This window comes from Muntiacus reevesi, chromosome 1 (assembly GCF_963930625.1).
Source record: "Muntiacus reevesi chromosome 1, mMunRee1.1, whole genome shotgun sequence".
Taxonomy (NCBI): domain Eukaryota; kingdom Metazoa; phylum Chordata; class Mammalia; order Artiodactyla; family Cervidae; genus Muntiacus; species Muntiacus reevesi.
Genome location: NC_089249.1, coordinates 182,424,139 through 182,496,227, shown reverse-complemented (window position 1 = coordinate 182,496,227; position 72,089 = coordinate 182,424,139). Strand labels below are relative to the sequence as shown.

General features: G+C 40.7%; 1 protein-coding gene across 5 annotated transcripts; it reads right to left on the bottom strand.

Moving 5' to 3' along the window:
• Positions 1-44,981: 44,981 nt before the first annotated feature.
• Positions 44,982-70,091, bottom strand: LOC136155523 (zinc finger protein 354B-like). 5 transcript variants are annotated; one of them, XM_065917328.1, is made up of 6 exons: positions 69,915-70,091; positions 69,234-69,368; positions 68,792-68,879; positions 65,595-65,721; positions 64,766-64,861; positions 44,985-47,298 (listed from the first exon to the last, which is right to left on the bottom strand). In XM_065917328.1, exons 2-6 carry the CDS (start codon positions 69,296-69,298, stop codon positions 45,722-45,724), a joined length of 1,953 nt encoding a protein of 650 aa, XP_065773400.1. In that variant the 5' UTR covers positions 69,299-69,368; positions 69,915-70,091; the 3' UTR covers positions 44,985-45,721. The 5 variants fall into 5 exon arrangements, with proteins under 5 accessions (XP_065773404.1, XP_065773405.1, XP_065773400.1 ...); XM_065917329.1 differs by having other exon boundaries at positions 69,234-69,310; XM_065917331.1 differs by lacking the exon at positions 69,234-69,368.
• Between the last annotated feature and the right edge of the window lie 1,998 nt (positions 70,092-72,089).

Here is a 72,089-nt window from a genome sequence, read left to right as displayed (position 1 = left end):
ACTAAAGACACCTTCATAATCAATTAAATGCTTAATTTCACTTCTGACAAAAGCAAAATGCATAGCTTTATTTTATTTATCTTTTATATTTGTTTATTTGGCTGCATTGAGTCTTAGTTGCAGCTCTTAGGATCTTCATTTGTTACAGCCAATCACCCCAGGAAACAAACTCACTCAGAAGGACAGCGCAGATAGTGGAGTGCACTTTATCACACCAGCGGTCCAAGGCAGAGTCTCCTCTTTAGCCAGGGACCCTGACCAACTTTTGTGAAAACCTTATATACCTTAAGTGTACGTGCTCAAGCCCACATCCCCAAATTCCTTAAACCTAGCCTGGAAAATGTTAAAGAGAGATACAATCAGGTTACAGTCATGATTCATAATCTAAGAGGTCAGCTGGTTATACATTGTAGTCTACATCAATGAGTACCATAAAGATTACAGAAGTGATTGACTACATAGGGGATCATTACATCCTTTCTGGAGATGGGAAATCTAGGCACAGGGTCTGGTGTTTATCAGTTTAGGAGGTCTGTTTGGTCATAGGTATGTTGTCTCCATGACTACCAGGCATAAAGTCAAAAGTTCACTGAGAAAATAAGAGAGAGTTTCCTTCTTCTCAAAATGGGGTCAGCTTGGCCTGTTCCTATCCTCCTTCATTCCTGCCTCCTGATACTCTCAACTCCTAGTGTGAGCATCATTCATTGGGATGCACTGCGCTTTAGGTATTTTGATATATATTTTGGTGAACGAAGATAGTCTCAATGAAACAAAATTAACAATACATTGGAGAATACAAGGCCCACACAACAAGATTAATCATGTGATTATAACAACGGTTAGTACAGTTTTCCATCAATCGCCCTTTACCCATGACAGAACAGAAGTCCAAAAAGGAAGATTACCATCAGACATAGCTTTCACTTGACCTTTCATATCATCTAGAGTGGCTGATACATTGCCAGATAAATCAGGAATACATACACAGCATCCAACTTTAATTATAGCACAGGTCCCTCCTTGTGTGGCTGTAAGTATATCTAAAGACATCTGATGTTGAATTACTGTCTTTCTCATCTGTATTTGTTCTGTATTTAAGGCTTGAATTGCCCTCAGGTGGTCATTTAGGGCTCTTTGGGTGAAATTAGTTAGAGCTTCAACTCTAATCCTTGTATTGGCAAGTCCTTGTAGCGGCAGTTGACAGTAGAGTTTCATCTCTTCTTCTTTAAGATGATCTCGGTTTCATAGGGATCAGCGGGGTCATTTTGCATAGTCTACTCAGCGTCCTCTGAGTATGTGTGGTATGCTCTCTTCACCCTTGTGTGGTGGATTCAGTGAGTGACACCTGTAACTTTAACTGCCGTAGGTGTGGCTAGAACAACAGTTTATGGACCCTTCCAATGTGGGCCAAGGAGTTGTGTTTCCAGTCCTTAACTCACACCTGATCACCAGACACAAATCTGTGAATCTATTCCCTAAGGGGGAGCAGCACCCTTTCTTGTTAACTAATAAACTTAGTTATCTGATTTATTACCTTACCCAGTTGTTCCATCTGCTGTGAAATCCCATTCCCTCTTACTTGTGACAAATTTGCTGACACCTGTCTCACTATGGAAGGGGGCCTCCCATAGGTAATTTCATAAGGAGAAAAACCGTGGGAACATGGGATCACCCTTAATTTGAGTAAGGCTGCCAGAAGCAAGTCCATCCATGAACAGTCAATCTCTACAATCCATTTTGAGAGTGTCTCTTTAGGAGTCCAGTTGGTTCTTTCTACCAATCCAGAACTCTGGGGCCTGTATGCCATTTGTAGTTTCCGTTTAATATTGAGAGCTTTCTGTCCTTTATTGTGCCCATCTTTGCATGAAATGTTCCCTTGGTATCTCAAATTTTCTTGAAGAGATCTCTAGTCCATCCCATTCTATGGTTTTCCTCTATTTCATTGCACTGATCACTGAGGAAGGCATTCTTATCTCTCCTTGCTATTCTTTGGAACTCTGTATTCAAATGGGTGTATCTTTCCTTTTCTCCTTTGTGTTTCACTTCTCTTCTTTTCACAGCTATTTGTAAGGCCTCCTCAGACAACCATTTTGCTTTTTTTGCATTTCTGTTTCTTGGGGATGGTCTTGATCACTGCCTCCTGTACAATGTCACAAACCTCCATCCATAGTTCTTCAGGCACTCTGTCTATCAGATCTAATCCCCTGATCCATTTGTCTCTTCCATTGTGCAAACGTAAGGGGTTTGATTTAGGTCATACCTGAATGATCAAAAAAGGGAAAAGGGAAGCCCTTTTCATGCAAAGATGGGCACAATAAAGGACAGAAATGGTATGGACCTAACAGAAGCAGAAGATATTAAGAAGAGGTGGCAAGAATACACAGAAGAACTGTACAAAAAAGATCTTCACGACCCAGATAATCACGAAGGTGTGATCACTCACCTAGAGCCAGACATCCTGGAATGCAAAGTCAAGTGGGCCTTAGGAAGCATCATTATGAACAAAGCTAGTGGAGGTGATGGAATTCCAGTTGAGTTATTTCAAATCCTAAAAGATGATGCTGTGAAAGTGCTGTACTCAATATGCCAGCAAATTTGGAATGCTCCACAGTGGCCACAAGACTGGAAAAGGTCAGTTTTCATTCCAATCCCAAAGAAAGGCAATGCCAAAGAATGCTTAAACTACTGCACAATTGCACTCATCTCACACACTAGCAATGTAATGCTCAAAATTCTCCAAGCCAGGCTTCAACAGTACATGAACTGTGAACTTCCAGATGTTCAAGCTAGATTTAGAAAAGGCAGAGGAACTAGAGATCAAATTGCCAACATCCGTTGGATCATCAAAAAAAGCAAGAGAGTTCTAGAAAAACATCTATTTCTGCTTTATTGACTATGCCAAAGCCTTTGACTGTATGGATCACAACAAACTGCTAAAAATTCTTCAAGAAATGAGAATACTAGACCATCTGACCTAAGAAATCTGTATGCAGGTCAAGAAGCAACAGGTAGAACTGGACATGGAACAACAGACTGGTTCCAAATTGGGAAAGGAGTATGCCAAGGCTGTGTATTGCCACCCTGCTTATTTAACTTATATACAGAGTACATCATGAGAAGCGCTGGACTGGATGAAGCACAAGCTGGAATCAAAATTGCCAAGAAAAATATAACTTCAGATATGCAGATGACACCACTCTTATGGCAGAAAGTGAAGAACTAAAGAGCCTCTTGATGAAAGTGAAAGAGGAGGGTGAAAAAGTTGACTTAAAATTCAACATTTAGAAAACTAAGATCATGGCATCTGGTACCATCACTTCATGGGAAATAGATGGGGAAACAGTGGAAGCAGTGACAGACTTTATTTGGGCTCCAAAATCACTGCAGATGGTGACTGCAGCCATGAAATTAAAAGACACTTGCTCCTTGGAAGAAAAGTTATGACCAACCTACACAGCATATTAAAAGCAGAGACATTACTTTGCCAACAAAGGTTCATCTTGTCATAGCTATGGTTTTTCCAGTAGTCATGTATGAATGTGAGAGTTGGACTATAAAGAAAGATGGGCGCTGAAGAATTGATGCTTTTGAATTGTGGTGTTGGAGAAGACTCTTGAGAGTCCCTTGGACAGCAAGGAGATCCAACCAGTCAATCCTAAAGGAAATCAGTCCTGAATATTCATTGAAGGACTGATGCTGAAGCTGAAACTCCAACACTTTGGTCACCTGATGTTAAGAACTGACTCATTTGAAAAGACCATGATGCTGGGAAAGAATGAAGGCGGGAGCAGAAGGGGATGACAGAGGATGAGATGGTTGGAATGGCATCACCGACTCAATGGACATGAGTTTGAGTAAACTCCGTGAGTTGGTGATGGACAGGGAGGCCTGGCGTGCTGCAGTCCATGGGGTCACAAAGAGTCAGACACGACTGAGCAACTGAACTGAACTGAACTGAACTGATTTAGAGCTTTACATACCTGTTGAATTAAGTCAGCTATAAAGTCAGGGCTGTTGTCTCATCCTATGCTGGTTGGAAACCTGAATCTGGGGATTATTTCTTGAAGCAGACAGCGAGCCATTTCACTAGCTTTTTCAGTTCAGGTAGAGAAGGCCACCTCCCATCCTGAGACGGTACATAGACGGGTAAATAACGATAATGTCGGCAGGCTTTCATCTCAGTAAAGTCCACCTCTAAATGTTCAAAGGGCAGAGTGCCTTTTAACTGTATTCCTGGAGGTTTTTATGTCCAGGGGCAGCATGGACCTGTGAGCAGGCAGAACAGTTCTGGGATTCCATTGTACACAAGAAGGAAAATCGTGGAATTAGGAAATATTTTAGAATAAATTCTTCCACTTTGTCATGTCCCATGTGGGTTGCCTGGTGGACCTGACAAACCAGTGTGGGGACCACTGCCTCGGGTACCAGTAACCTGTCATTTGGCAGTTCCTACCAACCTTTTTCATTTTTGGTGGCCTTTTCTGTTTCTGCCAGCTGGTCTTGGGCCAGGGTATACTGCGAGAGAGTTAAAGTTAGTTCAAGCATTTTTGAGAGCACAAATGTTCTGACAAGTCCTCCCCCAGCAGCCCCAAATTCCTTAGCTGCATATTGTGCAGCTTTATCTGCTAGTCGGTTTCCCCATGCTTGGGGGAATTTTGGTGACCCTGACAATGCATCACTGCTACCTTTTCAGGTTCCCACACAACAAATAATAGAGTCAAAATTTCTTCGTTGTTTTTATTTTTTATTTTTTTATTTTTTTTTTTTTTTTTAATATTATTTTATTAGTTGGAGGCCAATCACTTTACAACATTTCAGTGGGTTTTGTCATACATTGACATGAATCAGCCATATAGTTACATGTATTCCCCATCCCGATCCCCCCTCCCACCTCCCTCCCCACCCGACTCCTCAGGGTCCTCCCAGTGCACCAGGCCCGAGCACCTGACTCATGTATCCCACCTGGGCTGGTGGTCCGTTTCACCATAGATAATATACATGCTGTTCTTTCAAAACATCCCACCCTCACGTTCTCCCCCAGAGTTCAAAAGTCTGTTCTGTATTTCTGTGTCTCTTTTTCTGTTTTGCATATAGGGTTATCGCCACCATCTATCTAAATTCCGTATATATGTGTTAGTATACTGTAATGTTCTTTATCTTTCTGACTTACTTCACTCTGTATAATGGGCTCCAGTTTCATCCATCTCATTAGAACTGATTCAAATGAATTCTTTTTAACGGCTGAGTAATATTCCATGGTGTATATGTACCACAGCTTCCTTATCCATTCATCTGCTGATGGGCATCTGGGTTGCTTCCATGTCCTGGCTATTATAAACAGTGCTGCGATGAACATTGGGGTGCACGTGTCTCTTTCAGATCTGGATTCCTCAGTGTGTATGCCCAGAAGTGGTATTGCTGGGTCATATGGCAGTTCTATTTCCAGTTTTTTAAGAAATCTCCACACTGTTTTCCATAGTGGCTGTACTAGTTTGCATTCCCACCAACAGTGTAAGAGGGTTCCCTTTTCTCCACACCCTCTCCAGCATTTATTGCTTGTAGACTTTTGGATAGCAGCCATCCTGACTGGCGTGTAATGGTACCTCATTGTGGTTTTGATTTGCATTTCTCTGATGATGAGTGATGTTGAGCATCTTTTCATGTGTTTGTTAGCCATCTGTATGTCTTCTTTGGAGAAATGTCTGTTTAGTTCTTTGGCCCATTTTTTGATTGGGTCGTTTATTTTTCTGGAATTGAGCTTCAGGAGTTGCTTGTATATTTTTGAGATTAATCCTTTGTCTGTTTCCTCATTTGTTATTATTTTCTCCCAATCTGAGGGCTGTCTTTTCACCTTACTTATAGTTTCCTTTGTTGTGCAAAAGCTTTTAATTTTCATTAAGTCCCATTTGTTTATTTTTGCTTTTATTTCCAATATTCTGGGAGGTGGGTCATAGAAGATCTTGCTGTGATTTATGTCGGAGAGTGTTTTGCCTATGTTCTCCTCTAGGAGTTTTATAGTTTCTGGTCTTACATTTAGATCTTTAATCCATTTTCTTCGTTGTTTTTAATGTCCTTTCCACTGGCCATCAGAAGACCTCTCCCTTTATATAAAGCCCCATGTACATGCAAAGTGGCAAACCACACCTAGAGTCAGTGTAAATACTCATCTTCTTACCTTTTGGCAGCTGGAAGGCCTAGATTAGAGCATGTAGTTCGGCCCCTTGAGCAGACCAGAGCGATGGCAGAGAGCTGACCTCAACAATGGTTTCTTCTGTGACTACTGAACATCCTGACAATCGTCCTCCTTGTTTTACCAGGCTGTGCGCCATTGGTGTACAGGACCCAATCTGGGTCCAGGACTGGCTGGTCTCTCAAGTTGGGCGTGCTGGCATAAACTTCTAGGATTTCCTTGCAATCATGTGAGGGCCCACCTTCTCCCACAGGAGGAAGAGTGGCTGGGTTCAGGGCCTGACAAGGCTCAGTAGTAACATGAGGGTTCTCACATAACAGTCCCTGGTACTGAGAAATCCGGGACGTCGACAGCCATTTATGGGGTTCTCTCATAGGGAGTGTTGACCTCATGGGGGACTTTTACAATCAAGTCCTGGCCCAAAGTCAGCGTGGTTACCTCCCGGACCAGTAAGGCAACCACAGCAACTGCCTGTAAGCATCCCAGCCACCCGGTGGCAACATTCTCCAGCCACTTCAAGAGGAAAGCCACGGGTCTGCCCCATGGCCTCAAAGTCTGGGTCAACACTCCCATAGCTACCTTCTCCTTTTCAGTCATGCAGAGAGTAAACGGCTTAGCAAGGTCTGGAAGGCCCAAGGCAGGTGCTGACACAATTGCCAGCTTTAGTTCCTCAAAGGCCTGTTGCTGTCTCTCAGCCCAGTTTCGTGAATCTCCTTCTGGTCCAGTTAGGAGTTCCTATAACACCTGGACCATCTGGGAATAGCCCGCAACCCAAATCCTACAAAGCCCAGTGGCTCCCAGGAACTCTCGGACGGATCTGTCATCTGGTTCTTGGTTGTGGAATTCTCAAAATGATCTCTTTTCTGGACTGGTCTAACGGCCTCGTGCCTCCTCTCAGAACAAACCCCAAATATCTTGCCTCCTCTTTGCAGATCTGTGCCTTCTTTTTCCAGACTCGGTAGCCGGAGTCCATCAACAGCTCTAGTAAAGTCTTGGTTCCTTCCCAGGAGTCTTCTCTGTTCTCAGCAGCCAAAAGCAAGTTGTCCACGTAGCAAGCATGTCCATTGTAGCAACCACATCCATTGTAGCAACCAGCATCTGAACCTCTCTGGCTGGAATGAGTCCAGGTCGGAAGCCAAGGCTTCCCCAAAGACAGTTGGGGAATTCTTAAATCCCTGTGGGAGGCAAGTCCAGGTGAGCTGCTGTTTGCTGCCCACTTCTGGGTCTTACCATTCAAAAGCAAAGATAGGTTGAGACACCAGGGCGAGGCATATACAGAAGAAGTTATCCTTGATATCTAAACAAGTATAGATCATAGATCTTAGCACTCAGTGGGAGGAGGCTAAGTAAAATATAGGGGTTAGGAATGGCGGGAAGTAGAGTCACGGCGGCTTGGTTGACCAGTCTGAGGTCCTGCACAGGTCTATAGTCCTGTCCCCCTTCTTTCTTGACTGGCAGGGTCGGTGTATTTCAGGCCGACTGTCATTCAATCAGGATGCCTGCCTGTGTTAGTCTGTTTGTGTATGGCAAAATGCCAATTCGAGCCTCTAGCTGCAGCTGGTACTGGCGTTTTCTGACTGGGGCAGCACCAGGTTTGAGTTCTATTATTGGAGCTTGATGTATGGCAAGCCTGGGGAGGTTATCTTCCACCCAAACCTCAGGGAATTGTTGGGTTAACTCTCTTTCTCTGCTGTTCAGCCCATCTAGTTTCCTTTCTGGGAGGTCATGTAACCTCCATTCATCTTGAGGGGCTACCGAGAGGGACAGTAAGGAGGTGGTTGAGCCCACTCAAAGAGTGGGTCTTTCTCAGGGGGAGAAAGTCACTTGTGCCCCAACTTGGATAACAAATCTCTTCCCAACAGAGGTACTGGGCATTCAGGAATGTACAGAAATTCATGAGTCACTTGATGTCCCCCCATCTGGCATTTCCAGGGCAGGCAGAAAGGTCTAATCAACCGTTCCCTGGTCACTCCCTCTGTAGCAGTGGCCTTTCTTGAGAGGTGCCATTGGCTCGCTTACTACTGACATCTCTGCTCCAGGGTCTATCATAAAGTCAGTGATGTGGTCCCCTACTTTTGGCCTCACAGTGGGCTCGTGCGGACCTTGTGTCTTTGAGCCTCAGCACCCCCATTCAGTCTCCAGTCCGGCCAGCCCTATAACAGCCGATTCCAAATCCTTTCCCCCGTTATTGTGGGGGCATTCATTTTCCCAATGGCCGAAGCCCCGGCATCAGGCACACTGGTTTGGTTGCAGGGTGGCTCTGGGCCTTCTTGTAGGGGGCTTGCCAAGTGATCGGCTCCAACTCAGAGGGAACTTTGGGGAGGACCCAGGAAGGGGACTTCATAAAGCCGCGGCCAGAAATGGGATCCTCTGATCTGCTGTCTTCCTATCTTCTCTCCGCTTTTTCTCTGTTTCCCATTGTATCTCTGTGTCTCTGTTTCTGAATACCTTAACAGCGATCTCAATCACCTGTGAGTTAGCATGGCCAATACCCTGTCCGTCTTTAGAAGTTTGCGTCTGATATTGGGGTAGGCTTGAGACACAAAGGCTGCATCTATCACCATCTGAGACCCAGCGGCCTCTGGATCTATCGGCATATAAAGTCTACAGGCCTCACACCGTGGTCTTTCATAGAACTCAGAGGGTGATTCCGTTTCCCTCTGAATCACTTCAGAGGGTTTTGCCATATTCATAGGTTTTCGGGTCCCTTCTTGAGGCCTTGTAAAATAGCCCCCCGATATCTCTCCGGGTGGCCCCTTCCTTCCTCTGAGTTATAATCCCAGCTGGGCCTCTCATCAGGGGCAGCTAGCTCTGCCCGCCGCTGTGGGTTGGCGGTACTTTCAGGTGCCATCTCTTTTACCATTTTCTAGCCTCAGTTAGAATCCTGCGTCTTGCCTCAGTGCTGAAAAGGGAGACTAGCAGTTGGATTATGTCATCCCCGGTAGGGCTGAGTTTGAAAAATAGTCTCCATTAGTCTAATCATACCTTGAGGCTCCCCTCAGCACGGAGGAATGTATCTCTGCCAGTTTAATATATCTGTGGAAGATTGGCTGGAAATAATAGGCTACAAGGGGCTGATGGTAGGGCCCGTCTGGGTCCTGAACTGGAGGCAGTTGTATCTCTCTGAGGGGCATCTGCAGCGGGGTTTCCCCCGCTGTTCCTTGGCGGAGCACAGTCTCTGTCTAATTCCTGTGTTTCCTTCCCCCTTTTCATTCCTACTCACCGGGAGGGGCGGGTACAGCATGGGAGGGCCGGCTGAGGCGGAATGCTGGGGGCGGTGTCCAGAGGCTCCTTCCGCTGGGATCCGAGCCTGCCGCAAAGGCGTCTCAGTGATCTCCGCGGGAGCTGGCGGAGGAGCAGCGGCTGCTGTGGAATTTCAGCTGGCCCTGGATCGGGCATTAAGATAGTCTCTGGTCCCGGTGGAGCACTAGAGGGCAGATGCATCATCATCCAGTACGGTGGAGGGGGTAGGTCATCCCCTCCAAATCCTGTAGAATTTCTTTTTTATCATCAGTCAATTTTTGTGCCATAAATAATTTTCCCTTCCCTTTCTGGATACAGAACCTCGTCCAAGGAGGAGGGTGTTGGGCTAACCCTAACCGCGAGTCAATATAGGGAAATTGATCTGGATGTCCAGGGTTCCCTGTGACCATGGCAGAAACAGCTTTTACTATGTTTAATTCCATAGCGCCCTCTGGTGGCCGTCCAACTCCCATGACGCGCCATTCATCCTCATAGAGGGCACGGAGTCGGCTAGCTGACATCTTTATCCCATAATCTCCTCCAAATAATTTTCTAAAGTTTTAAATCATATTTTCCAATACAGTTGCCCTGGATTCATTTCCTCCCATTTTGCTTACCTTTACAGGTCTTCTCTTTTCTTCCCTCTTTGCTCTGTCTACGGAGTTTTTGGTATCCTAAGTGCTTCTGATATTTCCACTCAATGAAGCATTTAAATTGCCATCTGCCTCTTTCCTGACTGAAGTGAGAAGAGCCTTACCTGCCAGATCCCAGAGGGAGAAAGGGGATCAGCGTGTCCTCACTTGCCGATCAACACGGTTGAACCAGAACACTACGTTGTCCAAGATTGCTTCTCTTCTGGCTTAAACAGTTCGTTCTGTCCTGGTGAGCCTGATCGGGTGTGGGTGGAAACACAGATGAGTTAGGTATCCCACGTCCCAGGCTGTCTCTGGAAAGGCCAATTCGTATTCACTCGTGTATTTCCCTCCTCTCCTGACAAGCCTGAGGGGATTAAGAATTTCACAGCAGATAGGACTCCTCCTTGGGGAGGGCAAAAATACGGGCATATGAAGACCAAGTTTCTTCCCCCAAAAGTCCTCTAATAATAATGGCTTGGTAATAATTTGCCCCAAGACTGCGCGGACACCACCTCCTCTGTGACATTCAAGTTCCTCTCCAAAAGCCTTCTTGAAACCACCTGACAAATTTATCCCAGGACTTTGCAGACAGTACCTCCTCTGTGATACTCACGGTCAGTGTGTTCTCGATTCCCTCCCGGAATGGGGGGTATGATCAGCCCCTCTCCCACCCTGCTGGGTGGGAGCCTCCTTACCTGAGGGCTCAGCTTCCCTGCTGCCACCCACTATCCACTAGTGTGAAAGGTCCGGGCGTCAAGAAACAGAACCTTTTCAGAGGGGTGAGGCGCCTCTCCCCCCTCTAGAAGATCCGAGCTGTGAGGCCTGGGAGTAGCCCCTAATGAGACTTGTCTCCTCAAAGTGAGGAGTTTCCCCAGCCCATGCACCAAACGTTATCGCCAATCACTCCGGGAAACAAACTCACTCAGGACAGCACAGATAGTGGAGTGCACTTTATCACACCAGCGGGCTGTGGCAGTCTCCTCTTTGGCCAGGGACCCTGACCAACTTTTGTGAAAACCTTATATACCTTAAGTGTACGTGCTCAAGCCCACATCCCCAAATTCCTTAAACCTAGCCTGGAAAATGTTAAAGAGAGATACAATCAGGTTACAGTCATGATTCAAAATATAAGAGGTCAGCTGGTTATATGTTGTAGTCTATATCAATGAGTGCCATAAAGATTACAGAAGTGATTGATGACATAGGGGATCATTACATCCTTTCTGGAGATGGGAAATCTAGGCATGGGGTCTGGTATTTATCAGCTCGGAAGGCCTGTTCAGCCATAGGTGTGTTATCTCCATGGCTGCCAGGCGTATAGCCCAATGTTCACTGAGAAAATATGTCAAAATGGAGTCAGCGTAGCCTGTTCCTTTCCTCCTTCACACTGAGGTATGTGGGGTCTCTCCTTGTGACAGGTGGGCTCTCTTGTTGCGGCTCCAGGGCTTAGTTGCCCTGAGGCATCTGTGATCTTAGTTCCCTGACCAGGGATTGAACCCTCATCCCCTGCACTGGAGGGCAGATTCTTACCTGGGGAAGTCCCCATAGCTTCATTTTTAAATAAACGATAGAACAGTTTCACAGTGAGGAGAAAAATTTTTCCTTTTGATACAATTAAACTCAAATAAATAATAAAAAAGAGTCACAAAGAGTCAGACACGACTGAGCAAGCTGATTGAAATTATAAAAAATTGCAACTCCCATCATATGAAGCTATATTAGAATTCCTCAAAATTCCTCAAAATTTACCAAAATTCACTAGTAAGATGGAAGGGGTGAAAAATATGAGTGAGATAAGATTTTGAGTTACATACATCAGATAGAGTGTATTAAGACATTATGTAAATATAATAATTCTGTCATGAAACAAAATCTAAAACTGCACTAGAAATGATCAAACTCTAGAATAAAACATCGTTAAAAGATTAAAAATACTTGTGTGTTTATTACAACTGGAAATCCTATAAAATCTTGATACAGATCAAATTAAACTTTTGAACTAGATGGGCTATAATTTGAAAATGATTTTTCAAGGCTCAGAAAGAAGAAAAGGATATAATATATTTTGTGCTTCATTCTGAAGGGGACTTCATTTTGGAATGATAACTTTAACTTCTTTGGTTAAAAAGGAGAATTAAAAAAATATTCTCTATTTGTATTTGCTTTCCTCAATGTGTGTTCTACAAAATTTAAAACTATGTAGGTCATGTTCTATTTCTATTGGTGTTGGCTGGAGAAAACCTTGTGGATCATCATGGAAGTTATTTCTATATAACATGTTGTAAATCTGTGTGCTCACATAACTTTTTCCTCTCAGTAGTATTAACATCAACAGGGGCAATAAGTTTACACATATAAAATGTGTGCTCTATAATAATAAAAAAAAAAGACCAAATAATTTTCCTTCTCTATGGGGACGTATTGGGGAATGAAAAGGGAAGTATAGTATCAATAACTATGATAGGACAACAGGATAAATATCTGCTGAAGACAGAAATGAAGGATTAAAGTAAGGGACTTCCCTGGTGGTCCAGTGGTCCAGTGGTTAAGACTCCATGTTTCCAATGCAGGGAGTGAAGGTTTGATGCCTAATCAGAGAGCTAAGATCCCCTATGCCTCACAGCCAAAAAAACCCCCAAACTTAAAACAGAAGAACACTGTAGAAATCTTCAAAGAATAAAGACTTTAAAAATGGTTCATATAAAAAAACAACATTTGAAACATTAACATATAAATTAAAGTGACTGATCAGATTTGCATTTTAAACCCTTCATTGTGACTAGCATCTTGTGATTGGATTATGGAGAGAAAGTTTAGGATCTTATGCTGCAATTGCTCATTTATTGCAGTGTATCACTTAAAAGATGATACATTTGCATAAGTATAGTTAAGTGAATCTTTTTAAAAATTTTCAGGAAGTTTTAGTGTTTGAGTAATTTGTTACATAAATCGGTCTGGATTCGGCACTGGATAATGACCTTCAGCTTTCTCCCATTCTCAATGTGTGGTGCCTGTACCAGTAGCATCCACATTGCTAGGAACTTCTTAGAGATTAAAATTCTCCATTCCACTCCAGACTGCTGGTTGAGGTCCAGACTTCTGAGTTGTAGAAACCCTCCAGAGGTTGTGGTGCAACTTTACAATTTGAAACACATTTCTCCAAGGAAAAAAGGAGTGAAGACTATTCAAATGAGCTCATTCTTCATGACTAACAGTCTTGGTCCAACATTTTATCCAAATGTCACATTTTATTTTGTGTTTAAAAAGAAAGCTCAAAAAATATGTCCAACTTAACAGAGGAAATAATGAAACAGTGAAACTGAGGCCATGTAGAAAATAAAAAATATTTTGTGCTCTAGATACCAAGGAAGGCTGAGCAGCTGCATATTCCAGAGGTCATATATAAAAAGTAGTTTTCCATCTTGACAATGAGTTCAGATGGAGTAAAGGGGAGATCTTGGAGGAGCCCAGGAATTCTGTGGGAATAAGAGACTAAAAGGACTCCAGGGTTGCAGCCCCGAAGAACTTTTAATCATTTGCACTTTAGTTTACTTATTTTTTAAAGATTTTTTTGATGTGGACCATTTTAAAGGTCTTTATTAAATTTGTTACAGCATGGCTTCTGTTTTATGTTTTTTAGGCTGGAAGTCTAAGATTAATTTGTCACCAGGGTTATTTCCTTCTGAAGGCAGTTTGCTGGGGATCTTTAGCATTCCCTGGCTTGTAGACCCATTTTCCCAATTCCTGCTTCCATCTTCACATAGGGCTCTCCCTGATCTCGTGTCTGTGTCCAATTTTCTGCCTATTATAAGGACCCCAGTTATATCAGATTAGGGACTTAGTCTACTCCAGGACAGCCTCACCTTAAACCTGAACAAATTACATCTACATTGTAATTTTCAAAGAGGCTTACATTTTGAGGTGCTGGGAAATAGGTCTCGGATATATCTTGGATATATCTTTTGGGGAACACAACTGAACCCACAACATGCATTTAGGCACTGGAGTCAGGCAGGCGTTTTTGCCCCTGGCCAGTTGTCAAATGTGGCTTCCCCTAGGGAGGGGACATAACCTTGGACCAAGCAGCTCCTTTAAGCCTAGGAAAGTTCTGGCAGAAAGGATTCAGTTGCAAGCTCCCAGAAGACAACATCCCTGGTAGTTTCTGAAGGTCTGGGTGGTGCAGCCTGATAACAACCATGGCAACCCCCTGTGCATCTCTGATTATAACAAGGGCTTCTAGAGGTTCCTGAGACAGAAGATTCTAAATGAGTCACCTTGAGGACCCAATCCCAGACAAAACAGTCTTCATGGTGGGGGAGGGGGTGAATCCATACCCCAGGGGATGGGTCGACAGCATCTAGGAGGTTGGAGATCCACAGCTAGAAAACCTGTGTCCCATCACACTGTCTAGACCATGGCCAATGCTGTCATCCGTGTCACAAATACCACATCCTCTTCTGGGAGAACTTTGGAGATACCAGTTCCTCCACATGCTTCCTCTTGCTTGCCACTAAGCTGGTGACGACTGTTTCTCTGCCACGTGGCTCACCTTTGAGTCAGAGCCAGGGTCCTAGGGACCCGAGGCTGCACTGTCAACTCTTGGCCATGAGTCCAAGGAGTCTGAGTGGCCCCTCTGAGCAAAGAGACCACCCACCCAGCTTCTCATGTGAGACTGAAGCATCCTTGAGATACTTTTCTGGGGAGAAATGCGTTTTCTCTTTTCCAAGAAGGTTCTATTGAATTTCATAAACCTAGGAAGACACAATTCAGGCTATTACCTATCAGTGAAATCAACTTATTGGTGGCTGAATAGGTGAAGCAATAAGGATGTGCTTACTATATACTTAATAATGGAGGAGCTGGCTAGATTCAGTAGAAAAACTTTGAATATTGCCATTAAACAGACCGTCTATCTTTAACTCTTAATGACTAGGTGTCATTGTACACAGAGACTTTTAAAAAGAGAAGGGAGAATCCCTTGCTAAAAAGACAGGTAAAGCAGGTGCAATGGCTTCTAACTTCTGAATGAATAAACATGTAATTTATCAGAGTGATATACTGTTCAAAAGCCAAGTGTAATAGAAACTTATTATGAGATAAAACCTGAATGCCTGTTTCTCTTAGACTCTGCTTGATCACTTAAACCTTTCAGAGAGTTCTTCTCAGGTCTTATGAGAATAATGTAGCACTTTGGCACAAAGATGCAGCCAAGGAGCCCAGCAATGGAGGCCAACATGGAGAAGATCTCCACTGCTGCCATCACCTTGCCCTTGGTGCTGTGAAGGTCTCAGGCAGGTTCTTGGCCAGGAAAGCCAAGGAGAAGCTCTGCAGGGCTAAGGGGCCCAGGCATCCCAGGATATAGTAGAAAGCAGTGACCAAGCCCTTGCACACCATGATGAGATCCTCGGGTTCAGAATGAGTGTCCATCTCAAGGAAAGGGGGAAAGGTTCCCAGACAGACTCCACAGATCAGGAAATACATAAGAATGACATAGTTAGAAGCTCCTGCTATAAGAACCGTCCATGGTTCTTCCTGGTTTCCTGACCTTGAATGCCAAAACCACAGTCAGGGTTTTGACCGAAACAGTGGCAACAGCCATGGTGAACACAACTCCAAGTGTGATTTGTTGGAGGACACAGGTGGCTGTGCTGGGACGACCGATGAAGAGCAAGGTGCAGAGGAGGAGGAAGAGGAGCAGGACACAGCTGAGAGCCCAGTTATTGGCCTTGACTGTGGGGGTGTCTCAGTGCTTCACAAGGACCCACAAAGCCACAGCTGCGATGGCAAAAACCGCAGAGCCATGCAAGTCAGTGACATTCCCAAGGAGTCCTCAAAGGCCAGAAGGGGCAACTCTGGGGAGAAGGCAGTTTCTCTCCATGTTTCGAGGCCCTTGATCTGGGCTCTGGTCACACTCTGCATCTGAGGAGAAAGTGGATTCAGCATTTCTTCATTTGTATGACATTTCAATATGTGGTAAACAGAAACATTTCCTGTCACTGTTCATATGTGTATTGTGCATATTGGTCCCTCTGATATAATATTCAGACACCCTTAATTAGAAAGTGTTTGTGAGGAAGTAAAATTTGGAACCTTTGTATGTTCTTGCTGGGAATGAAAAATGGTGCAGCTACTGTGGAAATAAGTCTGACAGTTTCTCTAAGAATTAGTATAGTATGATTTATTATATAAAAACTATACTATAGTATATTTTATTCTCTAACAGTAAACATAATATTAGCATCAGTGAGCAATTCCCATCTAGGAGTACTGTCCCCAATTTCAAGGCAGAGGCTTGGAAAGATAATCTCTTACCTGCATTACTTACAGTAACCAGAAAATGAAACCAGCCCAAATGTCCATTGACAGATAAATGTATAATAAAAACGATGTATGTATTGAACGCAATGGTATTCTGCCTTAAAATGAATTGATTTGACACATGCTACAATGTAAAAGACTCTTGAAAGCTTTATCCTTTTAAAAGAAAGCACACTCCAAAGGACAAAGATGGTTTTATTTATAAATGTGCTTAGAGTAGTCAAATTCATAGACACAGAAAGTGGGATGATCTTTACAAGGGAGTAGAAAGTAAGAGGGGACTACCCTGGTAGTTCAGCTGGTAAAGAATCCTCTTGCAATTCAGGAGAGCCTGAATTCAATTCCTGGGTCAGGAGGATCCCTTGGAGGAGGGATAGGCTACCCACTCCAGTATTCTTGGACTTCTCTGGTGGCTTAGCCGGTAAAGAATCCACCTGCAATGCAGGAGACCTGGGTTCTATCCCTGGGTTGGGAAGATCCCCTGGAGGAGGGCATGGCAACCCACTCCAGTATTCTTGCCTGGAGAATCCCATGGACAGAGGAGCCTGGCGGGCTGCAGTCCATGGGGTTGCAGAGAGTCGGACACGACTGAGCGACTAAGCACTGGACAGAAAGTAACAGGACGTACTGTTTCGTGGCAAGAGAGATGAAGTTGGGGGTGATACAGTCTCTGGAGGGACAGTGGAGACAGTTGTATAGCAACAGGAATTTATTACTGCCCTTGAGTTGCACTCAAGAGTAATTAAAATGTTAAATTTTATATGATGTATATTTTACCATTAAAAAATGGATAGGTCAAAAAACCTGAGAAAATGATGCCCAAAGACGTCATTCTTCTTTTCCAAAACCTTCAGTTTCCTTTTCATTGTGAAATATATAAGAGGTGGTGTTACCATAAGTGATGATAAATCTTTATTCCTGTGTTGTTCTAAATGTGCTTCTCTGGGCAAAAAGTACAAGTGAAACAGCACACAGGCCTTCCTTCCTGTGGAATTATTCTGAGCCCTGAATAATATAACTCGGGCTACACAGATTTCAGACTGAAAAAGAAAAACAGACATAGGCATTGGTCAGATTTGGCAGATGATTAGCTGCTGTCAGGGGACATCTCTATTTCTCCCAGAAGAAAGGACATTCACCTTCTGTTACATCACTGGGTCTTATTCCTACTCCCAGCCTTGTCATATTCCCTAGGAATCTAAGCATGAGGAATTAAGTTATGCTTCCAAATTCCTTTTTCTGAAATATTTACAGAGACGACCAAAAATTTAGCAAAGTATTCCATGGCTTTTATTTCACATATTCCTGGTGACATACCTTGTTCTTTTGTTTAACAACCTAATCCAAAAATCCCATCAGTGCAAGTATGCGTGTGGTCATGACACTGAAGTTTAATGTGTAGAAAAATATTTTACTATGCTCTCATATTGGCTGCATGGAGGATGGAGTTTTTGGTAAAGAACCTAACAGTGTGAAAAACAGACACACTGCTAAAAGTAATTTTACAAAAAGTTAATCCACACCATGGAAAGACAGACTATGAGAGTATGTTCTGAAATACAGATTTTAATTAACACATTACATCCTGATTCAAGTATGGTACAGTTTTGTACAAAAATGAGAAACATTTTTATGTGTTACATGCAAAAGAATTAAACAAATAGTCACCTTACAATTACACTGGACTTTTCACATGTGGGAAATTTGTTAAAATTCATGGTCAATGCTTTGAAGTATTAGAGTGAAGTTTTATGACCAAATAATATGCAAATAATGAAGGGAATGTATAAATGTACAAAGAGATAGTTGTACAAAGAGATAGAGTAGAATGTATAAATGTACAAAGAGATAGTTGACATCCATAGTCTACTTGTGTTTATCTAAACAGAAGAAGGACTTTACCAAATATAAATAAGGTCAGGGTATTTCATTCTACACAACCTACTCATCAATAGACATTGACTCAGAAAGTATGTAAGAGTGCTTACTGTGAGTCACAACATTACATTCAAAGAGTGACTTTAATGCTCAAAGGCATGCACACTTCATTTCATACGAAGATTCTGCTCTAATATTTCGACAGTGGATACATCTAATCTTAAAGTGATGTCATACCTCATTGATTCTATAGACCATTCTATCATCTCTTTATTGATCACCAAACCTTGGTCATATAGGCTCTTGGAGCCCAATTCTGCTTTAACCAGGAGTTCTAGATTGCATAGAAAACTCACAGCATTCAGGATAACATACCGCATCACATGACTTCTTTTGTCATCTGAGAATATGTGCTCCCAAGCATTGTTTCCAAGTTAGATTTTATCCAGGAATGGGTGAAGCTAGAAAAGAAGCAAGATTGAAAAATGAAAAGTGCATTCAAACTAGAAATGGAAGGTCCACTGTTACATAGCAGGCTTTCTTCCCCACCTCCCCAGCCTCTCAGTCAGTTTCTTGTTGGTAGCTTTGTGTGGGTGTTTACCATCTCTAGGACTCTAGTGACATGGACATTTCATCTCGTTCTGAAAACAAAGACAGAAGGAATTAAATACAATCATGACACAGTCGAAGGATGTCTTCATCATGGGTGTTGGTGAGTCCCAGACCAATAAATATTGAAAGCAACAAGGGGGAAAAATTAACATACAAGGGAAATCCCGTAAGATTATCAGCTGAATCCTCAATAGGACTCTACAAGCCAGAAGAGAATGGCATGATATATTCAACCGGTGGAAAGGAAGTATCTACAAATAAGAATAATCTACCCAGAAATCTCTCAATCAGATTTAATGTTGAAATCAAAGTTTTGTTGTTGTTCTAATGAGTCAGCTCTTTGCATCAAGTGGCCAAATTATTGGAGTTTCAGCTTCAACATCAGTCCTTCCAGTGAAAATTCAGAGTTGATTTCCTTTAGGACTGATTGGTTTGATCTCTCTGCAGTCCAAGGGACTCAGGAACCTCCCACTACACCATAGTTGAAAATTATCAATTCTTTGGCTCTCAGATTTCCTTATGGTCCAACTTTCACATCCATACATGACTACTGGAAAAACCATAGCTTTGACTATATGGACTTTTGTTGGCAAAGTAATGTCTCTGCTTTTTAGTGCTGTCTAAGTTTGTCACAGCTTTTCTTCCAAGGAGCAAGAGTCATTTAATTTCATGGCTGCAGTCACCATCTGCAGTGATTTTGGAGCGCAAGAAGATAAAGTCTGTTACTGTTTCCATTGTTTCCCCATCTGTTTGCCATGAAGTGATGGATCAGATGCCATGATCTTAGATTTTTGAATGTTGAGTTTTAAGCCAGCTTATTTGCTCTCTTATTTCATGTTCATCAAGAGGTTCTTTATTCTTCTTTCCTTCCCACCACAAGGGTGGTATTATCTGCATATCTGAGGTTCTTGGTATTTTGCCTGGCAATCTTGAGTCCAGCTTGTGCTTCATCCAGCCCAGTGTTTCATATGATATACCTTGAACATAAGTTAAATAAGTAGGGTGACAATATACAGCCTTGAAGTACTCTTTTCCCAATGTGGAACAAGTCTCTTGTTCTATGTCTGGTTCTAAATGTTGCATCTTGACCTGGATACACATTTCTCAGAAGGCAGATAAGGTGGTCTGGTATTTCCATTTCTTGAAGAATTTTCTAGTTTGGTGTGGTTCACACAGTCAAAGGCATTAGCATAGTCAGTGAAGCAGAAGTATGTTTTTCTGGAATTCTCTTGTTTTTTTCTATGATCAAACAGATGTAGGCAATTTGATCTCTGGTTTCTCTGCCTTTTCTAAATCCAGCTTGAACATCTGGAAGTTCTCAGTTCACATACTATTGAAGCCTGGCTTGGAGAATTTTGAGCATTACTTTGCTAGTGTGTGAAATGAATGCAACTGTGCAGTAGTTTGAGCATTCTTTGGCATTGCCTTTCTTTGCGATTAGAATGAAAACTGACCTTTTCCAGTCCTGTGGTCACTGCTGAGTTTTCCATGTTTGCTGGCATATTGAGTGCTGCACTTTCACAGCATCATCTTTTAGGTTTTAAAGTAGCTCAACTGGAATTCTATCATTGCCACTAACTTTGTTCATAGTGATGCTTCTTAAGGCCCACTTGCCTTCGGATTCCAGGATGTCTGACTCTCAGTGAGTGATCACACCATCATGTTTATCCGGGTCATTGAGATATTTTTATTGTATAGTTCTTCTGGGTATTCTTACCACCTCTTTTTAATATCTCCTACTTTGGTAGGTCCCTACCATTTCTGTCTTATATTGTGCTCATCTTTACATAAAATGATCCTTTGGTATCTCTAATTTTCTTGAAGAGATCTCTAGTCTTTCTGTTTCTATCATTTTCCTCTATTTCTTTGCATTCATCACTTAGGAAGATTTCTCTCTCCTTGCAATTCTTTGAAACTCTGCATTCAGATGGGTATATCTTTCCTTTTCTCCTTTGCCTTTTGTTTCTCTTCTTTTCTCAGCTATTTGTAAGGCCTCCTCAGACAACCATTTTGCATTTTTGCATCTCTTTTTCTTTGGGATGGTTTTGACCACCTTCTCCTGTACAATGTTACAAACCTCCATCCATAGTTCTTCAGGCACTCTGTCTATCAGATCTAGTCCCTTGAATCTATTTGTCACTTCCACTGTATAATCATAAGGAATTTGATTTAGCTCATAACTGAATGGCCTAGTGGTTTTCCTTTCTTTCTTCAACTTAAGTCTGAATTTGGCAATAAGGAGTTCATGATCTGTGCCACAGTCAGCTCCCAGTCTTGTTTTTGCTGACTGTATAGTGTTTCTACATCTTCAGCTGCCAAGAATATAATCAGTCTGATTTCAGTTGACCATCTGGTGATGTCCATGTGTAGAGTTGTCTCTTGCTTTGTTGAAAGAGGGTGTTTGCTAGGATTAGTGAGTTCTCTTGGCAAAACTCTGTTAGCCTTTGCCCTGCTGTACTCCAAGGCCAAACTTGCCAGTTACTCCAGGTATTTTTTTACTTCCTACTTTCGCATTCTAGTTCCCTATGATGAAAAGAACATTTTTGGTGTTAGTTCTAGAAGGTCTTGTAGGTCTTCACAAAACCATTCAACTTCAGCTTCTTCAGCATCAATGCTTGGGGCAAAGAATTGGATTACTGCAATATTGAGTGGTTTGCCTAGGAAATGAACAGATATCATTTTGTCATTTTAGAGATTGCACCTAATTTCTGCATTTTGGACTCTTCTGTTGACTATGAGGGCTACTCCATTTCTTGTAAGGGATTCTTACCCCCAGTAGTAGATATAATGGTCATATGAATTAAATTCACCCATTCAGGTCCATTTTATTTCACTGATTCTGAAAATGTCAATGTGCACTCTTGCCATCTCCTGTTGGACCACTTCCAATTTACCTTGATTTACGGACCAAACATTCCAAGTTCCTATGCAATATTGTTTTTTATAGCATCAGACTTTACTTTCACCACTAGATGCATCCAAACCTGAGCACTGTTTCCACTTTGGCTCAGCCTCTCTATTCTTTCTGGAGCTATTTCCTCACTCTTCTCCAGTAGCATATTGGGCACCTGGGGAGTTCATATTTCAGTGTCCTGTCTTTTCATCTTTTCATACTATTCATGAAATTCTCAAGGCAAGAATGTTGAATTGGTTTGGCATTCCATTTTCCAGTGGACCATGTTTTGTCAGAATTCTCCACCATGACCCTTCCATCTTGGGTGGTCTTACACAGCATGGCTCAGTTTCATTGAGTTAGACAAGGCTGTGATCCATGTAATAAATTTGGTTAGTTTTCTATGATTGTGGTTTTCATTCTGTCTGCCCTCTGATGGACAAGGAAAAGAGGCTTGCGGAAGATACTGATAGAAAGTACTGATCAAAAGCTTTAGACACAAGTAAGACTTATGAGAATTCAGCACCACTAAACTAATTTTGCAACAAATACTACAGAAACTTTTCTAGGCAAGAAGCACAAAAGAAAGAAGTTCAGTTGAGTTCAGTCGCTCAGTCGTGTCCGACTCTTTGCAACCCCATGGTTTGCAGCACACCAGGCCTCCCTGTCCATCATCAACTCCCAGAGTTTATTCAAACTCATGTCCATTGAGTTGGTGATGCCATCCAACCATCCCATCCTCTGTCATCCCCTTCTCCTCCCACCTTCAATCTTTCCCAGGAGCAGGGTCTTTTCAAATGAGTCAGTTCTTCACATCAGGTGGCCAAAGTATTGGAGTTTCAGCTTCAGCATCAGTCCTTCCAATGAATATTCAGGACTGATTTCCTTTAGGATGGACTGGTTGGATCTCCCTGCAGTCCTGTGGCCAAGGGACTCTCAAGAGTCTTCTCCAACACCACAGTTCAAAAGCATCAATTCTTCGGTGCTCAGCTTTCTTTATAGTCCAACTGTCACATCCATATATGACTACTGGAAAAACCATAGCTGTGACTAGACGGACTTTTGTTGGCAAAGTAATGTCTCTGCTTTTTAACATGCTGTCTAGGTTGGTTATAACTTTTCTTCCAAGGAGCAAGTGTCTTCTAATTTCATGGCTGCAGTCACCATTTGCAGTGATTTGGGAACCCCCCAAAATAGTCTGTCACTGTTTCCATTGCTTCCCCATCTATTTGCCATGAAGTGATGGGACCAGATGCCATGATCTAAGTTGTCTCAATGTTGAGTTTTAAGCCAAATTTTTCACTCTCCTCTTTCACTTTCATCAAGAGGCTCTTTAGTTCTTTCCTTTCCACCATAAGGGTAGTGTCACCTGAGTATCTGAGGTTATTGATAATTCTCCCAGCAATCTTGATTCCATCTTATGCTTCATCCAGCCCAGCATTTCGCATGATGTACTCTGCATATAAGTTAAATAAGCAGGGTGATACTATACAGCTTTGACGTACGCCTTTCCCGATTTGGAACTAGTCTGTTGTTCCATGTCCCATTCTAACTGTTGCTTCTTGACCTGCATACTGGTTTCTCAGGAGGCAGGTCAGGTGGTCTGGTATTCCCATTTCTTGAAGAATTTTTAGCAGTTTGTTGTGACCCATACAGTCAAAGGCTTTGGTATAGTCAATAAAGCAGAAGTAGACGGTTTTCTGGAACCCTCTTGCTTTTTTGATCATGCAACAGATGTTGGCAATTTGATCTCTGGTTCCTCTGCCTTTTCTGAATCCAGCTTGAACATCTGGAAGTTCACAGTTCATGTACTGTTGAAGCCTGGCTTGGAGAATTTTGAGCATTACTTTGCTAGCATGTGAGATGAGTGCAATTATGCAGTAGTGTGAACGTTCTTTAGCATTGCCTTTCTTTGGGACTGGAATAAAAACTGACGTTTTCCAGTCCTGTGGCAACTGCTGAGTTTTCCCAATTTGCTGGCATATTGAGTGCAGCACTTTCACAGCATCATCTTGTAGGATTTGAAATAGCTCAACTGGAATTCCATCAGCTCCACTAACTTTGTTCATAATGATGCTTCCTAAAGCCCACTTGGCTTCACATTTCAGGATGTCTGGTTCTAGGTGAGTGATCACACCATCGTGGTTATCTGGGTCATGCAGATCTTTTTTGTATCGTTCTTCTGTGTATTCTTGCCACCTCTTCTAAATATCTTCTGCTTCTGTTAGGTTCATACCATTTCTGTCCTTTAATGTGCCCATCGTTGCGTGAAATATTCCCTTGGTATCTCTCATTTTCTTGAAGAGATCTCCAGTCTTTCCCATTCTATTACTTTCCTCTATGTCTTTGCATTTATCGCCGAGGAAGGCTTTCTTATATCTCCTTGCCACTCTTTGGAACTCTGCATTCAAATGGGTATATCTTTCCTTACCTCATGTTAAAATATCTTCAGTTTTAAAACTTAGATGACTCTCAATTGAAATATTAAAAATTTTAAGCCTGTAAAGAAAGAAAAAGAAAGTTAGGGACAAGAGACACTTTCTGGTCACAATGTCCTATTAGCCACTTTTCTTGTTCTCTAAACTTTCTGCCCCAGTCTCAGAACCTTCACCAGCCCCAAATCCCTACCCCTTCCTCCTCCCCCAGGCTCACAGGGGCATCTCTGAGGCCAACAGGGCCTGTGACCTCCTGTACCTGGGACAGGGACATTGTTCACAGAATCCTGGTGAGCAGCAGGTGATCAAGGCCCTTTCTGAGGACAGATTACATTCCTGAAATGAGGGATGAGACCATCCAGGCCTTAAAATTCTTAGTCAGTCCTTGTGTTCTGTGAGTTTTCAGATTTTATTATTCATTACTGAAGTTGAACAATACCCAGGCACACAGAAGCTTCCCAACAAGACCATGAGTACAGGTACTGGACATTACTTCTCCCAGTGATGCTGGGTCCCAATCTTCTCATTAATACTTTATCCTCTCCCACCGACAGACACAAAGGCAGGTGTAGGCTTGTCAGTGTAGAGGGAGGGTCTCTGAAAACCACTGAAATATACAGTGAGTCATGCCAAAGCGCATCCACATTTCTCTGTCCCTTCCCAGCCAGCACTTGCTACAAAATGGGGAATTTTTTTTTTCTCTGACCCCGCCCCCTCTGCTTTTTAAAATGGGGAATCTTTTTTCATCTTGAGTCAAGGAAGAAGAGTCATGCACAGCAAAGACAATCCCAAGACTCTGAAGCCCAGGGCCATAAAGAAGAACTGGAAACAATGTCCTCAGGTTAGTTTGTAAGACTTGAATACTCGTGAGGCCAACAAGTGAATACTGGCTCACCATTATGGAGAAGACCTAAAGAAGAACTTGGGCCAGACTGGAAAGAACATGTCCCCTCTGGTATGTCTATTCTACATTCCATTTTCATGATATTTGAGTAACCAACATGGGCTGACCCAGAAAATCACACGGGGCCCTAAGCAGAGTAGAGAATTATGAGACCAGGCTTTGCCCATGGTCCTGTTTTCACAAGAGTGGAAAGGATTTTGCACTCTGAGCCTGCCATACATCTCTCTCCTAGTTGCTCCTTTATAATAACGGCCCAAAGCAATGACACTGAGGGAATCAGGGAATCATCTGTGGGTACTGTTCAGAGTGTTCACAGCCCCTGAGGAAACAGGCTCAGAGGAAGAGAACATGAAGTAGATCCGGGTCACCTAATCCAGCCCTGAAGGTATTTGTTCCAGTTAGCTCTTCCCTGTGTACATGGCCACCTCCCACTTCCCAGGGCCAGCTCCAGGCTTGGTTCCTGAGGGTCAGAGCTCTGGAGTCCCACCTCAAAAGAGAACTATATTGAGATGCTCGAGTACTGTAATAGGTTCTATTAAACTTGTGTCCTGTCTGGCTATCTCAACACCCATTTCCTGGTCTTCTATTAGACCTCAAGCCTAGTAACAGTGGTGGACTTTATCAGATTCTTGTCTTGAAGACAGGACTTAAAGTCATTTAAACCTGTGTTATATAGCAACTTCCCACTAGCTATCTATTTTACATATGGTAATGCATATATTATACATGACCAACCTAGACAGCATATTAAAGAGCAGAGACATTACTTTGTCAACAAAGGTCCATCTAGTCAAAGCTATGGTTTTTCCAGTAGTCATATATGGATGTGAGAGTTGGACCATAAAGAAAGTTGAGCACCAAAGAATTGATGCTTTTGAACTGGTGTTAGAGAAGCTTCTTGAGAGTCCCTTGGACAGCAAGGAGATCCAACCAGTCCATCCTAAAGGAAATCAGTCCTGAATATTCATTGGAAGGACTGATGCTGAAGCTGAAACTCCAATATTTTGGCCACCTGATGTGAAGAATTGACTTATTTGAAAAGACCCTGCTCTTGGGAAAGATTGAAGGTGGGAGGAGAAGGGGACGACAGAGGATGAGATGGTTGGATGGCATCACCAACTCCATGGACATGAGCTTGAGTAAACTCCAGGAGTTGGTGATGGACAGGGAGGCCTGGCGTGCTGCAGTCCATGAGGTCACAGAGTCGGACATGACTGAGAGACTGAACTGAACTGAATGTACATATTTTAATGCTACTCTCTCAATTTGTCCCACTTTTTCCTTCCCCCACTGTGTCCACAAATCTGTACTCTACATGTGCCTCTCTATTCATGTTCTACAAATACGTTCATCAGTACCATTTTTCTAGATTCCATATATAAGCATTAATATTAGCCTGGTGCTCTGTGATGACCTAGAGCAGTGAAATGAGGGGGTGGGTGGGAGGATGGCTCAAGAGGGAGGGGACATGTGTATACTTATAGCTGATTCACACTGTTACATGTGGCAGAAACCAACACAACATTATTCTCCAAATAAAAATAAAATTTTTTTAGAAAGTCATTTAAACTGGATACCAATTCTGTTTGAAAGACAAGGGTTGCATCCACCGAACTGTATAACATCAGAAGATTAACACTATATGTGTGTGTGTTTATATGTGTAGAGTTCAGTAAAATAATCCAGCCAGTCATTAACAATATAAACATGTTAATAGAAGCAACGATCTACAGGGGTTTGAAATACTCCAACAAAAGATATGAAACATACAAAGAAATAGGGAAGGAAGGCCTGTGTGCTGGAAAATAAGCAGGGACCAGAAATTGCTTGTGAATAGGTGACAAAAGAAACAGAAAAAGATTTCAGTTCAGTTCAGTTCAGTTCGGTCGCTCAGTCATGTCCGACTCTTTGCGACCCCATGAACCACAGCACGCCAGGCCTCCCTGTCCATCACCGACTCCCAGAGTCCACCCAAACCCATGTCCATTGAGCCGGTGATGCCATCCAACCATCTCATCCTCTGTCGTCCCCTTCTCCTCCTGCCCTCAATCTTTCCCAGCATCAGAGTCTTTTCAGATGAGTCAGCCCTTTGCATCAGGTGGCCAAAGTACTGGAGTTTCAGCTTCAACATCAGTCCCTCCAATGAACACCCAGGACTGATCTCCTTTAGGATGGACTGGTTGGATCTCCTTGCAGTCCAAGGGACACTCAAGAGTCTTCTCCAACACCACAGTTCAAAAGTATCAATTCTTTGGCACTCCGCTTTCTTTATAGTCCAACTCTCACATCCATATATGACCACTGGAAAAACCATAGCCTTGACTAGATGGACCCTTGTTGGCAAAGTAATGTCTCTGCTTTTTAATATGCTGTCTAGGTTGGTCATAACTTTCCTTCCAAGGAGTAAGCGTCTTTTAATTTCATGGCTGCAATCACCATCTGCAGTGATTTTGGAGCCCAGAAAAATAAAGTCAGCCACTGTTTCCCCATCTATTTGCCATGAAGTGATGGGGCTGGATGCCACGATTTTAGTTTTCCCAGTGTTGAGTTTTAAGCCAACTTTTTCATGCTTCTCTTTCACTTTCATCAAGAGGCTCTTTAGTTCTTCTTCGCTTTCTGCCATAAGGGTGGTGTCATCTGCATATCTGAGCTTATTGCTATTTGTCCTAGCAATCTTGATTCCAGCTTGTGCTTCTTCCAGCCCAGCATTTCTTATGATGTACTCTGCATACTAGCTAAAAAGTACAGTTGAAATGAAAAATTTACTGGAGTGTCTCAATAAATTTGAACTAGTAGAAAGAATAATTAGCAAACTTAAATGTGGATTGATAATAAAAATTATGTAACCTGAGAGAAGAGAGGATGAAAGAAATTGAAAGGAGACTCAGAAAACATGGGACATGTTTAAATAAGTACACAATGGGAGTATCAGAAGGATAGGAGAGAAGGGAACATAAAATTACTTTGAGGAAATAATAACTTATTTAAGCCAAATTTATTTTTAAAAACACAATAATCTACACATTCAGGAAACTCAACAAATTCCATCTAAAACAAATGCAAAGAGAGCCAGAATTAGATCCATCACATTAAAAAACTGAAAGCCAAGAAAAGAAAACATACTCTTGAAAAACCACTTGTCACTTGTAAGGGAAACTTAATAAGAATAGCAGTTAACTTTTCTTTTTTAAATTAATTTTTTCATGTTCAAAATTTTTTTTATTTTAAAAAAATGAATTAAGAAAAATGTTTTTTGACAGTACTGCTTGGCAGGTGGAACTTAGCTCCACAACAAGGGATTGAACCCACTCCCCCTGCAGTGGAAGTGCAGTCTTAACCACAGGACTGCCAGGGAACCCTAATGGTTCTCTTCTTATCAGGAAAAATGGAGTCTAGAAAACAGTGGGATATTCAGAGAACTAGAGGAAACAATTGTACTCATCTCATGTGAAAGCAAAATAATGCTCAAAATTCTCCAAGCCAGGCTTCAACAGTACATGAACTGTGAACTTCCAGATATTCAAGCTGGATTCAGAAAAGGCAGAGGAACCAGAGATCAAATTGCCAACATCTGTTGGATCATTGAAAAAGCAAGAAAGTTCCAGGAAAACATCTACTTTTGCTTTATCGACTACGCCAAAGCCTTTGTCTGTGTGGATCACAGCAAACTGCTAAAAAATTCTTCAAGAGATGGGAATACCAGACCACCTGACCTGCCTCCTGAGAAACCAGTATGCAGGTCAAGAAGCAACAGTTAGAACTGGACATGGAACAACAGACTGGTTCCAAATTGGGAAAGGAGTACGTCAAACCTGTATATTGTCACCCTGCTTGTTTAACTTATATGCAGAGTACATCATGCGAGATGCTGGGCTGGATGGAAGCACAAGCTGGAATCAAGATTGCTGGGAGAAATATCAATAACCTCAGATATGCAGATGACACCACCCTTATGGCAGAAAGTGAAGAACTAAAGAGCCTCTTGATGAAAGTGAAAGAGGACAGTGAAAAAGTTGGCTTAAAACTCAACATTCTGGGAAAAAGACCTAAACAGACATTTCTCCAAAGAAGGTATACAGATGGATAGCAAACACATGAAAAGATGTAAACATCGCTCATTATTAAAGAAATGCAGATCAAAACTACAATAAGATATCACCTTACACCAGTCAGAATGACCATCATCAAAAAGTTTACAAACAGTAAATACTGGAGAGGGTGTGGAGAAAAGGGAATGCTCCTGCACTGTTGGTGGGAATGTAAATTGATACAGCCACTATGGAAGATGGTATGGTATTCCTTAAAAACTAGGAATAAAACCACCATATGACCCAGCAATGTCACTCCTAGGCATATACCCTGAGGAAACCAAAATTGAAAAACACACATGTATCCCATTGTTCATTGCAGCACTATTTACAATAGTTAAAATATGGAAGCAACTTAGAAGTCATCGATAGATGAATGGATAAAGACCTTGTGGTACATATACACAATGGAGTATTACTCAGCCATAAGAAGGAATGCATTTGAGTCAGTTCGAATGAGGTGGATGAACCTAGAACCTATTATACAGAGTGAAGTAAGTCAGAAAGGGAAAGATAAATATTGTATTCTAACACATACATATGGAATCTAGAAGAATGGTACTGAAGAGCTTATTTACAGGGAAGCAATGGAGAAATTGACATAGAGAATAGACTTACGGACATGGGGAGAGAGGAAGAGAAGGTGAGATGTATGGCAAGATTAACAGGGAAACTTACATTACCGTATGTAAAATAGACAGCCAATGGGAATCTGGTGTCTGGCTCAGGAAACTCAAACAGGGGCTCTGTATCAACCTAGAAGGGTGGGATGGGAAGGGAGATGGGAGGGAGGTTCAAAAGGGATGTGATACATGTATACCTATGGCTGATTCATGTTGAGGTTTTACAGAAAACAACAAAATTCTGTAAAGCAATTATCCTTCAATTAAAAACTAAATAAATTTAAAAAAAGAGAAAATAAGAAAGCTAAGATCATGGCATCTGGTTCCATTACCTCATGGCAAAGAGATGGGGAAACAAGGGAAACAGTGAAAGACTTTATTTTTTGGGCTCCAAAATCACTGCAGATGGTGACTGCAGCCATGAAATTAAAAGATGCTTACTCCTTCGAAAAAAGTTATGACCAACCTAGATAGCATATTAAAAAGCAGAGACATTACTTTGCTGACAAAGGCCTGTCTGGTCAAAGCTATGGTTTTTCCAGTAGTCATGTATGAATGTGAGAGTTGGACCACAAAGAAGGCTGAGTGCTGAAGATTGATGCTTTTCAACTGGGTGTTGGAGAAGACTCTTAAGAGTCCCTTGGATTGCAAGGAGATTCAACCAGCCAATACTAAAGGAAATCAGTCCTGAATGTTCACTGAAAGGACTGATGGTAAAGCTGAAACTCCAATACTTTGGCTACCTGATGCGAAGAACTGACTCATTGGAAAAGACCTTATGCTGGGAAAGGTTGAAGGCAGGAGAAGGGGATGACAGAGGATGAGATGGTTGGATGGCATTACCAACTCAACGGACATGAGTTTCAGGAAGCTTCAGGTGTTGGTGATGGACCAGGAAGGCTGGCATGCTGCAGTCCATGGGGTTGCAAAGAGTCAGACATGACTGAGCAACTGAACTGACTGATGGATTTTCAAAACCATCAATTCTTTGCTGCTCAGCCTTCTTTATGGCCAGCTCTCATATCCATATATAACTACTGGAAAAACTATAGCTTTGCTTATACAGACCTTTTTCAGAAAAGTAATGTCTCTGCTTTTTAGTATGCTATCTATGTTGGTCATAGCTTTTGTTCCAAAGAGCAAGCATCTTTTAATTTAAAGATGGCAGTCACCATCTGCAGTGATTTTGGAGCCCAAGAAAATAAAATTTTTCACAGTTTCCATTGTTTCCCCATCACTTTGCTATGAAGTAATGGGACCAGAAGCCATAATCTTTGTTTTGGGAATGTTGAGTTTTAAGCTAGCCTTTTCACTCTTTTCTTTCACTTTCCTCAAGAGGCTCTTTAGTCTTTGCTTTCTGCCATAAGAGTGGTATCATCTGCGTATCTGAGGTTATTGATATTTTCCCCAGCAATCTTGATTCCAGTTTGTGCTTCATCCAGCCCAGCATTTCGCCTGATATACTCTGCATATACGTTAAATAAACAAGATGACAATATACAGCCTTGGTGTACTCTTTTCCCAGTTTGGAACCAGTCTACTGTTCCATGTCTGGTTCTAACTGTTGCTTCTTGACCTGCATGCATGTTTCTCAGGAGGCAGGTTAGATGGTCTGGCACTCCCATCTCTTTAAGTACTTTCCACAATTTGTTGTGATCCACACAGTCAAAGGTTTTAGTGTAGTCAATTAAGCAGAAGTTTTTCTGGATTATCTTGCTTTCTGTATCATCCAACAGATGTTGGCAAATCTGATCTCTAGTTCCTCTACCACTCTACTATTTGTATTTATCATTTCTATGTTTATATTCTCATGTATCTTTGTTTCATGTATCATTTTCTTAATATTCTTTTTAGTTTGGCCATGTCAAATGGCATGTGGAATCCCAGTTCCCCAACCAGGGTTCAAACTCAAGCCCCATGCACTGGAAGTGCAGGATCTTAACCGCTGGACTGCCAGGGAGTCCTAATTTTCCTAATATTCATTACTTGCTTATCTGTGTTCTCTTTTAGCTCACTGAGCATCTTTAAGAGGGTCATTTTGAATTACAGTTCAGATAATTCACAAATCTCCATTTCTTAGGGCTGGTTAATGGAGATTTAGTTTATTCCTTTGACCGTGCCATGCTTCCCTGTTCCTTTCCAGACTGTGACTTCTGTCAGATTGGTTATGGGAAAAAACAGCCCCCGCCTCAGTCTTTATGGGCTGACAGCATATCTTCCAGTCTTTACAGACTGGACAGGGGAACACTGTTATCAGTCAGCTGGGCCAGATATTCTGAGGGTGTGTCCAGTCTTTTTTAGGGACTCTTCTCTGAACTAGTGTATACAATTTCCAAATTAAAGGAGCCTGCTGCTTCTTCTCCGGAGACTGCAGTGTCTTGCTTCTCCTGGTGTCCGTCTGTGGTGTTACAGTCTCTTTGGTGTTCCCCTTGGTTTTCAGCAATCCCAACTTGGTGTCCAAACTGCCATTCCAGTCAATGCTCTGAGCCAATGAGACAGAAATCAGTCCCCTAGGCAAGACCCTGAAAAGTCAGACCACTGGATGTATAGTCTATATTGTTTTTTCTCTCTTTCACTCCTGAGGGAGAAGCTAAGAGTTGGGAATTTTTCTCCTGAATGTGTCTTGCTGTGCTTGGGGCAAAGGACATAGCTAAAGTGGGTAAAGTAGCACCGATTTTATTTTCCAACACAATGCATTTCTTACTGGCTTTGCACTCACCTGGAGTGCTGCAACCTCCTAAATACATTCTGCAGTTCTCAGAAAAGCAATTTGATCTATATCTTATTTAGTCAAAGTCTCTGTAACAGAGTGAAGGCCCGGAGCTTCCTAGTTCATCGTCTTACTGATGTGATTACCCTGGGCTCACAGATATTTTATTTCAGCCCTTGTACCTATGTGGTTTCTGATGAAATATCTGCTTTCATTTGTTTGCTTTTTTCCCCTTTATAAGGGGTCATTCTTCTCTATAACCTCTTTTAAAATTTTCCCTTTCACTTTGGTTTCCAGAAGTTTAACAGTGAAGTATTGTGGTGTGGATTTCTTTGGTTTAATGCTTTTAGGGGTTTATTCACCTCCCTGAGTTTGAAAGTTTACATCTCTTGCTAAACTTGGGAATTTTCAGCTACTACTGCTTCAGACTTTGCCGCCCTATACTCTTTATCTTCCCACTTTTAAACTGTGATAATATGAATGCTAGATCTTTTGCTATAGGTACAGGTACCTGAGTAGCCCTGTTCTTTCTTTTGGTCTTTTTTCTCTCTGCTATTAAGTTCTGCTGTTCTGTCTTCAAGTTTATATTCTGTCCACTCTGTTCTGCTCTTGAGCACATGCAGTGTATTTTTAAAATTTAGGTTACTGCATGTTTTCAGTTCTAAAATTTCCATTTCTTATTTTTTCTAGTTCTTTGCTGAGACTTAAATTTCTTTGCCAAGACTATTTCTTGTTTCAAACATTTTTAAAATTTCTTACTGAAGAATTTTTAGGATAGTTGTTATATAAATACTTGTTAAATTATTTTAACATCCTTGTCATCTAATTGTTGCCTTTTTCATTTAAGTGATCTTCCTGGTTCTTGGTATGATGAAAGTTTCTTTTGTTGAATCCTTGAAATTTTGGGTATTATGTTACAAAAGTCTTGATCTTATTTTAATCTTTAGCTTCAGCTGACTTGCTTTGATACTGCCACGGCAAAGGTAGAGGAAGTGCCACCTCAAAATGGCCTTGTGACATAGATCAGCTTTCCCATTTGATCTCCCTAGAAACCTAAGGAGTTAAGGGTCTCCTTTTTATTGCTTGGCAGGGGTGGGATTTCTGGTTCCTCACTAAGCCTTCATTGGTACCACCTTGGCTGAGACAGATGAGTGCCTGGTTTGCTCCTATTTGTCCTCCAATGGCACTATGGAGTGCGACTGTGGCCTCATCACTGTTTGGCGGTGGTAAAAGTTCTAACCTGGCACTGGTGTGTGTGTGTGGGGGGCGCCCCAGTTCCCCATGTAGTGCAATACAATTCATAGCAATAATAGATTGCTGTGAAGATGGGTCATTTATTACCACCCAGCATGGATGAATGTCCTAGCTCCTGGCCTTCTGTGACACCACCAGCAGAGTTTTATGGCCCCTCTTTACAGTCTTTTAAGGGTAGAAGTCTAGACTCTTCACTCAGACATTGCTGGTGTGTGTAGTGATATATATATATATATATACATACATACATACATATATATATATATATATATATATATATATATATTTGTGTGTGTGTGTGTGTGTGTGTGCGTGCTTTTTGGATGGAGTAGAATGGTGATTATCTAAGAGTCATCTGTCTTGCTAGGGTACCTCTTTCCTGGTCCTTTGGCTAATGAAACCCCCTTTGTTGGGGGTTTGTAAGCTTTTTTTTGTACCTATGTTTCTTGCTGTCTCTGGGTTCCTGATTCTTCAGCTCTACATTTGGGATATAAGAGGCAAAACAATTGCCATATCATTCTTCTGGTCCTCCTGAGGTTTCTAGCAGGCCTATCCTCTTTTCTCCATTTTAAAGAATCTTCTTATATATATATATAATACATATATAATATACAGGGGGTTAGGTGCACTTAGTGGGAAAATAACACAAAGTTAACCTGCCTACTCTATCTTCCTGGAACAATTTTATTTTTAGATTGAAAAGTTGAGTTCATAATATATGAATTGATTATTTTATCCAACAATATATCCAATGATATCCAACAATATATTTTGTCCAACTAATTAATGACATTTCTGCCACCAAAATACATAAGATGAACACTTAAAACTACGAGTTAATCTACACCATTCATTGCTGTTGTTGTTCAGTCACTAAGTTGTGTCTGACTCATTGCCACCCCATGGACACCAGGCTTCCCTGCCCTTCACTATCTCCTGGAGTTTGCTCAAATTCATATTCACTGAGTTGGTGATGCTATCAGATCATCTCATTCTCTGTCGCTCCTTTCTCCTACTGCCCTCACTCTTTTCCAGCATCAGGATCTTCTCCATGAGTCGGCTCTTCACACCAGGTGGCCATAGTATTGGAGCTTCAACTTCAGCATCAGTCCTTCTAATGAATATTCAGGGTTGATTTCCTTTAGGATTGACTGGTTTGATTTCCTTGCTGTCCAATGGACTCTCAAGTCTTCTCCAGCATCGCAATTTGAAGCAAGTGTCTTTTAATTTCATACCTGCAGTCACAGTCTGCAGTGAATTTGGAGCCCAAGAATATAAAATCTGTTACTGCTTCCACTTTTCTCCCTCCTATTTACAGTGATGAGGCCAGATGCCATGATCTTAGTTTTTTTTAATATTGAATCTTAAGCCAGCTTTTTCACTCTCCTCTTTTACCTTCATCAGGAGGCTCTTTAGCTCTTCTTTACTTTCTGCCATTAGAGTGGTATCATTTGCACATCTAAGGTTGTTGACATTTTTCTCAGTAATCTTGATTCCAGCTTGTGATTCATCCAGCCTGGCATTTTCTATGATGTACTCTGCCTATAAGCTATATAAGTAGGGTGACAATATACAGCCTTGATGTAGTCAATGAAACAGATGCTTTTCTGGAATTTCCTTGCTTTCTCTATGATCCAGCAGATGTTGGCAATTTGATCTCTCGTTCTTCGGCCTTTTCTAAATACAGTTTGTACATCTGAAAGTTTTTGGTTCATGTACTGCTGAAGCGTAGCTTGAAGGATTTTGAGTTTTACCTTGCTAGTATGTAAAATAAGTGCAATTGTGTGGTAATTTGAACATCCTTTGGCATTGCCTTTCTTTGAAATTGGAATGAAAACTGACTTTTCCAGTCTTGTGGCAATGATAAGTTTTCCAAATTTGATGACGTATTGAGTACAGCATTTTAACAGCATCATCTTTTAGGATTTGAAATAGCTCAGCTGGAATTCCATCATCTCCACTAGCTTTGTTTGTAGTGATGCTTCCTAAGGTCCACTTGACTTCACATTCCAGGATGTCTGGCTCTAGGAGAGTGGTCACACCATCATGGTTATCCAGGGCATCAAACCTTTTTTGTATAGTTCTGTAAATTCTTGCCACCTCTTCTTAATCTCTTCTGTTTCTGTTAGGTCCTTCTCATTTCTGTCCTTTATTGTGCCCATCTCTGCATGAAATGTTCCCTTGGTATCTCTAATTTTCTTGAAGGGATTTCTAGTTTTTCACATTCTATTGTTTCCCTCTATTTTTGCATTGCTCACTTAAGAAGACTTTTTTTAAATCTCTGCTAGCTATTCTCTGGAACTCTTCATTCAGTCAGGTATAGCTTTCCATTTTGCTTCTCTTCTTTTCTCAGTTATTTTAAAGGCCTCCTCAGACAACCACTTTGCCTTCTTGTATTTCTTTTTCTTTGGGATGGTTTTGGTCACCACCTCATATACAGTGTTATGAATCTCCATCTATAGATCTTTAAGTGCTCTGTCTACCAGATCTAATCCCTTGAATCTATTCATCCCACTGTACAATCATAAGGGATTTTATTTGGGTCATACCTGAATGGCCTAGTGTTTTTCTCTACTTTCTTCAATTTAAGCCTGGATTTTGTCATATGGAGTTCATGACTTGAGACACAGTCCACTCCAGGTCTTGTTTTTGCTGACTGTATAGAGCTTCTCCATCTTCAGGTGCAAAGAATACAATCAACTCAATTTCGGTATTGACCATCTGGTTATGTCCATGTGTAGGGTTGTCTCTTGTGGTGTTGGAAGAGGGTGTTTGCTATGATCAGTATGCTCTCTTGGCAACTCTGTTAGCCTTTTCCCTGCTTCACTTTGTACTCCAAGGCCAAACTTTCCTGTTACTCCATGTGTTTCTTAACTTCCTGTGTTTGCATTCCAATCTCCTATGATGAAAAGGACGTCTATTTTTGTGTTAGTTCTAGAAGGTCTTGTAAGTCTTCACAGAACTGTTCAACTTCATCTTCCCCAGCATTAGTCACTGGAGCACGGATTACTGGATTACTGTGATGTCAAATGGTTTGCCTTAGAAACAAACGGAGATCATTCTGTCATTGTTGAGACTGCACCCAAATACTGCATTTTTGGGCTCTTTTACTGACTATGAGGGCTCCTCCATTTCTTCTAAGGGATTCTTGCCTACAGTAGTAGATATAATGGTCATCTGAATTAAATCTGTCCATTCCCATCCATTTTAGTTCACTGATTTCTAAAATGTCGATGTTCACTCTTGCCATCTCCTTCTTGCCCATGTTCAGTTTACCTTGATTCATGGACCTAACACTCCAGGTGTCTGCAACATTGTTCTTTACAGCATCGGACTTTACTTTCACCACCAGACTCATCCAGAACTGGGTGTGGTTTCTACTTCGACCCAACCCCTTCATTCCTTCTGGAGCTATTTCTCCGTTCTTCCCTAGTAGCATATTGAACACCTATCAACCTGGGGGGCTCATCTTCTGGTGTCATCTTTTTGCCTTTTCATACTTAATCCACACCATTAGGAACTATAAAGCAGTATATGACAAAGGTGGACTTCCTAGGGTTTAAAAAGCCAGAGACTGTGTAACTTGAACCAGAATAGGGGTAGGAAAACATATAGGTCTCTTCACTCTTTGTCCAATGATCTCATGGAATGTTATCTCTCTCAAAAATAAAATAAAATAAAACCTTACAAGTAGCTGTTGGAAGTTGTTTTTATAATCTGAAGCATACTGACCTACAATACAGAAATTATATGTTCTTATTTTGAAAGCATAGTGAAAGTCTCTCAGTCACGTCCGACTCTTTGCGCTTTTCCATGGAATTCTCCAGGCCAGAATACTGGAGTGGGTAGCCTTTCCCTTCTCAAGGGGATCTTCCCAACCCAAGAATTGAACCCAAGTCTTCCACATTGCAGGTGGATTCTTTACCAGCTGAGCCACAAGGGAAGTCTAACTACACCTTAATTTTAAAAAGTAAATTAAGTAAATTGTCAATTTAAACAATTTTATCATCTGTGGTATTTAGCAAAATACCAGGACAATCGTCAGGCACCAAGAGTAGAGCTAGCCTCTGTTCTTTTCTGTTTTTTTTTTTTTTTTTTTTCTTTTCTGTTTTTTTAACTTCTCATTAAACATTTTTTACAGACTCTCCTAAACTCATATTTCCAAAAGTTCATCTTTCAGCCAGTTTCTCAAGTCAGAAACCATCAAATCATCTTTGAACCTTCTGCCACATCAGACATTCTTCCTAAAACAGGCTTCAAACTGGCCATTTACTACTCAGAAATATACACTGATTTAATATCTAAGGATCCTATCCAAACTCCTATACTCTCAGGTAGTATTTAAAATTTCTGATAACCTAACTCTAGCTTTCCTTTCCAGTACTACTTTTTCATTTATTGTATCAGAAATCCTCTACATCAGTAAAGCTCGTTTCTCCACTGGTCTCATCAGACGCTGCATTCACTCTCCTTCTGAGACTCTTGCTCTTACGGTACTCTTATCCATGCCATCCCCTTCTTCTCTCTAGATGTTATAATTCCATCCATGCTTCAGATCTGGATGATAAAAAAAGTCCTGCTCTGAGTTCTTAGAACACAATCTTGGTCACTTCATTTGTCTTCTACTTATTAAAGAAGAAACCTGATCTTATAAACACATACATGTAAATAATGATATACCATGACCAAGTAGAATTTATTTTAGTAAAGCCAACATTCAAGGGATTAGATCTAGTAAACAGTGTGCCTGAAGAACTATACACGGAGGTCCATAATATTGTACAGGAGGCAGTGAACAATACCATTCCAAAGAAAAAGAAAAGCAAGAAGGTAAAGTGGTTATCTCATGAGGCTTTACAAATAGCTGAAGAAACAAAAGCAGCAAAAAGCAAGGGAGAAAGGGAAAGATATGTCCAACTAAATGCAGAGTTCCAAAGAATAGCAAGGAGAGACAAAAAGCCCTTCTACAATAAACAGTGCATAAAAATAGAGGAAAACAACAGAAGGGAAAAAACTAGAGATCTCTTCAAGGAAAATGGAAATATCAAGGGAACATTTCACCCAAAGATGGACACAATAAAGGACAGAAATGGTAGAGATCTAATAGACACTGAAGAGATTTAATAGAACTTCTTGATCTAATAGATGGAGATGAAAAGAACACATGGAAGAACTGTACAGAAAAGATCTTAATGAACTGGATAATTATGAGAGCCAGAGCCAGTATGTCACCCGGAGCCAGACATTCTGGGGTGTGAGGTCAGGAGTGCCGTAGGAACTGTGGTGCTGGGAAGATTCCTGAGAATCCCTTGACCAGCAAGGAAACCAAACCAGTCAACCTTAAGGGAAATCAATCCTGAATATGCATTTGAAAAACTAATGCTGAAGCTTCAGTATCTTGGTCACCTGATGTGAATAGCCAACTCACCGGAAAAACCCTGATGCTGGGAAAGATTGAGGGCAGAAGAAGAGGGTGTCAGATGATGAGATGACTGGATGGCATCGCTGATATAAAAGACATGAACTTGGGCAAATTTCAGGAAATGGTGAGGGACAGGGAGGCCTGGTGTGCTGCAGTCCATGGGGTCGCAGAGTCGGACACGACTGGGCAACTAAATAACAATAACAGTGCAACACTGGTCAGCATAAAAATTCAGTCAATATAATTATCTATTAAAAGTGTGAAAAAAAATATTATTTCACTAAGTACAGGAAATAAAAATGAAAAAATACTACTCCTATTTATGATTAAAAGAAACAGCACACTGGGAATGCAGGGGTATGTTTCTATTCTGATAACAAATATACACAAAAAATTTAAAGTAACATCATTAAATGGGCTTTCTTGGTGGCTCAAATGGTAGAGTCCACCTGTAATGCAGGAGGCTCAGGTTCAATCCCTGGGTGGGGAAGATTCCCTAGGTTGGGGAGATTCCCTGGAGAACAGAGTGGCTACTCACCCCAGTATTCTTGCCTGGAGGATTCCAAGGTTAGAGGAGCCTGGCAGGCTAAAGTCCACAGGGCTGCAAAGAGTTGGACGTGACTGAGCAACTAACACTTTCACTGCTTTTCAACATCGTGCTGGTCTGTGCTATACAGGACTACCATGTAAGAAGAAATTTTGATTTAAAATTAAATGTACTACAACTCAAACAGAAAAATAAAATGGTCAATATTTACAAAAATTCAGACATAAATTGAAGAAAGTAGGGAAAACCACTAGACCATTCAGGTATGGCTTAAACCAAATCCCTTATGATTATACAGTGGAAGTGACAAATAGGTTTAAGTGATCAGATCTGATAGACAGAGTGCCTGAAGAACTATGGACAGAGGTTCATAACAGTGTACAGGAGGCAGTGATGAAAACCATCCCAAAGAAAAAGAAATTAACAAAGGCAAAATGGTCATCCAAGAAGGCCTTACAAATAGTTGAGAAAAGAAGAGAAGTGAAAGGTAAGGGAAAAAGAAAAGATACACTCATCTGCATACAGAGTTCCAAAGAATAGCAAGGAAAGATAAGAAAGTCTTCCTAAGTAAACAATGCAAAGAAATAGAGGAAAGCAATAAAATGGAAAAAACTAGAGATCTCTTCAAGAAAATTAGAGATACCAAGGGAACATTTCACGCAAAGATGAGCACAATAAAGGACAGAAATGGTATGGACCTAACAGAAGCAGAAGAGATTAAGAAGAGGTGGCAAGAATACACAGATGAACTATACAAAAAGGGTCTTAATGACCCAGAAAACCACAATGGTGTGATTACTCACCTAGATCCAGACATCCTCAAGTGTGAAGTCAAGTGAACCTTAGGAAGCATCATTATAAACAAAGCTAGTGGAGGTGATGGAATTCCAGCTGAGCTATTTAAAATCCTAAAAGATGATGCCGTGAAAGTGCTGCACTCAGTATGTCATCAAATTTGAAAAACTCAGCAGTGGCCACAGAACTGGAAAAGATCAGTTTTAATTCCAACTGCAAAGAAAGGTATTGCCAAAGAATGTTCAAACTACACAATTGTGCACCACATCCAAAGCAAAATTGCACTGATTTCACACACCAGCAAGCTAATTCTCAAAATCTGTCAAGCTAGGCTTCAGCAGTACATGAACGGAGAACTTTCAGGTGTACAAGATGGATTTAGAAAAGGCAGAAGAACCAGAGATCAAATTGCCAACATCTGTTGGATCATAGAGAAAGCAAGGGAATCCCCAAAAATCTACTTCTGCTTCATTGATGACACTAAAGCCTTTGACTGTGTGGATCACAACAAACTATGGAAAATTCTTAAAGAGAATCTGGAATACCAGACCACCTTAGCTGCCTCCTGAGAAACCTGTCAAACAGGTCAAACAGGTCAAAACAGGTCAAACAGGTCAAAACAGGTCAAAAACAGTAGCTAGAACCAGACATGGAACAATTTTGAAGTGGTTCAAAATTGGGAAAGGAGTATGTCAAGGCTGTATATTGTCACCTTGCTTATTCAATCTATATACAGAGTACATCATACTATATGCTGAGCTGGATGAAGCACAAGCTGGAATCAAGATTGCCAGAAGAAATATAAATAACCTCAGATACGCAGGTGACAACACCATAATGGCAGAAAGTGAAAAGGAACTAAAGAGCTTCCTGATGAAGGTGAAAGAGGAGAGTGAAAAAACTGGCTTAAAACTCAACATTCAGAAAATGAAGATCCTGCCACTTCATGGCAAATACACGGGGAAAGAATGGAAACAGTGACAGGTTTTATTTTCTTGGGCTCCAAAATCACTACAGATGGTGACTACAGTCATGATATTAAAAGATGCTGCTCCTTGGATGAAAAGCAATAACTAACCTGGACAGCATATTAAAAAGCTGACAAAGGTCCATCTAGTCAAAGCTATGGTTTTTCCAGTAGTCATGTACAGATGTGAGAGTTGAACCATAATGAAGGCTGAGCGCTGAAGAATTGATGCTTTTGAACTGTGGTACTGGAGAAGACTCTTGAGAGTCCCTTGGACATCAACATCAAACTAGTCAATCCTAAAGGAAATCAACACTGAATATTCATTGGAAAGACTGATGGTGAAGCTGCAGCTCCAGTCCTTTGCAACCTGATGTGAAGAGCTGACTCATTGCAAAAGACTTTGATGCTATGAAAGATTGAGGGGAGAAGGAAAAAGGGGTGACAGAAGATGAGATGGTTGGATGGCATCATCTACTCAATGGACATGAGTTTAAGCAAACTCCAGGCAATAGTGAAGGACAGGGAAGCCTGGCATGCTGCAGTCCACGTGGTCGTAAAGAGTCAGATACGACTGAGTGATGGAACAATTAAGTTTGTAGAAAATTCCAAAGAATCTATAAACAAGCTACTGGAGAAAGTCAGTTTAGCAAGATTATGGGATATAAGGTCAATATATAAAAACCAGTTGCATATTCATGTTCTAGTAATAAACAATTGGGAAATGAAGGTTAAAAAGTACTATTTGCAATACTACGGTGAAGACATCATATCTCCTATGTTCTTTGCCATTACATGAACTTTTCCTCTGTGTTGAATGTCTTTCCATCTACTTCCACACATTTGTTGAACTCCTATAATTCTTTCCAGTCTCTGTTCAGGGTTAATCAACCTTTAAAAGCATTTTTTCTTACCCTTTAAAGTATTTTTTCAACTTTATCAGCAAATTCTCTTCTTAAAAAGAAAAACAAAACAAAATTTAACACAGATATCAAACATATAGAACTAATAAAAGTGGAGCTTTCTTACTGAAATGAGTACAGAGTAAACTCAGTCATAACTTCCTAAAAAAGCTCCTAAGCACAGACTGAAACTCATTAAGATTTTTAAGCACCCAAAGATCTGAAAGTTGCTAATATAGCCAACATCTTAAAAAGTGAAATCTTTCCCCAGCTTTATAGAAAATAAGATCAGCATATACAAATTCTTTCACCTCCAAGTCAAACAGAAACTTACTTGCATTCCTTTCTGTAGGATTCCTCTCCAGTCTGAGATGAATTCTTCCACCTATGCTCTCATTCTCTCATAATATCTCAGAAAATCTGTTCCAGTGACCTCTTTAATTCACTCTCAACATGTACATACACTGTTGCCTCAATTATTAACACAGAAATATTGTCATTTTCTCCCATTGAAATACAAACTTCTTCTTTTTCCCTTTTTTTAAAACTTCCTGAAGTTCACATCTTCCATCTAACCTAGAATAATGTGGTTTCTGTTCACCCTGATTAACAGAAATTGTTCTTGCCAAGGTCTTCAACATGCTAGCTACTAATTCAAATTCATTCTCTTTTATGTGATTTGTGGCACCCAACACTACTGAGATCCAGTTCTCCTTTGGGTTCACTGACTTCACTCCTCCAGGTTTTCTACCTCTGGGGCCATTCCTTTTCGTGTTATTTTTTCTCCACCAGTTCCTTATTTATTGATATTTTTGTGGGTTGTATCTATGACCTCTGCTCCCCATTCTAATCTATACACTATGCTGGACAAGTTCACACACAATGGTCTTGACTACCAATTCTGTATTTTACTCTGAATTCTAGTCTTCTGGGTCTAGATTTCTAGGCTTGTCTATTCAGCTGTCTTCAACCTTCTAAACTCAGTATCTACACCTTACTGCTAGACCCACTTCCCTTATATAAAATCTTTCATTGGTATACATTTCTGAATCAATTTCAAATGTTTTATGATGGCAAGACCTTTGGTTCTGCCATTTCTCCAGTTTCAACCTGTCATCCTCAACAGATGTTCTACAAATGTGTCACGCTGTCACCCACCTTTATGTTTGCTTATGTGGCTTCCTTTCCTTGGAGTACCCATCTCACTCCCTGGAGAACTCTTATTATTCTTCCCAAACTAGGCTCAGACTTCACTGTCCCTAGTCCTTATGCATCCAGCACAAAAACACAGCATTTGTGTTCTATAACATAGTATCATTGTAACATCTGTTTCCCTGTGCAAACTACTTTAACACATTGTAATCTGCTTACTCATTTGTTATTCTCTTCAACTCCATCTTTTTGCCTGTCAAGTCAGGACTTCCTGAAGGCCTATTCTTTTTCTCTTGTGAGTTCCAGTGCCTAGAATAATAGCTGGCTCACATTTGGGGTGAAGCATTTACTGAGTAAACTGTTTTTTAAAGGCTTAGAAATTTCCTCCTTCTTTTATTTTCCTTTGGAGTCTGAGATTTTTAAAAACTAGAAAATCTTAAGTGGGGAAAACATGCTTTTATTTCGTGAAATTGATTCCTTTTTAAGACTGCCACAAGTTCTTAGGACTTCTGCAGCAAACTAAAAAAAAAAAGTTAATAGCTTTAAAGGGATTATCTAATCAAACTATATTTTCCCTACTTAAATTAGCATGCTGTACAGAACAGAGCAAATAAAGTTATATGATAAATATGACTTCAATGCAAAGAAAAATAATGCTGAAACAAAATTAGAAATTGTGTAAAAATTTTGGGACACTCTTAGGTACAGTTTGGAAGTAACAAGAAAAATAAATGAGGAAGAGAAAGTTATGACCAACCTAGAAAGCATATTGAAAAGCAGGGACATTACTTTGTCAACAAAAGTCCATCTAGTCAAGGCTATGGTTTTTCCAGTGGTCATGTATGGATATAAGAGTTGGATTATAAAGAAAGCTGAGTGCCAAAGAAGTGATGCTTTTGAACTGTGGTGATGGAGAAGACTCTTGAGAGTCCCTTGGACTGCAAGGAGACCCAACCAGTCCATCCTAAAGGAAATCAGTTCTGAATATTCATTGGAAGAATTGATGCTGAAGCTGAAACTCCAATTCTTTGGCCACCTGATGCGAAAAGCTGACTCAATTGCAAAGACTCTGATGCTGGGAAAGATTGAGGGCAGGAGAAGGGGATGACAGAGGATGAGATGGTTGGATGGCATCACCGACTCAATGGACATGGCTTTGGGTGGACTCCAGGACTTGGTGATGGACAGGGAGGCCTGGCGTGCTGCAGTTCACGGGGTTGCAAAGAGTCAGACATGACTGAGCAACTGAACTGAACTGAACTGAACTGAACAGAGAGTGGGTTTTTTGGCCTCTCTTTTGATGAAAACCATGCACCAAGTTTGACAGCAATTTAGGAAAAGTAAGTTGCAGAGGCTGAGGTAGTTTGCAGTTTATTTTTATCTATTATTTGGTCCTTTGCTCTAAAAATGCATATATTTTAAGATTTTGTTTGCTATTAAAATGTTAGTTGTAAGAGACATGGTATTAAGCTTATGCAGTTGGTGAGTTTCTAATGAGAAATTCAGCACCTTTACACACAGATTTTTTCTGTTTACATGTTGCATATAGTGTATAACACTGTATAAAGAGACAGAAAAACCTCACATTTATCCTACAAATGGCCAAAATCAGTATTTTGAATTGTGATTTATTTGTCTCAGGATATTTTAAAAAGTGACTGACAGGTATTAAAGTATTCCACATATTTATTACACAGTCAAAGCTTTTCCTTAAAATTAAATAACTGATAAGGACTAGATTAAAATTGAAGTTTTATCGTATTCATTACATTTACTAAGTCATTCTCAAGTGTGTATACAGTTGTCCCACACTATCTGTAGTGGACTGATTCCAGGACACTCCCTCCCCCCAACAGATACCAAAATCTGAAGATGATCAAGTCCCTTATGTAAAATGGCATAGAATTTGCATGTAACCTATGCACATCCTCTCATAAACTTTAAATCATCTGTAAATTACTTGAAATACCTAATACAGTGCAAATGCTTATGAAAATAGTTGCCAGTGTGTGGCAAATTCAAATTTTGTTTTTGGATATTTCTGAAAATTATTTTTTTAGTATTTTAAGTTTGCAGTTATTTGAACCAGTTGGATGTAGAACCCACAGATATGTGGGATCAATTTTATTCTAATGACCTTTGGTTTAAGGGTTTCACACATGCAAATCTACTTTGAAGGGGTCCTCTTCAATGTGAATTTTATAATGGTTCGTAAGGGAAGACCTCTGGCTGAAGAGTTTCCCGCATGCATTACATTCATAGGGTTTCTCTCCAGTATGAATTCTTTGATGTGCAATAAGTGATGAGCTCTGCCTAAAAGTTTTCCCACAGGTAATACACACAAAGGGTTTTTCTCCTGTATGAATCCTTTGATGTTGAAGAAGAGCTGCACTCTGCCCAAAAGATATCCCACATTCCAGACATCGATATGGTTTCTCTCCTGTGTGAATCCTGTGATGATTACTAAGGGATGAATTACACCTGAATGTTTTCCCACACTCATTACATTTATAGGGTCTTTCTCCAGTGTGCATTCTCTGATGTTGAATGAGAGCAGAACTTTGTCTGAAGGCTTTCCCACACACTTTACATTTACATGGTTTCTCTCCAGTATGAATTCGCTGATGAATAATGAGTGTTGAGTGGGAACTTAAGGCTTTACCACACTCATTACAATTATACAATTTCTCTCCAGTATGAATTATTCTATGCCTATTAAGTCGTGAAATAGAAGTGAAACCTTTTTCACATTCATTACATCTGTAAGGCTTTTCTCCGGTGTGAATTCTTTCATGTTGAATAAGAGATGCACTCTGACTGAAGGCTCTCCCACATTCACCACATTTAAAAGGTTTCTCTCCTGTGTGAATTCTCTGGTGGTAACGAAGGGATGAACTAGACTTAAAGGTGTTGCCACATTCGTTACATAAATAGGACTTCTTTCTTGAATGAATTCTCTGACATCCAGGAAGGTTGCAAGTGGCTGCCTTCCTTCCTGGGTTATATTTGTGGGGATTGTCTTGAGCATGAATTTTTTGATGTATAAAAAGGGCAGACCTTCTGCCAAAGGATTTACCACATTCTTTACATTTGTAGGATTTTTCCACAGTATGTATTTTTACGTGTTTATAAAGGGATGCACTATGGCTGAAGGCTTTCCCACACTCTTTACATATATAGGGTTTCTCTCCAGTATGAGTTCTTTGATGTTGAATAAGAGCTGAACTTTGGCTGAAGGCTTTCAAACATTCATCACATTGAAATAATTTCTCTCCAGAATGGTTTTTCTGATGTTTACGAAGGGATGACTTGTGAATGAAGGCTTTTTCACATATGTTACATTTATGGCGTTTCTCTGCTGTCTTTATTTTCGACTGGTTAAGTACATTTGAATCCTGCCTGAAGCTATTCCTTTGTATTTCATATTTTGAGGGTGTTTTTTCTCTAGCACTCCTCTGTTGCTTAACAAACACTGATTTCAGGCTGAAATTTTGGCCAAAGTCATTATTTTTATGGCTTCTTTCTGCAGTGAGGATTTTTGTATGGGTGACTGAAATTATTTGTAAACTTTCACTTTTGTCCTTCTGTTTCTTTATTCTGTCTTCATATATGCAGGGGTTTTCTGATATGAAATTCCATGGTTCATCCTTTTTGAGTGTTTTCCTTATTAGCCCCGAAAATGATGAGTCTTGAGTTTGAGTTGCCTTTGTGGTTTTACTGCTGTTACATTCTGAAAAAAATAAAAAAAGGAAGTGCCAATGATTCACATGATTAGCTGAGACTAAATGTATAGAAGGAATAAATATTAATGATATCTAAATAAGGCCTCAGTTTCTGGATAAAAAAATTAGGAAGTGGAAAAAATAGTAAAGTAACACTGTATATATAAAACAATAATGAGTGAGAGATGATGTATTAGGGTGAGTAAAATAAGGGATCCTCATTTAAAGAAGGTGAGCATATATGCATGACCAGGAGAATGGAGAGAAGGGATCAGAGGAGAAGTATGAACTGGGAAATGCAGTCTAGCACCCAAAGCATATGACAGGCTCATAAATTATCTCCACGACATCATTCTCATTTCTGTAATTATTTCTAATCTTGAGTATCTTCCCTACTTTTCGTACATGTCAAACTTCTCTGTAGCCTTCAGATTCAGTTCCAGTGTTAGCTTGTCTGTCACCCTTTCCTGACTCTGAGCCCCACCAATCTATTCCCCTTATTATACCACTTACCATAGTATACCATAATATGTATTTAAGGGAAAAAACTGAGTATATCTAGAGACAAGGAAAAAGCCTTAAAAAAATTCAGCGCCATTAATAATAAACACATGCAAGAAAACAGGAATTGAGGGATACTTCCTCAACAAGATAAAGTACATACACTTTAGTCCTAAAGTCAGTATCTTATTTAATGATGAAACTCTACAGACATTTCCACCATGATCAAGAACAAGGCAAGGATGTCAACTACCTTCAATTCTATTCAACATGGTACTAGATGTATTAACCAGTACAAGTATACAAGCAAAGTCTTTTGGCTTTGTGTATAAAGAGGCATAGGATGAGTAAAGAGAAAATTAAACTACTTTTATTTGCTGATGCTATTAATGCTACATCTAAAATTAAACCTCAGAGAATCAATGATAAAACTTGATCAGTGACACAGCAGGATATAAAATTAACATACTAAAATCAATAATCTTCATTTATACAAAAAATTTAGGGAAATAAATTCACAAGAAATATGAAAAACTTATATGAAGAGAAATTTAAAACAGTCTTGAATGTCATTAAAGTATACCTGAACCAATAGCAAAATCTCTCCTATTCATGGATAAAATGATTAAATATTATAAAAATATATAGGTATTAAATTGCATATGTGTGTGTGTGTATAGATAGATAGATAGATATTTTAACTCTTGCAGGATTTCTCAACTTCAGCTGACATTTTATGCTGGATAATTCTTTGTTTTTCAGTGATGGCCTGTGCAATAGTACCTACTCTTTTCACCACTCCTATCCTCTCTCAAGTTGTAACACTCAAAAATATTTCAAGACACTGAAGCACTGAAATGATAAAATCACCCCTGGTAGAGAACCAATGGTATGGATGAAATAAAAATGACAGTAAGTTAATAAATGTTGGAACTGGGTGATAGACACACAGGAATTTCTTATATTATTTTCTCTACTTTCATATATGTTTAAACTTTTCTATAATAAAGTAAAAATTAAATTTTCTTTTACTTTCTGTTAATTTCTTGCAAGAGGAGAGAGTAGGTTAATATTTTCCCCCTTTATACCATGTCAGGGAGAAATTAGAAAATGTTTATACATGAAGGAAAATGAAAACACAACTTACTAAAACTTATGGGGTGTAGTGAAAACAGTGCTAGGAAGAAAATTTAAAGAAGTACTTAAAAACATAATTTACTACTTAAGGAACCAGAAAAAACAAACTCAACCCAAAGCTAGCAGAAGGAAGGACATAATAAAGGTAAGAGCCTAGCCACATAAAATAGAAAAACAATAGAGAAAAATCAACAAATCCAAAATCAGTTATCTGAAAATACCTAGAAAATTGATAAGCCTTTAGTGAGACTAAGAATAAAAGGGAAAAGACACACATTACTAAAATCAGAAATGTGAGTGGTGACATTACCACAGATTAAAATAAAAAGGATTATAAGGAAAAACTATGGATAATTGTATGGCAAAAAACTGGAGAGCCTAGAAAATATGGACAAATTCATAGAAACAAAAAACCTACCCAAACTGAATTATGAAGTAGAAAATCTGAACAGATATATATCTAGAAAAGCAACTGAGTCAGTAATCAACACCTCCCAATAAAAATAATAATTACAAAAAACAGCTCTTACCAGATGGCTTTACTGCCTACCAAACATTAAAGGACTAACACCACTCCTTCTGAAATGCTTCCAAAAAACCAAAAGAGGCAGCAATGCTTTCTAACTTATTCTATGAAGCCAGCATTGCCCTGATAATAAAATCAGACAAAAACCCTACAAGAAAAGAAAGCTAAAGACCAATATTTGTTACATATATTGATCTTAAAATCCTCAATAAAGTACTAGAAAAGAGAATTCAGCACATTAAAATGATTATATGCCATGGCCAAATGACAGGCAAGAATGATTTAACATATGAAAACCAACTAAAGCAACACATCACATTAACAGAATGAAGACACAAAACCACACAGTCATCTCAAGTGATGTAGAAAAATGCACCTAACAAAATTCAAAATTCAACACCTTTTCATTAAAGAACAAAACTGGGACTAGAAGGAAACTACCCCAACACAATAAACACTATCCTTAAAGAACCCACAATTAACATCATATTCAACGGAAAAAGACTGTACTCTTTTCCTCTCAGATCAGGAATAAGATAAGGATGCCCACTTTTACCACTTCAACCCAGTATTGGAATTTCCAGCCAGAACAATCAGGCAAGAAAAATAGAGTATCTAAACTGGAAAGGAGTAAGTAAAATGATCTTAGTCACAGATGACATGGTCTTTTTCAAAATTTATTTTATTGAAGTACAGCTGACATATAATGGTGTGTTAATTTCTGCTGTACCACCGTAATTCAGTTATCAGATGATAAAGAATCTGCCTATAATGCGGGTTACCCAGGTTCGATCCCTGGGTTGGGAAGATCTCCTGGAGGAGGGCATGGCAACCCACTCCAGTATTCTTGCCTGGAGAATCCCCATGGTCAGAGGAGCCTGGCGGGCTACAGTCCATGGGGTTATGGAGTCGGACACAACAGCAACTAAGCGCACAGCACATACATATATTGGGTTGACCAAAAAGTTCGTTCAAATGTGTCTGTAACATCTTATGGAGAAACCCAAATTACCTTTTTGGCCAACCCAATATACACATTTTTTTTTCATATTCTTTTCCATTACTTATGGTTTACCACAGGATATTGAACATAGTTCCTTGTGTTTTACAGTAGGACTTTGTTGTTTGTCCACTCTGTATAATAGTTTGCAACAGATGACATGATCTTATATCATAAAATCTAAAGATTCAACAAAAGAACTGATAGAATACACAAACTCAGCAAAGTGGCAGGATAAAAAAATCTACACAAAATCAGTTGTGTTTTTATATTCTAACAATTAACAAGTCAAAATGGAAATAGAGAAAAGGATTTTATTTACTATAGCATCAAAAAGAATAAAATACTTAGGAATTAACTCAAAGGAAGTAAAAGATTAGTACACTGAAAACTACAAACACTGTATAAAGAAGACAAAGGTAAATGGGAAAACATCAAATATTTATAGATTATAAGATTTAATGTTGATAAGATGTCAATACTACCCAAAGTGATCTAGAGATTAAATGCAAGCCCCATGAAAATTCCAATGCCATTTTGGGGCAGAAATAGAAAAACTCATGTTAAAATTTATATGAAATCTCAAGAGACCCTGAAAAGTCAAAATAATTTTGAAAAAGAGGAACAAAGTTGGAATACTCATACTTCCCAATTTCAAAACTTATACAAAGTTACAGTATGGAAGCATTGTGGTACTGGCATAAAGGTACATATAGACCAACGGAACAGAATAGGAAGTCTGAAAACAAACCTTCGCATATGAGGGTAAGTGATTTTCGACAAGGGTGCCAAGACCATTCAATGGGGAAAAGATAGTTTTTTCAACAAATAGTGCTGGGAAAACTGGATATGCACGTGCAAAAAAAAAAAAAAAATGAAGTTGGACCTTTCATGTGTGTAACACCATAAACAAAATTTAACTCAAAATGAATATATGACTTAAATATAAGACCTAAAACTATAAAATTCTTAGAAGAAAATATAGGACAAAAGCCTCATGACTTAGGATTTACCATTGATTTCTGGAATAGAATACCAAAAACATAGGAAACAAAGGAAAAAAATAGACAAATAATTGTATTTCATCAAGATTAAAAGCTTCTGGGAGAATTCCTGGCAGTCCAGTGGTTAGGACTTGGCACTCTCACTACTGGGGCCTGGGTTCAATCCCTGGGTGGGGAACTAAGATTCCACAAGCTGAGCAGTGTGGCCAAAATAAACAAATAAAATCTTCTGTACATCAATGATGACATCAGCAGAATATAAAGGTAAGACTAGGAAAAAATTTTCTGATTATGTATCTGATAAAGGGTTAATATCCAAAATATATTAAGTATTCCTATAACTCAACAATAAGAAAAAAACAATTTAATTAAAAAATGCGCAAAGGACTTGAACAGACATTTCTCTATAGAAGGTATACCAGTGGACTCTAATAAGCACATGAAAAGATGCTCAACACGTTAGGAAATAAAAATCCAAACCACAATACTCTATTTCACATTTGTTATTATGGCTAACAAACATACATGTGTGTGTGTGTTTTAATTATATATAGAGAGAGACGGAAAGTAAACAAATGTTGGCAAGGATATGGAGAAACTGGAACCCTTCTGAACTGCACTGGTGATCATGCACCAGCTAGGAGAAAGAAAGCTCTGACTCAGTCTCTTTCAAAATCTCTGCTAATGCTTGAAACGTCAAAAATTTCAAATGTTCAATTGCCACCCCCATCATTCCAGTTTGGCTTTGAATGTAGCCACTTTACATGCCAACCTAAACACACTGTCATTCTCCCCTAAACAGACAGATGGAGTCTGTTGAACAGGTTGAATATGTCACACAATTAAGGAAATTTTGTGACCCATTCTGTGTCACTGAAATATGCTGCTAGTGGTGACCATTTTTCTAAAAAAAAAAAATCTCTGAAATGTCTCTCATAACTCAAAAACTGGCCAGATCAGTCTGGCCAGTGATCTACCTTTAGAAAGCATCTCACTTCTGTGTATAAGAGAGGACATATGTGCTCTGCATCCATCTCACAGAGCTGTGCAAACAGACATGAGTTAAAGGTATGTACTTTAATGTGGTTGATAATTTTAATCACACTCTGCAAAACGTTGTTAAGGAGATATTTTCCAGCTAGCCAGCATTTCTCTATGAATAACACAATGCGTAGACTCACATTCAGAAGTGACCTCTTTGACCCAAGTATATTACTTTGCCAACAAAGGTCCATCTAGTCAAAGCTATGAATTTTCCAGTAATCATGTATGGATGTGAGAGTTGGACTATAAACAAAGTTGAGTGCTGAATAATTGATGCTTTTGGACTGTGGTGTTGGAGAAGACTCTTGAGAGTCCCTTGGACTGCAAGGAGATCAAACCAGTCAGTCCTAAAGGAAATCAGTCTTGAATGTTCATTGGAAGGACTGATGCCGAACCTGAAACTCCAATGCTTTGGCCACCTTATGTGAAGAACTGACTCCCTGGAAAAGACACTGATACTGGGAAAGACTGAAGGCAGGAGGAGAAGGGGACAACAGAGGATGAATGGTTGGATGGCATCACTGAATCGATGAACATGAGTTTGAGCAAGCTCCAGGAGTTGGTGATGGACAGGGAAACCTGGTGTGCTGCAGTCCATGGGGTCGCAAAGAGGTAGACACGACTGGCCGACTGAACTGAACTGAATGAAACCAGAAAGCCATCTAGTGGCTTTCTGACCATCTAAAAATGGTCTAAAGACCATTATTATGGTCTCTGTGCAGTCAAACCGCTCTGCTAAGGATAATCTGTATTTGCACCACCCCCTCCCAGCAATAGCATCAACACCTCAGTTCCACATCAGATCAAGCATTAGATTCTCATAAAGAATGAGCAACCTAGATCCCTCGCATGTACAGTTCACAGTAGCACTCACACTATTATGAGAATCTCATGCCACTACTGATTTGACAGGAGTTAAAAGCTCAGTCATGGCAGCCACTCTGTCCATGCATATACAGACACAAAATGACCAATTCTGTTTTCCTGATATGAAATCATTCTTGAATAGTTCTGCAGCTGTGATGCTGGTTGCCAACCAAAGTGCACATAACATATCCTCCTGAAAAACAGATTGCATAAAAACAAGCACTGTTGCCCTGTTGTCAACATCGGTAGACTCATCAACCTGGATTGCGTACCAGTGACTCATTAATCCTCTGTAACAATTGTGCCTCAACATCCTCTGCTGTTTCATCCATTCGTCTAGTTACAGGGCTAGCCGAGAGAGGAACACGTGCCACCTTTTAACTGCGACCTCTCCTAAAAGTTCATGACAAATGAACTTTAGCAGCAGACAGGATCAACTCTTCACCAATAGTAAAGGACTTCTTACCTTTAGCAATGCAGTTAGCCCTAAGAATGATGCTCTCAGTGCAGACACATTTCATGAAGTGGTGGCCTTCAGTAATTTCTTCTGTTCTTCGTATTCACTTTTTGTTTTTCCTTTTGAAAAACTCCAGTCTTGCATTTTATTGCAGGGTGCTTGATCTTCCTGTGGTAAAGCAGTTTCGAAGGTTTCGAAACTTTGTTGGATAGCCAGTCATCACATATTATACAAAGTGGGCTTAGAGAATGTGACTCACCTATTTCAATAAACCTGTAATTTAAGTTGGACTCCTGGTATTCTATATAACTGGGTCTTTGCTGCTGTGTGCAGGCTTTCTCTAGTTGTGGAGACTGCAGGCTTCTCGTTGCAGAGACTTCTCTTGTTGCAGAGCATGGGCTCTGTAATGCAAAGGCTTCAGCAGTTGCAGCTCTTGGGTCCTGGAGCACAGGCTCAGAAGTCGTGGTACAAAGGTTTAGTTGCCCTGCAGCATGTGGGATCATCCCGGACCAGGGATCAAGCCAGTGTCCCCTGCACTGTAAGGTGAATTCTTAACCACTGGATCACCAAGGAAGCCCCATTTTCTTTTAAGTGCAGCTTTATTTTTGTTGGCAGTCTTAGAGCCTTCTGCTGTCTCATTATTGTATCTTTCCCCCTTTTCAAAGAAGCTCTCCAGTGATGTTTGTTTTTCACTCATTTTGGCAAGGGTTACTTTGTGGGTTTATCAAAACTGTGACTGAGACAAGTGTGCAATGAGGGAAAGAGGTGTGGATAGAAGTGATAGATAAAATAATGGACAGGCCATGCATGGCCTAAAATAAGTATAAGTTTCTGATTTAAAGCCCGCCACTAGATGCAGCTGTACAATTCAAGTACATCAATTCACTTGCCACTATAAAGCCTGCCACCAGATACATCTTAGTTGTCACTTGCCACTCACTGACAGGGTTTTTATATCAGTCTTCAAGCAATTGATTTATTATGGTCTCTGTGCAGTCAAACCTCTCTGCCAAGGATAATCTGAATTTGCACCCCCCCCCCCCCCAGCAAAAGCATCAACACCTCGGTTCCACATCCGATCAAGCATTAGATTCTCATAAAGAGTGAGTAAACTAGATCCCTCGCACGTACAGTTCACAGTAGCATTCATACTATTACGAGAATCTAAAGCCACTGCTAATCTGATAGGAGTTAAGAGCTCAGGTGGTAAATGTGAGCGATGGGGAGCTGTTATAAATACAGATGAAACTTCCCTCTCTCTCCTGCTGCTCACCTCCTGTCATGCAGCTTACCACTCACCTCCTGCTACCGGGACTCCTGCTCTGTAAGACACTAGGGATCCAGTAATGAAAAGAAATGTTTTGTTTCCTCCAGGAGCCTAGTTTGACATGAGAAACAAATTAATTCAATGTGCAATCACAGCAAATTGTGATGACTTCTACAAGGAAAACAAAAGATAGAAACAGAAGCAAATGTGTGCTTTAAATAGTATCCAAACTATCCTCAGATAGTGGAGGATATAGGCAGGAAAGATGTTCAGGCAATAGTTACAGTTTCCTAGGATTTTAGGGGATTAGTAGTTTGCTAGTGGAAATTTAAAAACTGAATCTTCCCTTTTGTCAAAATGGAAAGATATATGCTTTCCCACCCTTTTTCTTGGCATATTCTTTCAGAAAACTTTTATTTGTAAATCATTCCTTTATGCCTTTGATATGTATTTAAACTTGTAAAGCCTCTGTTAGCATTACAAACCAGCACTAAAAATTCTTGAGAGCTTGGGAACCATCTCTTTGAAATATAAACATCAAGAAAAATAGTGATACTATCTTCCTGTCCTAGTTAAAGTTTAGCCTAGTGCCTAGTTCCAAACTGGCACTATCTGCTCATCATAGGATACTAGAAGTTTTCTTATCACTAGGACAGATAGCCCAACTGCCTGGTGAATTTAGGGTAAATACAAAAGAATGTATAGCTGTGTTGTCGTCAGTCCCCTTGAAAGTGAAAGTGTTAGTCGCTCAGTCAAGTCGACTCTTTGTGACCCATGGACTGTAGCCTGCCAGGCTCCTTTGTTCATGGAATTTTCCAGGCAAAATTACTGGAGTGAGTTGCCATTCCCTTCTCCAGGGATCTTCCTAACCCAGGGATCAAGCCCAGGTCTCCCACATTACAGGCAGATTCTTTACCATCTGAGTCACCAGGATGAAGACAAATGACAATTAACCTCAAGAACATGTATTCTCAAGAATATGTAATTCTCAGCTACATTAAAAAAGGGTGGGTTTTTTTTCTGTTGTTGTGATTTCATCAGCAGGTCACCTATGCAGTCTAGTTTAATGCTTATTCAATAGTGACAGTGTTTTCCGTCTTTTGGAGAGATTTTTCTGGGTTGGCAGGAGATTTAACAAAATTTTCCTCAATATTATATGAAGGGATAAGCATGAGGGTTGAAGGCAGAATCAGTTATCTTTTTTTTTTTTTAACCCCAAATAGGTTTTTGGCCTTATTTTCTAAAGCATTCCCCTGATTTATCCAATAATCAGTCAGATTCAAAGTTATATCTTAACAAAAATGTGACTTTAATTGGCACTTTCACAAGACTTCTTGTGAACCAGAGGACTGAGAGAATTAAAATCAGTATGCTGGGAATTAAACATAACAGTATAATTATACATGGATGTAGTACTGCACATTTGTGAACACCCTCTGTCTTACTGAAAAAAGAAATGCTGGTCTAGACAATGGTTTTGGCAATGTCAATTTTAAAAACTTTTTATTATGGAAAAATTTCAATATATATGAAAGTAGAGAGAATTGCACAATGCTTCAAAAACCACCAACATTTCATATATAAGCTTCACTCCTCCTCCATCAGATGGGCTAAAGCAAATCCCAAACATATCATCTCATCTGAAAATATTTCCAAACGCATTTCTCAAAGGGCATTAAAAAAAAAGCAACAAAAAGCAAAACATCTCACAGCCAATGAAATTAACACTATTTACTAGTAGCATCTTATATACAGGCAGCATTTAATTTCCTATGTCAAAGTCTTTAACTATGTGGATCACAATAAACTGTGGAAAATTCTGAGAGATGGGAATACCAGACCACCTGACCTGCCTCTTGAGAAACCTGTATGCAGGTCAGGAAGCAACAGTTAAGAACTGGACATGGAAGAGGCTGGTTCCAAATAGGAAAAGGAGTATGTCAAGGTTGTATATTGTCACCCGGCTTATTTAACTTATATGCAGAGTACATCATGAGAAACGCTGGGCTGGATGAATCAAGATTGCTGGGAGAAATATCAATAACCTCAGATATGCAGATGACACCACCCTTATGGCAGAAAGTGATGAGCTAGAGAGCCTCTTGATGAAAGTGAAAGAGGAGAGTGAAAAAGTTGGTTTAAAGCTCAATATTTAGAAAACTAAGATCAAGGCATCTGGTCCCATCACTTCATGGCAAATAGATGGGAAACAGTGGAAACAATGGCTGACTTTATTTTTTGGGGCTCCAAAATCACTGCAGATGCTGACTACAGCCATGAAATTAAAAGGCACTTAACCTTGGAAGGAAAGTTATGATCAACCTAGACAGCATATTAAAAAGAGACATTACTTTGCCAACAAGGGTCTGTCTAGTCAAGGCTATGGTTTTTCCAGTGGTCATGTATGGATGTGAGAGTTGGACTGTGAAGAAAGCTGAGCTCTGAAGAATTGGTGCTTTTGAACTGTGGTGTTGGAGAAGACTCTTGAGAGTCCCTTGGACTGAAAGGAGATCCAACCAGTCCATCCTCAAGGAGATCAGTCCTGGGTGTTCATTGGAGGGACTGATGTTGAAGCTGAAACTCCAGTACTTGGGCCACCTGATGCGAAGAGCTGACTCATTTGAAAAAACCTTGATGCTGGGAAAGACTGAGGGCAGGAGGAGAAGGGGATGACAGAGGATGAGATGATTGGATGGCATCACTGACTCAATGGACATGGGTTTGGGTGGACTCTGGGAGTTGGTTATGGACAGGGAAGCCTGGTGTGCTACAGTCCATGGGGTCGCAAAGAGTCAGACATGATTGAGCGACTGAACTGAACTCATAAATTTTTTCAACTAGAAAACAAGGTTCACCTACCTTGGTTGGTATGACTCTTAAATCTTTTCTAATTATTAGGTTATAAATGTAATCTGTAATGTGGTGAAGTGAAGGTCATTTGCCATCCCAGAAAAACATCTTAACCTGATAAAGAGCATCCACAACAACCTAGAGCTAACATAACACTTGGGCTTCCCCAGTAGCTCAGTGGTAAAGAATCTGCCTGTCAGTGCAGGAGATGGAAGAGATGCTGACTTTATTGAAGCTGAAACTCCAATACTTTGGCCACCTCATGCGAAGAGTTGACTCATTAGAAAAGACCCTGATGTTGGAAGGGATTGGGGGCAGGAGTAGAAGGGGGAGACAGAGAATGAGATGGCTGGATGGCATCACCGACTTGATGGACATGAGTTTGAGTAGACTCCGGGAGTTGGTGATGGACAGGGAGGCCTGGTGTGCTGCGATTCATGGGGTCGCAAAGAGTCGGACACGACTGAGCAACTGAACTGAACTGAACTGAATGCTTTATACCTAAGATCTGGATCAAGGCAACCATGTCATTCTCATCACTTATAATCAGTATAGTACTGAAAGTCTACTTAGTACAATATGGTAAAAAAGTGATATAAAAGGTATACAAACTGGAAAGCAAGAAATAAAACTATCCCTATTTGTAGATAACAGTACAAAGAAAATTCCTCAGAATCTACAAAACATTTTCTAAAACTATAAGATGTTTAGGAAGGTCACAGGAAAAAGAAAAACACATAAAAATCAGTATTATATCTACATACTATGGACATACGGGCACTGAACTTATATTTACAATACCATTTATAATTACTCAAAAACACAAGTGTAAATGTAACAAAACATGTATAAGACTTGTATTATGAAAACTATGAAACGTTGATGAAAGAAATTAAATAAGAGCTAAATGGGGAATTCCGTGGTGGGTCCGTTGTTAGGACTCAGCACGTTCACTGCTGAGGGCTCAAGGGCCAGGGTTCAATCTCTGGGTGGGGAACTAAGATCTCTCAAATCATGTGGCATGGCCAAAACCAAAAACAAAATAGAACTAAATATATGGTAAGATAAACCATATTCACAGATTGGAAGATTCAGCCTAGTAAAGACCTCAATTGTCTCAAAATTTACTTGGTTTACTACAATATCTCTGCATGTAGATATAAATAAAATTATTCTAAAATTTACATGGAAAAGCAAAGAAACTAGAATACATAACGCAACTTCTGAAAGGAAGAATAAACTAGGAATAATCAACCTACCCAATATTAAAGCCTATACATAGCTACAGTAATCAAAACTTTGTGATGCAGGTAGAGGGAAAGACACACAGATCAGTGGAACAGCAGAGAACATCTAGAAAAAAAGTCACAAATGTGCTCAACTGCTTTTAGACAAAGGTGTAAAAGAACTGAGTGAAAGAAGATAGCTTATTCAACAAATAATGCTGGGACAACTGACTGTCCACTAGCAAAAATAATGAATCTTGACTGGATCCTACATCTAATACAAAAATAAACCCAAAAGAATTAAATCAATCATATAAATGTTCAGTGTAAAACTATAGAACTTTTAGAAAAAAACACAGAAGAAAATCTATAAGATCTAACGATAGGTAAAGAGTTCTTAGACTTGACAATGGAAGGACAATTCATAAAAGAGAGCATTGATGAACTGAAGCTCATCAAAATTAAAACTTTCATTCTTCAAGAGACACAGTTAAGAGGATGAAAGGAAACTAAAAGACTAGGAGAAAATATTTGCAAAGCACATATCCATCAAATGACTATGATCCAGAATGCATTAAAAAAACTCTCAAATCTCAACAGCAAAAAACCAAATAATACAATTGGAAAATGGACAAAAGATACAAACAGACATTTCACCAAAGAAGATATACAGATATCAAAAAAGCACACAAAAAATATGTGCAATGTCATTAGAACTTAGGAAGATGCAAGTTAAATTATAGGTATAATTGGGTCTCCTGCATTGCAGGCAGATTTTTTACCATCTGAGCCACCAGCGAAACCCTGTATATACCTATCAGAATGGCTAAAGTAAGAGTAGCAACAACACAAAATGTTGGCAAGGATATGTAGAAACTGAATCATTCATATGCTGCTGCATTGCTGGTAGAATATCAATTGGTACAGCCACTCTGGAAAACAATTTGTTTGTGTTTTCAAAACCTAAACATGCAACTACAACATGACCCAGCAATTATACTCCTGGACATTTATCACAGAGACATGAAAATTTTCTTTTGTACAAAAACCTGTACACAAATGTTTTTAGCCATGTTTGTTTTAATTGTCAGAAACTGGAGACAATCTATGTCCTTCAACAAGTGAATGGTTATATAACTGTGTATGTGTACTTTACAAAAAACTATTCAGCAATCAAAAGGAATGAAATATTGATACAAGAAACTACTTTAAATATTTCCCAGGGAATTATGCTGAGTGCAAAGAAAAATCCTAAAATGTAACATACTGTATGATCATTTAAATGACATTCTTGAAATGACAATTATATAGAAATGGGCTAGGAGTTACAAAAGAGAAAGAACAAGGGGAGGTGAGAAACAGGGAGAAGGAATCAGAGGAAAGTGGGTGTGTCTAAAAATGGGTAACAGGTAGGATCCATATGGGGGCAGAAGGAATTCTTCCATATCTTTACTGTATCAATATCTTATTTGCAGTCTTCTATTATAGTTCTGGAACTGGGTGAAGGACCAGTGGGATCTCGCTGTGCTACTGGGTTGGCCAAAAACTTTCAATACTTCTTATGTGAATCTATAATTATTTTAAAATGAAAGTTTTTTTTTTAAAAAGCAAAATTCCCTCTAAAGTAAAAACTCAAATTGGTATCAGTCCCCCAAATCTGATCTCCTAGTACCACTCTCTCAGTGAATGATATCATTGTCCATCCCTAAACAAGTCACAAGCCAAGCAGGCAACCTTGACAACTCACCATCCCTTATCTTCCATATTGAATCCATCTTTACGTCCTGCTGCATTTATCTCCTAAATATCTCTGAAACTGGTTTCCTTCTTTCTGTCTCCATCACCACTAGGCTAAGCAAGTCATTCATGCATTCATTAACTGGAAACTGATTTGGATCAGGCACTATTTTAGGTACTGGGGAAATAGGTACAAATGAAACAGACAACCCAGCATAAGGGAGTTTATAATTCCAAGAAAGAACAGATTATAAACAAATACTTACTATTTTGCAGTGGTAAGGACTCTGAGAGAAAGTAACACATGATGAGGGGATTAAAAAAGAAGGAAGAATGCTGCAAAGGGTGTGGAAGTAAGGGAACCCTCCTATACTGCTGGTGGAAATATAAATTGGTGCTGCCATTTGCAGCAACAGGAATGGACCTAGAGATTATCATACTAAGTCAAGTAAGTCAGAAAGAGAAAGTCAAATACCACATTATATCACTTGCATGTGGAATCTAAAATATGAAGCAAATAAACTTATCTGAGGCAGAGGAACCAGAGATCAAATTGCCAACATCTGCTGGATCACAGAAAAAGCAAGAGAATTTCAGAGAAACATGTTTCATTGACTATACTAAAGCCTTTGTGTGGATCCCAACAAACTGTGGAAAATTCTTCAAGAGATGGGAATACCAGACCACCTGACCTGCCTCCTGAGAAACCTGTTTGCAGGTCAAGAAGCAACAGTTAGAACCAGACATGGAACAATGGATTGGTTTCAAATTGAGAAAGGAGTATATCAAGGCTGTATACTGTCACCCTGCTTATTTAACGTATATGCAGAGTACATAATGCATAATGCTGGGTTGGATGAAGCACAAACTGGAATCAAGGTTGCCAGGAGAAATATCAATAACCTCAGATATGCAGATGATACCACCCTTATGGCAGAAAGTGAAGAGGAACTAAAGAGCCTCTTGATGAAGGTTATAGAGGAGAGTGAAAAAGTTGGTTTAAAACTCAACATCAAAAACTGAGATCATGGCATCTGGTCCCAGCGTTTCATGGCAAATAGATGGGGAAACAATAGAAATAGTGACAGACTTTATTTTCTGGCTCCAAAATCTCTCTGGACAGTTGTACTTTCATTCAATTCAATCCAACTAACGCTTAACTCAGAAAGGGCTCCTCGTGGATCAGAGGCTGCTAAGGTGAAGGGAAGGGTAACAATTCCTCCTTCTCTTCCTCTGATCTTTCATGCCAGGCTCAGCCCACAGCTGACAGTGGGACTGACGCCTCTCCTAACTTTCTACCGGTTCCCTACTGCCTGAGTTCTCTGTTTATTTTGTGGTCATCTTCAGCTGTTCCCACAACATTAGTATATTTCTCCCAAATGACAGTCACAAAGAGAGACGAGTGTGGTTCCGACCTCAAAAGATCTCACCTGGACGGGGAAGAAAGCACTCTCCTAAAGGTGTGGGCATCTTAGCAATCGAGACAGCCTGTCTCATAGCCCATCTGCTGGCCCCCAATTCCACATCTTGATGGGTCCACTGACTCATTGAGACCTGACGACAACCTGACAAGTCCTACCACATCTATGCCAGGTGGCTCCAGGCTGGTTGCAAGCTGATCCTTGCAGGATATAAGCCTGAGCCTGTGGGCCAGGCTACTTCAACTCCTCAGAGGCCGTGACCAGCTCTCAGGCACAGGCCAGGTCCCGTGATAGGGCCCCGGCTCAGCGGGATCTGGTCCCTCCCCCTTTCTCCCTGCTCCGACCTTTACACACCAGCTCCCTTTCTCTGGACTCACACACACCCTTCTGAACGCTTCTCACATCCCAGGATCCTTCCTTGGGAAGCATTGCCCCACACTGCCGCTCCTGATCCACATTCTCACACCTCCTGTGGCTCTTCCCCCAAGATCCCCACCAGAATCTGTCACTCCACACTCCTGTGTGCACTTAGTCTTCCCCTCAGCTGAGCTCTGCCAGGGCAGGACCTGCGTCCTTCTGTCCAAGGTTGCACTGCCGTTTATCAGGGGACAGGGAAGCAGTGGATGAGGGTTTGGACCTGGTTCTCCCAGAGCCCGAGCCTCCCCAGTTCAATAGCTGTCAGTCCCCAGTTTTCATGACAGCCGCCTCTGCCATTTCTCTCCTCTGGAGACCACTTCTCTGGTTCAATCACAGAATCTTCCTTCTTAACCCACCTCATGAACATGGAGGTTTCCTGGAACTCTGGCCTCTCCTTCATTCCCTCACCTGCTCAACTCAAGGCTTCAAATGCTTCCTTCACACTGATAGCTCCCTGACCTCCCTGCTGAGTTCCAACCCCCTAATCCTTCCATAACTGTCCACTGCTGACCTCTACCCACATTTCATTCACATCTCAAGTGAAACCCACCTCACACTGAACTCATCACATACCCTTAACAAAGGGGGCCTCCTCTTCCCTCCTGAACCCACTGCACACGCCTTCTTCCAGGTAATGTCTTGCCTACATTATGCAATAATCTCTAGAAGGTTCCCACCTCTATTTTTTTCTCAATTCAAATCTAAGCCCAACAATGTTTTCAAAGTGACTATTCTTATTAAATTCAAATTACATAATTAAGGACTTCATGAATATATTTTGTGAAAATTCTAATAAAATTAAATGTAAATAAGTCTCCTTTCATCATGCCCATTCTTGATCCCAATCCACATGTAACTAGTGTCCCCTGACCTTTTTTTAAGCACTTAAGCACATAGTATGCATGTAGACAAACATGTATAACACCAGGGGCTTTCCTGGTGGCTCAGCTGGTATAAAAAATCCTGCAATGTGGGAGACCGGGGTTCGATCCGTGGGTAGGTAGTATTCTGGCCTGGAGAATCCCATGGATTGTATACCCATGGGGTCACAAACAGCTGGACATGACTGAGCTACTTTCACATGCATGCATGTAGACAAACACCATGTAAATTTCTGTACATGTAAATGGTGACATGCTATAATCATGCTCTGTAACTTGCTCTAGTCTCTCACAGGCCACACCAGTACTCCTTTCTAACTGTGGTGCTGTGTGCCAACACAGCGACCCGCCTCAGGACGTTTAAAGTGTCTCAGACTCAGACCAACTTTTCCAAAATATCAAGGACCATATAATTCTTCAGCTTAAACTCTTGAATTGGGGTTTCTCTGGTGGCTCAGCGGTAAAGAACCAGCCTGCCAATGCAGGAGACACAGGTTCAGTCCCTGATCCAGGATGATCCCACAGGCCAAGGAGCAACTTGGCCCGTGAGCCCCAACTGCTGAGCCTGTGCTCCAGAGCCCGGGAGCCACAGCAAGAGAAGCCACTGCAGTGAGAAGCCCGAGCACCGCAATCAGACAGCAACCCACAGCAGCAAAGACCCAGCCCAGCCAACAAGTGAGGCCCAAATAAATAAAACTATCAAAAGCTTCTCAAATTATTTCCAGTCAACCAGAGACAGTTCTCATCTTCAAGAAACTGTGCCAACGCACCCATAGTGTGGCCCCCACCCGGCTTTCCAATCTATTTCCTTTCTTATCTCTTTCCTTTCCGATAACCCTGCCCTTTAGTCAGAATGAAACAGCCCCAGTTCCTTAAATACACTAAATCTGCTGAATGAATACATGAAAATGTCGTCCTCCTCTGAAACAGGAAAGAATAAGAAAAAAGATCCTGAAAGATTTCTCCTGTGAAGTAATTGTAAGAGAAAAAGAGGATGCTTGTGACTGGGGGCCTTAGCATTCCTTCTCCATCATTTCTTGAGGACTGAGAACCTGGAGAAAATTCACTGACCAACATCTCCAAGTCACACATCCACTTGTTTACCAGACTGCTGCTTGCAGAGATTCCCCACTCACTCACCTAGAGAGGAACCTTCAGGGCCTTCTTCCTCTACCTTCCAGGGATCTTCTCCTTGCTGCAACAGGGCGATCACTTCAGGTTTGGAAAATGGGAATCCTGCTCACAGAAAAAATAAAAAAGACAAAAAAATAAAAACAACAACAAACTCAGTCTTGACACAAAGTAACTGGTTCTGAGCAGAAACTTAGAGGATGATACAAAGAGCTTCTGTGGGGTGCTCAAGCTATGCCCCTATGATGTAAAGGGGTGGGTTAGGGAAAAAGCAAGGGACTTGTAGAACCTACCAATGGAATAATTAGTTACATGTGAGGGAAACACAATGAACATGCAGCCCTGAAATAGGGTACCATTAGCTTTCTCTAGAAAAAGAAATATGTGAGATGTCTGGACTAGTATCTATAAACAGGTATCTATGGAAAGGATTATGTAACAGCTTGTTTAAAATGAGAAAACACTATCTAGCTCCCTTTAAAAATATGGATTATATGGTGTTCATCTGGCTGGAAAAGAAAACTGGGAAAGGCAAATGGTGGGTCAAATAATGGGGCTGAAGGATGCTCTCTGCTTAGAAATGAGCATGAACACATCATAGTGGGAATGGCCTGAACTATGAGCGAATTTCTAATGTGCAGTTCTGTAGACTGTCCCATCCATGAGGCATGAGGCATCCATGCTTATGAGGAAGAAAAAATTTTCAGATTTATTTTTGGAGATCCAATTTGTACAGAGATAAGGCAAAATTCAGCTGAAATTTTGATGATCCATGGCTTTTATCCAGGGAATTGGGTGCTGAGTTATCCCAATTTCTGATCAGAGGAAATTTCCTTACCCAATGAGACAAGGTTACTATAGTTCTCCAGCATCACATCTTGGTACAAGTTTCTCTGAGAAGGAGCCAGCTTTCTCCACTCATCCCGTGTAAAGAGCACAGCCACATCTTCGAACGTCACTGACACCTGTAGAGACAAGTATCCTAGCTCACCCAGGACCACCCATCACACAGGGTGAAGGCAGCAGCAATGGGAAGTAGTCAGGCTACCATGAAATGCTTTTATCTTATTCTAGATTCTGAAAGGTTCAAGTCACTTGTTTAATGAACACTTGATTTGTGACAAATATATACTGAGTAGCATGAAGTCTGAACCATGCCCTGTGTTAACCACAGAGATCTGTGGAGGTATTAAGGCCATTAGTAGTAATTTTCATTAGAATAATCTTTCTTAAGGCAATTCAATAAAACATATTAAGAGCTTTAAAATGTTTATACTCTTTAACCCTCCAAATTACTGCATTTGTTTGATAATGAACCGTGCAAAAAAATGCACACACAAGGACATTTATTATGGTGTTAGTAAGAGCAAAGAAATGGAAACAACCTAAGTAATCATTGACAGAGGCTGGGTTAAATAATTTAAGGCATTATCTGTGTGCTCTCTGAAGCCTGAGGACAATAGTGGCAATTAAAATAGCTATCATTTATTGAATGCTTTCTTCAGGCCAAGTACTATTCTTACAGCTTTATATTAACCTTTAGTGTAAATCTTTTATTTTATCTTCATGACAACCTTGCGAAGAAGTTACTCTTAGTATCCTTATTTTACACAGGAGAACTCACAGAGAGGGGAAGACATCTGTCTAAAATCATAAAGCCGGTCAGTGGTAGTGCTGGGATTCCAATTTCAGGTGCATGGCTAAGGCTCCATTCTTAACCACTCTGTAAAAGGCCTCTCAAAATCTACCAAATAATTAGTAAATAATTGAAATACTGCATACAATGTACTTAAAACTGTACCAAGCTTAAAGGTTCAGATGTTACCTATTATCACATCAATATAAAGCAGTATGCAATCATTAAAACTGATGGTATAAGTCAACAATGTTGACTTAAAAAGACATTCATGATAATGTTAAGTACAAAAAGCACGTTATGTATCAGTATGTATAGTTTGTTCCCATTTTTGAAAAAAAAATTAAATATGTACATAGAAAATGATGCTGAGAGAGACATAACAAATGGCTCACAGCAGTTATCTCCAGATGGTGGGGTTTTTTTTGCATATATGGAAAAAATATATACACAAATACACACACACACATCTATGTACATATGTACATATACAAGCATATATACATATACACATATATATGTGCATATTTTATTCTATGTAAAGTTTTTTGCCACAATTATGCAACATTTTTATGGTAAGATGAGGTATTAAATTAATATTGGTGAGGAATACAAGAAATGATCTTTGCTGTCAAAAAATTTACAATCTAACTAACAGACAAGAAAAGTACATGAATTTGAACAATAAAAGAAAATGTGTAGCTGAATATGACCACACATCATTTTCTATTAATCCTTATTTTAGAGACGAGGAACACAAGATCCAGGGCAGTTAGGATTCCAAGTCACATACTTTATTAATGGCAGAGACAGGATGATAACTAGTCTCTTTTTAACACAGCACTTGGTATATTCTCTCTCTGATCCTAAAACATCCCATCACTGAGTTTTACATACAAGTCCATGCAGCAGGTGAGGTTAGGGAGGAATGTTATTTAGGGACGGAGAAGATTCTGGGCAAGAGAGCAGCTTGACTTTGTTGGAAAGGAATGTGAAAACCAAGCAGCTCAAATAATCAGAGGCAGGTCCTAGACATTGCCTCAGAAGAGCAATCACCACATTTCGTGGCTTCAAATGACATGCAACATCACATAGCAAAAGGCTCCGGTAACACAGGGTCTGGGCCTACTCTGCATTCTGAGAAATGCACCAGAGGAACGGCTGGACAATAACTAGCATAAACTGAGAGGCCAGACATACCTGGGTTTGATTTCGGGTCACTTGACTTCTTTGAGCCTCAGTTCCCTCATATGTAAAATGGGGTAATAACTGCTGCACTGTTATGACAGTGAGGACAAAGGTAAAGCCCTTGGGACATTCCCTAGCAAAATTAACTATCAATACTATTGTTAGACGAAAATAAGTAAAAATTGACAGTGTTTTCTGGGTCTGAAAAACACTGTACAGTAGTTTCTATCTACCAACAATAATAGTATCATGGACTAGAATGATACTGTTCAGCTACTACAACTGGTGCCCAGCCCTGATTAAAACACTTTTCATGCTGTAATTTCATGTGATCCTCTCATCTACCCTATGAGGTAGGCACGGTTGTTATTCTCATTCTACAGCTGAGGAAACTGAGGCAGAGAGAGATGCAGATACCTAAGGCCTATAAATGGCAACAGAAGATATGGGTTCAAACCTGCTTGTCTGGCTTGAGAGCCCCACTTCTAATTGTATACCCTGTATACCTTGACTCTCCACTACTGATATCCCACAAAATCCTCCCTGCGACTTCCTGAGGAGTCTTCTCCCTGCTCTTGAAGTCAAGAGACCTCTCCATTTATGTTCTCTCTAACATGGTTAACCTGGATGGGGGCCCCACCATCATTTCCACAGAATGAAGATCAAAATAGTAGGTCAAGATCAGCTTTCAAGAGAGTGATAGAAGCGAGATACATGATCCAGAAAGTTAAAAGGGAGAAAAAAACCAAACAACTATGGATTGGGAAAAACCTGGGAAAGATAGCATGAGGATTCTCAGGGGTGGAAAGAAAAAGAAAAGCGTTCTGGCCAAGGGCAGGGAGAGGGACAGGAATGAGCAAAGGGGCCAGGCCAGAAAGCAACTCTGCCAAGTGTGCACGTTTCTTTGTTCTGACCTCAAGTGACACAAGACGTGTGGCATCTTACCCGTCTAATTAGTAATCACATGGTGAGCTGAGATTAACGAATAAAAGTGTCTACCAGGAAAACAAAAGAGAAACACTAGATATGGACTGCAAGGTTGGAAGTGAACATTCCCTATGGAATCCACCATCCACCTCTGTGGGCCAGCTCTTCAAAGAGAAAAGGATATGGGCTCCAAATCCTGGGGAAGATGGTATTAGGGGGAGAACTCCAGTTTGCAGATAAAAAAACAAATATATTTGTAAGACTTGAGAGGGCAATGAACTCACCTGAGACCTTGTTTCCCTCTGTTCAGCAGCCATATCCTCTTTCTGAGCAGTTTCCCTTGAGGATGGGTGAAGTCTCTGGAAGTCAGATCTGAGAGAAGAAAAAGGGAGCCAGGAGGAAGCCCCTCTCTCTCCACCCCTCAGAATCAGCAGCTCTGAAACCTTTACATTCCCTGAGAATGATACTACGTGCCCTCAGAGAAGGAAGTCAGGACCTCGGAATAGACAGCACCAGAGAAAAGGGTTGGGTCATCTTGTTCCAGGCCCAACTCTCTCCCTGATTCAGAGGAAAAGGTCCTAGGACTCTATCAGCAGCAGTAGCAGCTCCTTGAGCCTCACCAAGTGTCAGGCGCTACCTGCATCATTGAGCACAGTTGGCACTGACAGCCCCCCCACCCCCCATTTTATAGATCAGGAAACTGAGGGCAGAGTGGGAGCAACTTACCCCAGTCCACACAGCCAAAGGAGGGTGGTACCAGGATTCCAACCACAGCTGGCTCCAGAGCACATGCTTTAACCTCCCTGCATGCACGTGACAACTTTTCTCCATCCAAGTCTTCCCACCCAACTCCTCCCCCTCCTGTTAAGGAAACAATTTCCAGATTTTTCTAGAAAACCTGCTTCCGGAAGGGAACACACCAGTTCTCCTAAAGCGGGGAGCAGGCTTGAGGGAGGAGGCACAGACAACCAAAGACCGGGATTCCAGTCCTGATTCTGCCACTGGGGGAAACCAGTGACTCACTTCTCACGCGAAACAAGCCTTTCACTGAGGAAGGCAGTGGCGATGTGAGGGGGAGGAAATAATCTTCACATTCACTACCGGCCCGGAGCAAATTAGAACGCCCCAGGAGCCGGGCAGGCAGCTCGCTGGGAACAGGTCGGGAGAAAGCAGCAGGGTGGCAGAACCCGGCGAATGGGGAGGAAGTGCCCGACTTGCGGCGTTCAGGGCACATCTGTGGGAGGCGGTGGCGCCAAGAAAACAGAGGCGGTGGTGCCCCGCCCACGGCCCGCCGGCACCAACGAAGAACCCGCTCTGGCCTCTTGGGCCTCTGCCCCGCGCCCCAACGCAGCATCCTCCCGAGGCCCGGTCCTCCCTCCAGCATCCCGCAGACCCTCCGCCGCTCACCTCGCCCAGGCCTCCGGGGGTTCCGCGGGCAGCAAGTGGTATGCTCCGGAACTGCCACGGTCAGACAGCTGCTTCAGGTAGGGACTTGTCCGAGGTGCTGCCTGGGTCGACCTCACGCCGGGAGGCCTTTCACGCCAGCGGCAAAACCCACGCAGGTCCGGGACCCTCAGGGGCTATCGCTATCCCCTCTGGGAAATGTAGTCCGCACCAGTACCCAAGGATTCTGGGAAGTGTAGTTCTTCCTAACTGTCTGCCAGGAGAGGCCGGGCTGAGTCTGTCCCATGCCCAGATGTATTCTGAGCTAGTGCTGGTGCTTCCTGGGCCGCTGGGTCGTGGGTTCCTGGTTCTTCCGAGAGGAAACCGTTTTGCCAGGATAGTATCCTGTAGCTCTGCATCTTTGTAAATGATAGTAAGGCAAGTAGACAACTGACAAGAGCAAACCTATTTTCTCTTAAGTCTTTCAACAAGTATATTGAGCACCTGTTGGAGATAAGCCCTATCTTGATGAGCAAAACAGAGATCATTGCTCTGGAGAACTTTTTTCTGGGTCAGGGGTTGGGGAAGGAGGTGTTGGAGGAAGGAAACCCCCTCCAGGGCCCAAAAGAGGGCTCTTGTCTAACACTCCTTGTGTCCAAGGAGACACACATGCTGACAAAGCAAGAGACTTTATTGGAAAAAGTACCCTGACCCCATCTCTCAGCCCCCCAGAGAGCAGTAGGGTAAGGGAACCCAGGAGAACTGCTCTGCCACATGGCTCACAGTCTCAGGCATTATAGTGGGATGCGGGATTACTTTCCAGGTTATCTTTGGCCAATTATTCTGACTCAAGAGTCCTTCCTGGTGGTACACATGTTGTTCAGCCAAGATGGATACCAGGGAAAAGGATTCTGGGAGATGATCGGACATGTGGTGTTTCCTTTTGACCTTTCCCGAACTCTTCTGGTTGGTGGTGGCTTATTAGTTCCTGTTCTTTACTAGCACCTCCTCCTGTCATGAAATAACTCATGCAAATAGTTACTATGGTGCCTGGCCAAGGTGGGCGATTTCAGTCAGTGTGCTTTCCCTAACAGAGAGATTGAGCAGAGAAGAAGTCATGAACAAAATTATACAGCATTTTAGAAAATAAACATTATGGGGAAAAGCAAAAGAAAAGAAAGGTAGGAAGAATCTGCAACAGGTATGGAGGCAGGTTGCAGCAAGCAATAGGGTCACAAATACCACCATTTGTTAATACAGCAGGAAACAATCTTGATAAGGTAGAATAAGTATCCTTCCATAAGTTCTTTTTTAAATTTATTTTTTAATTGAAGGATAATTACTTTACAAAACCTCGTTGTTTTCTGTCAAACCTCAGCATGAATCAGTCATAAGTATATGTATATCCCCTCCCTTTTGAACCTCCCTCCCATCTCCCTCCCCACCCCACCCCTTAGGTTGATACAGAGCCACTATTTGAGTTTCCTGAGTCATACAGCAAATTCTTGTTGGCTATCTATTTTACATACGGTAATATAAGTTTCCATGTTACTCTTTCCATACCCTCTCCTCCCCTCTCACCATGTCTATAAGTCTATTCTCTGTGTTTGTTTCTCCACTGCTTCCCTGTAAGTAAATTCTTCAGAACCATTTTTCTAGATTCCATATATGTGCATTAGAATATATTTATCGTTCTCTTTCTGACTCACTTCACTGTGTATAATAGGTTCAAGGTCATCCACCTCGTCAGAACTGACTCAAATGCGTTCCTTTTTATGGCTGAGTAATATGCCATTGTGTATATGTACCACTACTTCTTTATCCATTCATCTGTTGATGGGCATCTAGGTTGCTTCCATGTTTGAGCTATTGTAAATAGTGCTGCAAGGAGCAATGGGATACATGTGTCTTTTTCAACCTTGGTTTCCTCAGGGTATATGCCTAGGAATGGGATTGCTGCGTCATATGGTGGTTTTAATCCTAGTTTTAAAAGGAATCTCCATACCATCTTCCATAGTAGCTTCTGTAAGTTCCTGTTCAACTGTCTTGGCTATGCTCAACTCAAATGAATAATAGTCATCATGACAACTTAGAAATAAAAATGCTGAGACTTTGATGGGATTCTTTGAATCCTTAAATCTACTTGGGTGGGAAAAAATATTACCTAACATTATTGATTTTAATAGTCCATTACCATGG

What these genes read in the sequence shown, in the direction of transcription:
- LOC136155523 (XM_065917328.1), bottom strand. Translation starts at nt 69,298, where the DNA reads ATGTGCTCTGGAGCCAGCTGTGGTTGGAATCCTGGTACCACCCTCCTT. An exon ending in CTTTGGCTGTGTGGACTGGG is followed by an intron (nt 68,880 to 69,233) that starts GTAAGTTGCTCC and finishes TTCTTCTCTCAG; the next exon opens with ATCTGACTTCCAGAGACTTC. An exon ending in AGAGGGAAACAAGGTCTCAG is followed by an intron (nt 65,722 to 68,791) that starts GTGAGTTCATTG and finishes TTGTCTCTACAG; the next exon opens with GTGTCAGTGACGTTCGAAGA.